Raw genomic sequence first — 72,089 nt, 5'->3', positions numbered from 1 at the left:
TCATCCGCAAACAAAACGTATTCTGGTTTCTCAGGATGTAGTGTTTGTGGAAGATTCCGTTCAGCCCTTGTTGTCATGTACTAGAGACGGTAATGTAAGCTCACAGGACATTTATGACACTTTGTTGCCTCTTTTCAGTGGTGGAAATACGAATGTAAGTTCCAATGAGGCAAATGTACAGCCTATGGGGGTTTCTGAAAATGTTTTAGATCAGCCTATTACTGATGCAGATGTACGTGATGTACTTGATCAGGAAAGGGCTAAAAATGAGCAGGCTAGAGGTATGCCAAAATGGATGGTGCACACTTTGCGTGACAGTAAATTGGATGCACCTTTGTCTAGTCGTACTCGTTCAGGCTCTCGCCATGCATCTTATGCATCAGATTCTTATGCTTTGGCTGTGTCTAGCTTACATGATGTTGAGGAGCCTCTGTCTTTTGATGAAGCACATAATTCAGAAAATTGGATGGCTGCCATGCAATCAGAATATGATGCACTTACAGAAAATAACACATGGACTTTATGTGATTTGCCTCCTGGCAAAAAGGCCATTGGTACGAAGTGGGTTTACAAGTTGAAACGCAAGCCGGATGGTGAGATTGATCGCCATAAGGCTCGACTTGTTGCAAAGGGTTATGCACAGCAAAAAGGCATAGATTATGAAGAGACTTTTGCTCCCACTTGTCGTATGACTATTGTGCATTATCTATGTGCATTGGCATCTAATTGTGGGTGGGATGTACATCAATCAGACATTGTTACTACTTTCTTGAATGGTGACATATTTGAGGAAGTTTATGTAACGCAGCCTCACGGTTTTTTCATAAAAGGAAAGAGGACAAAGTGTGCAAATGTAACAAGGCTTTGTATGGGTTGAAGCAATCTCCTCGTGCTTGGTATGAGAAAGCTGACACTCATTTGGTGAAACGAGGCTTTCGTAAAAGTCCAACAGAAAGCACATTGTATGTAAAGCGTCAGGGTGATGTACTTCTCATTGTGGTTCTTTATGTTGATGATTTGCTGATCACTGGACCAAATGAGAGACATATTGCTGAATTTAAGGCTGATTTGAATGCTACTTTCAAGATGAAAGATTTGGGGCTGTTGCATCATTACTTGGGTATACAGTTTAAGCAGTGTGATGGTGGTATTGCCTTATGTCAGAAAAGTTACATAGAGACATTGCTATGTAAATTTGGACTTGAGGATTGGAAACCTATTGCCACTCCCATGGAAACAGGTTTGAAGTTGAGTCTACATGATGCTGGCGATCCTGCTGATTTCACTCTTTACCAAACTGCTATTGGCTGCCTCATTTATGTATGCAACACGAGGCCGGATATTCAGTTTGCAGTCTCACAGGTTAGAAGATTTATGCATAGCCCAGGGTCTAAGCATTGGCAGGCTGTCAAGAGGATTTTCCGCTACCTTACTGGCATTTTACATCTTGGCTTGTTTTATCCCAAGGGGGGATCATTGCCGCCAGACTTACATGCTTTTTCGGACTCAGATTGGGCTAGTTGTTTTGACACACGAGTGTCCACAAGTGGTTTTTGTTTCATGCTTGGCAGTTCATGTATATCATGGTTAAGCAAGAAGCAACCTACTGTGGCCACTTCGAGTTGTGAGGCTGAGTACAGGGTAGTTTTCACAGCTACGGTTGAGTGTGTATGGCTCAGACGCCTTATGGCTGATTTGGGTGTTGGACAGGACACTGCCGACACTATCTACATTAACAGTCAGAGCGCATTGGCAGTTGCGAGGAACCCAATTTTTCATGCTCACACAAAGCACATTGAGGTGCATTACCACTATGTAAGGAAGAGGCTCTCAAAGCAGGAGAGATCAGCTTGGCTTATGTGCCAACACAGGACAACCTTGCAGATCTTTTCACAAAGGCATTGTCTCTTGAGAAGCTTGAAGCTTTCCGCAAAGCCTTGGGCTTACTCTCGTTTGTGGACTGATCATGTCCTCAGGGCATGGCACTTCCCTTTACTCATGTGCCATCTCTCGTTCACCGCATCACTCCAGGGGGGATTTGTTACCATATACATGTGGTAGTGATGTGTGTGAACACACTAGAATCGTCGGCGCATTTTTTCCCTCTTTAGGAGGTTTTTTCCCCCGTGCATTGTATATATGCCCGTCACTCTAGGACTATCTATCGTTCCATTGCACACTAAGTAATATACTCTCTATTGTGTGCCTTGAGCTTCCTTCGTCTTCTCCAAGCTGTGTGTGTTTCTTTGCAACCCTAATTCCAACATATATTCCAAAGACTTAACAAATATTTCTCTTAATTCCGCTATGCTCAAAGTTCATAGGCCATTTCCATTACACCATTTCATCTTCCTCATGCATAATCTTTGATTCCAGCTCTTTACGCAGCAATGCAATTTTAGCCTCATTGCGGCTTGCATAAAGACCAACATGTTTTGCAGATTTCGTTGAACGAATGTGAGGAGTAATGGTGCGCTTCACAGACAACGCAATCAACGCATGATCATGCGCATCCTTTTCATCCCAACGAGCTTGTTCTGTCGTAGGCAAAACAACTCTAACAGCAGTAATCCTTGCAGCAAGACCTACAACATCCTCAACGTTGCCTACATCTTTAGAACTAGGACGTACATTAATGCCCTGCACAATATTCCAGACACCCTTTGACACAAGAACATGTTGCATCATGTAAGCCCACATGGGGTAATTGTCCCCATCCAATCTGTACTCAGCAACAACAAACATCTTGAACACATATGTGTTGTTGTTAGCCATGGTAAATGTTGTACCTCATGTGAAAACTGCCCGAAAAGAGGATAAACAAAGCGGGAACAACATGTGCTATATATCACAAACCGTAGAAGATTGTAAGGGACCTGTTATGCAAAAAATGGCATTGATAGATATTCTGCACAAAATGACAAAATAGCTTGTGCAGTACTGCATGTATTGGAAACGGAGGCGAAAATGAGCGCGAATCATAAATTTGAGCAAATTGAGATCTACGAGCATCGTCAAATTTTTTGTCGACCTACGAACGCTCGCCAAAGCTCAGTAAAATTGAAGAAAGTGAGCAGGCGTGTGCTGGAGCTACTGGTGACTAAGCTTGGGAGGGCGCAACCTGTTCTGATACCAATTGTTGGAATTAGGGTTGCAAGGAAATACACACAGCATGGAGAAGACGAAAGGAAGCTCAAGACACACAATAGAGAGTGTATTACTTTGTGTGCAAAGGAAAGATAGATAGCCCTAGAGTGATGGGTGTATATACAATGCACGGGGGGGGGAAAACCTCCTAAAGAGGGAAAAAATGCCCCAGCGGTCCTAAGTGTGTTCACACACATCACTACCACATGTACATGGTAACAATATAGTAGGGGCATTGGTTAAGCCAAAAGCCACAACACGAAATGCAAACACTTCAAATTCTCTTATAAAAGTACAATAGAGTTCTCATCTGGTTGGCTCTAGCTCCCTTTGGGTCTGTTCTACCAAACTCCTTAATTGCTTGACTCGCTCGATCTCCTTTATAGGGTTTGGGTAAGTTTTGCTCTTCTTCCTTGGTTCCTTGGGTTTTGGCCATTGTGGCTCATAATGATCCTCGTTGTTTTTTCTTTTTGAGTGGTCGTTTCAGTCTCCATGGTCTCATGTGAATTATAATAATCTTCAATGTCGTTCATATACACGGGGTCGTCACTAGTCCCTATGTTGGTCTTTGAACAAGGGATTGACTTTGCTGCTTTTTGCGATCTCTTCCTTCGTGTTTTCTTCTTCTTCTTGGATTGGGTGATTGATGTTGCGTCTCCTTCTTCAAGAATATAATTTTTGAGCATCAATCGTGTGAGTACATTTACTGGTACCACGTGTACTTTGTAATGACGTCTCAATGATCTCAACTAAGTTCAATGGCATGATCTTTGGTGCATTTGGATTATTAGGACATTGGTCAATCAATAATCTATGCCACATCGATTAAACATGAGTGTCGGCATTGTAGATGTGCTCCCTTGATTGGTTTGCACTAGTCATTCTTTCATAGTCTAATATGACACTTAGCTACACGATGTGAACCCCCACACTCGTAGCATTGAAGAGGTGGTCTCTTGGTAGTGAGATTGATATTTTGGCCTCTTGCTGCAAGAGCAACTACTTGATAAACACGCTTGAATTGTCCTCAGTAGTCCTCCATATAGTATTGTGGAGATTCTTCAAGTGCATCGATTCCATAAGCAATATTAGGGTCTATATCATCCTCTCAATCCACACAAGCACTAGATGACTCGCAACCCACTTGGTTCACAAGAGTGACTCTCAGGTGCGAGGGTTGTGGCCCTAACACTAGAGGTGGTAATGGTGTCGTTTGAACAACATTTTGGGCCCTAGGGACCATGTGCTGTGATGATTGTTCTAGAGCTGGGGTAGGCATCAATGCAGGCACTCGAGGTGTGTCCATCCATGCCAAAGTTAGTCTATTTGCCATCACACGTTTAACACTATGCATTCCTTGGCTTGATGATCATATCTCTCACATGCATTGCAATTACCATTTAATTTTACTCTAAACGTAGGGCATTCACTGATACGATGTGGACCAAAGCAAACTGAGCACCATTGTTGCTCCTTTCTCGAATACATATGATTGTTTTGTGGAGCACGATCATCCTTAAGAGTTTCTTGAATAGCCTTGGTGAGGTCAGCCAAAGTCATCTCAGATAGCTTTTGCTCTTTGACAATGGATTTTATGGTCATTGGCTCATGCCCAATCGCTTGCGAGCTAGTAAATTTTGGCTCAATGGACACTCTTTCTCTTGCAATCATTAAATTGTCTTCCAATTGGATTGCATTGGTGGTGACTACTTCCCCAGTAGTGATACCTCTAATGACTAGGCCATTATTGATATCCTCATGTCACAGTCCCCTACTGAATCTATCAAGCAATTGATTATTGTTGAAACGCTCATTTGGATTACATCGAGAATTCAAATTCTTTAAGAGACTAATGAAGTCTCTCACCGACCCACCTTCCTCCCGTTGGGCTTTCTGGAGGCAAGAGGCTACACCCCAAAGCACTCCCTTAATATGTACTCTTTCAAGAACAATCTCCTAAGTGTGGGATAGTACGTGCGCTCTTCATTCCTTAGGGCTCTATACCAATCCCATGCCTTACCACTTAGAGTCTAGCTTAAAGCCTTGCACTTATGTACTTTATTTGGCTCTTCTAGGGAATCACATACGTGTTCAAATACCTCAATATGCTTTCTAACATATTCGTCTCCACTGAATTTTGTGTGAGCTTAGCTACTTGTACTGCTTTAATTCTAGGATCTCTATTAGGCGTGTTACGTATATTTTCAGCAATAGATCGATCGAGAGCTTAAGCAAACGTTGCCAAGTCACCCAAGTGAGCAGGTATAGTGGGCAGAGGTGCTCTTGAAATTGCATGTGGATTAGGGGTTGGCATACGGGCTGTCCTTGTGTCCCAGGCTTGGTACATCATTGTGCCATGCAGTGGCCCGATGGTTCATATGTGTGGCCCTAGGCATAATAGACGCAAGGTGTGACATGTCAATGCTAGGTGGTACGCTTGCATATGGTGGTTGTGGAGTATAAGCTGTTGAAACAATTTGGGGTGTAGGAGCTACATGAGCATGAGGGGCAACAAGTACATATAATTGATACACACTTGTAGGTAATGTTGTAGACATTGTGCTACTAGGTAGCGGTGCTTTACTAAATCAATAAGGTCCAAGGTGTATTTTTTGCCATGCTCATCACTGGGGTAGGCATGGTAGCCGTAGTGTCGTCGAGAGAAAGATGAGCTAAATTTGGAAAGGTAAAACTATCTCTTATGAGATCAGACTGTAATGAGACTCCCAATGAAACAACGTATGAATGATCCATCCGACTCACTAAGGGAGTCTCCATTTGTGATAAGGTCGGTTGTTTGGCCTTTCTCGTATCCAAGAATCTCATGAGACCCATTGAAGGCATGTTAATCCCTTTGTTCTGCCTCTCTAACTCGATAACCCTATGGATGACATCACAAACTCTCTATTGTTGCTCCTTAGCATGGGATGTGCATTTTAGAACATCTAATCAACCCACGTGGTAGGTGTGACCCGTGTATAGGTCGGTTACAGTCTCTGTTTGTAGTTCATACTCCCAATTTTCATTTAGAAATACCCCAACTAAGATTGAGGTGCTAGGTGTGTCCTTCGAAGTAGATCAATGTAGCTCCCTATGGTCTGACCCATAGTGGGTGCTAATTCGGGAGTACTCGATTGCTCGACTGGTATGATTGTTATCATATCAGAGCCTTTGCCTTTAGTTCTCTACGTTGTTCTACCTTGCATAAGCTTTCAATTTCCTTTTCCCTAGCTACAAAGATATAGTGCTCAACCTCTTGCACTTCGACAAGACTCCTACCATAAGGTAATATAACTCCAGAGGGAAATACCTTTGAAGTGTTACCATATATATGTGGTAGTGATGTGTGTGAACACACTAGGACCGCCAGGGCATTTTTTCCCTCTTTAGGAGGTTTTTTCCCCCGTGCACTGTATATACGCCCATCACTCTAGGGCTATCTATCTTTCAATTGCACACTAAGTTATACACTCTCTATTGTGTGCCTGTCTTCTCCAAGTTGTGTGCGTTTCTCTACAACCCTAATTCCAACAATTGGTATCAGAGCAGGTTGCGTCCTCCCGGGCTTAGTCGCTAGCTGCTCCAACACACGCCTGCTCACTTTCTCCGATTTCAGTGACCTTTGGCAAGCGTTCGCAGCTCGACAAACACTTTGGGGGAGCTTGTAGAGCTTGGTCTGCTCAGATTTTTGATTTGGGCTCATTTCGACCTCCATTTTCACTACAGGCAGTACTGCACAGGCTATTTCGTCATTTTGTGTATAATTTCTGTCAGTGACGTTTTCTGCATAACAGGTGTCTTATAGTCTTCTACGGTTTATGCTATATAGCGTGTTGTTACCGCTCCATCTCTCCTATTTTTGGGCAGTTTTCACATCAGGTGCAACATTTACCATGGCTGACAACAACAACACAGATGTGTTCAAGATGTTTGCTGCTGAGGACAGGTTGGATGGGGACAACTACCCTATGTGGGCTAATATGATGCAACATGTTCTTGTGTCAAAGGGCATCTGGAACATTGTGTAGGGCATTGATGTACGTCCTGATTCTGAAGATGTAGGCGATGTTGAGGATGTTGCAGGTCTTGTTGCAAGGATTGCTGCTGTTAGAGTTGTTTTGCCTACGGCAGAACAAGCTCGTTGGGATGTTAAGGATGCGCAGGCTCATGCATTAATTGCATTGTCTGTGAAGCGCACCATTGTTCCTCACATCCGTTCAGCAAAATCTGCAAAACAGGCTTGGGATATTCTAGCAGGTCTTTATGAAGGCCGCAATGAGGCTAGAATTGCTTTGCTGTGTAAAGAGCTGGAGTCGAAGATTATGCATGAGGAAGATGATATGGACACTTTCCTAGCTAGTGTCAAGGATATCAATGAGCAACTTATTTCTGCAGGTGAAGTCATTTTAGACAGTTCCCTTGTGCAGACTGTTCTTGATGCCTTACCAGATTCTTACCAGACTTTTGCTAGTACTTGGAGACTTATGACCCAAGGAAATCTAGAGGTTGTCAAGTTTGATGCATTATGCACATTGCTGTTGCAAGAGTCACTTTCCAGAAAAAACAGGACTAGAAACCGTGCAGTTCAACAGGCTTTTATTGCTTCTCAAAGAAAGGGTGGTAAAAGCAATGCAGCCACTGCTTATGGTTCTGCTGCGAGCGGCAAAAATACTGTTCCTAATGCTTCTGCTGGCATGTTGATGCAGAATGGGCTTTTAGCGTAGAGTGCACTCACAATCCTGTTGTCCATGATGCATGCTTGTCAGTTGCTGTAGATTCACATGTGTGGTATTTTGACAGTGGTGCTACAAAGCACATTACCTCACATCGTGAATTGTTTACCTCTCTCGAGTTTGTCCCTCATGGGAATTCAGTCACTTGTGCCAACAACGCCTCTTATCCAGTTCAGGGAGTTGGAAAGATTGTGCTCACTGCTGCTAATGGCAGCTCCTTCACACTTGTTGATGCACTTTATGTACCTGGGATCAAGAAGAATCTCTTGTCTATATCCGCACTTGCTAGACTTGGACTTGTAGTCAAATTTGTGGATGATAGATGTACAGTTCATGATCTTAGTTTTGGTGATGAAATTGTTGCATCTAGCCTTTTGTGCCGTGGGCTGTATAAGCTCACTTTGTATGACAAGTGTGGACAAAATTTTGCAAATGCTGTTGCAGATTCAAGGGCTATTTCAGATGCAAAACTTTGGCATGCACGTTTTGGTCATCTGAATTTTGTCAGTTTGCTGCGTTTGCAGAAATCTGATATGGTTGCTTCTTTGCCACCTCTTGAAGCACCTGTCAAACATGTTTGTGAAGGCTGTATTTTGGGTAAGATGCAGCGTTCTAAGTTTCCAAAGGATGGTTCAGTCCGGGCCACATGCAGATTGCAGCTTGTGCATAGTGATGTTTGTGGGCCCATGCAAACTCCGTCCTTGGGCAATTACCTGTACTTCGTGACTTTCATTGATGATTACTCTAGGCATGCATGGGTATTTCCGCCTTAAGCGAAGTCTAAAGTTTTTATGTGCTTCAAACAATTTCTGGCTATGGCTGAAAATGTCTCGAAATGTACTATGGGTACCCTCCGTTCCGATCGAGGGGGGGAGTATATGTCTGATGAATTTAATGCATTTTTGCCTAGTCATGGGATAAAACACCAATGTACAATGCCTTATACACCTCAGCAAAATGGTGTTGCTGAGAGGAAAAACAGGTCACTGACGGAAATGGCACGATGTATGGTCAAAAGTCAAGCTTTGCCGCATTCTTTTTGGCTTGAGGCCATCATGTGTGCCACTTATGTACTTAATAGGTGTCCTACGAAAGCTTTGCAGTCTATTACTCCATATGAAGCATGGCATGATAGAAAGCCTTCTATTGAGCACATGCGTAATTTTGGCTGTTTGGCATATGCTTTGGTGCCACAAGTGTAGCGCAGAAAATTGGATGATAAGGTTGTCAAATGTATTTTTGTTGGTTATAGTGCTGAAAGAAAAGGTTACAGGTTGTATCATCCGCAAACAAAACATATTCTGGTTTCTCGGGATGTAGTGTTTGTGGAAGATTCTGTTCAGCCCTTGCTGTCATGTACTAGAGACAATAATGTAAGCTCACATGACATTTATGACAGTTTGTTGCCTCTTTTCAGTGGTGGAAATACGAATGTAAGTTCCAATGAGGCAAATGTACAGCCTATGGGGGTTTCTAAAAATGTTGTAGATCAGCCTATTACTGATGCAGATGTACATGATGTACTTGATGAGGAAAGGGCTGAAAATGAGCACGCTAGAGGTATGCCAAAATGGCTGGTGCACACTTTGCGTGACTGTAAATTGGATGCACCTTTGTCTAGTCGTACTCGTTCAGGCTCTCGCCATGCATCTTATGCATCAGATTGTTATGCTTTGGCTGTGTCTAGCTTACATGATGTTGAGGAGCCTCTGTCTTTTGATGAAGCACATAATTCAGAAAATTGGATGGCTGCCATGCAATCAGAATATGATGCACTTATAGAAAATGACACATGGACTTTATGTGATTTGCCTCCTGGCAAAAAGGCCATTGGTACGAAGTGGGTTTACAAGTTGAAACGCAAGTCCGCCATAAGGCTCGGCTTGTTGCGAAAGGTTATGCACAGTAAAAAGGCATAGATTATGAAGAGACTTTTGCTCCCACTTGTCGTATAACTACTGTACGTTTTCTATGTGCATTGGCAGCTCATTTTGGTTGGGATGTACATCAATCAGACATTGTTACTGCTTTCTTGAATGGTGACATATTTGAGGAAGTTTATGTAACGCAGCCTCGCGGTTTTGTCATAAAAGGACAAGAGGACAAAGTGTGCAGATGTAAGAAGGCTTTGTATGTACAGTGGATAGAATATTCACATGGGCACTCTCAAGGAGCGTGGGGTCTACATTAGACATGAAAGGTGAATTCACTTCCCCACCCTGTTCATTTACTTCGCTAGCCACATGTTTGGAGCGAGTGGCTCTACTAAAGGTCTCTTTTAAGCGGCTAAACACGTTCGACCCGGACCGTGGGGCCAAGGCATGCATGTCTTGACTCGAACTCTCAAGGTTTTGTGTAGGATACCTCTCCATGATGTCGTAGTGTCGGAGACCAGTCACACTAGATGCAATATGTGGGGGGTCTTGGGACGCACTACCTTGGGTGGAGACCGAAGGTCCGGAATCTAACGTGGATGGATATCGAGTGCCTATGTAATTTGAAGCACTCTCAAGTCTTTCAGACTCTAGGACTCAACCAAAGTATAGATACATGTGATGCACGTATCCTAAGAGCATTGACAAGTACCCTAAGAGGCCTCACCACTAGCTATTTTGATTGGTTTCACTCGATTTGTTTCTTATTTTTTTAATTTTTTTGAGGTGCGTAATTTGAAATCGGACATGTGATAGCTCGAAATGAGCCCATCGTTTAGAGAAAGGTGGTATGCTTTACACCACACAATTCAGCTACTCGAAGCCCTTGTAATTCTCAAAATAATCGTTTTTTATTTGGACATGTGTGCAAAAAGGAAAATTCTAAAGGAGGCTTGTGGAGGGAAAAAGGAGGAGCCTTTATCCCACATGGTTCCTTTTGCTCTTGAGTAGGTAGGGGGTATATATATATATATATATATATAGGATGGGGCACCCTATTCCGTCTGCACACTATTCCGTCTTTTGAAAGGAAGCTATGGAGAATTCTACTACATATATATATATATATATATATATATCAAGACCGAGGCCGAGACAGAGGTCCACTTCTACCCTTTTGAGCACTCGATTTTTCATTCCTTCCTTTTGTGCACACAACTTACATGAGGATGAATTTTCTTTTTCGTTTTTTTCAAAATAGTTCAGATATTTTTTTGAATATAATTTTCTTAAATTTCAAAAAGTATAAAATTTTAAAAAATTATAAAAACTATGAAAATTAAAGAAAAATTGCAAAAAATGCACTAACAAAACAGCTTTTTCTCAGCCCAAACAACAAATTTGTACTATTGCAACAACAGATCTGCACAAAAACACCATTCAAATTTACAGATATGGCCTGCCACACACAGATCTGTGCAAAAATACAAAAAAATTGCAAAGAAATAGCAGCATGGCTGCGTCTTGAGCTTGATGCACAACGGCTCCCTGGCAACGACGCCAAAAATGTCGAATTGCGAGGGCCTTGCTATGCATTGTGTGTGAGCCACTGAGACTGCAAACGCACAACCTGTGCAAGTAAGCTCACGGACACAGACATGTGTGACACTCACCTCCATGTAGCTATCGATGTAGGAAACTCGCGTCGCCGTGAAGAGGGAGCTCATCGTCGCTGCTCAACCGCCTTGCTGCTACCTTATCGTCACTCGCTCGCGCACACACACACACACTCTCTCTCTCTCTCTCTCTCTCTCTCTCTCTCTCTCTCTCTCTCTCTCTCTCTCTCTCTCACGCTCACACACATCTACCATCGGACTCGTCTGAAGCCGGTTGTAGATGTGAATTGGAAGGTTGGACAAGCAAACCCACACGAGCGCATCGTTAGAGCAGCTACCTATCATCGCGAAGGTCGTGGGCTCGAGGCCCGAGTCGCTGACGAAAAAGTCAACGTGGATGACTTTTTGTAGGCCGTCCACTTTTCTCGAGATCCCCCTAAAGTCCTGTCTACTGTCGATCCCACCGCCTGGGGTTCACCGCCTCGGGTTCATTCAAGACCCCGCGGCACGTAGTGTCGGGTGCAGCCTGAGGGGGGGAGGGTGTTCTAAGGCTGGGTTCACACTGAGGCGGCGAAAGAAAGCTAAGGGAGCATGCTTTAGTGAAAAAGCGCCATTTGGATGACTTTGTTCACAAAAGGCGAACAAAGTGGGGAAAAAGTGGTCCATGTTAGCACATACTTTCTTCCACCCCCCCATTCCGTCTTTGGAAACCCCCCCCCCCAGGTGTGACTCCCACTCTGACAACCTCCTCGCCTCCAATTGCATGCTGCCAGGTAGTTTGTGTCGTGTGTGCTGCCTCCGCCCTTTGTGAACGCCTCCCCTGAGGAAGCTCCGTTTTCCCATAGTTCTGCCTAGAACAAGACCTCAACACTGAGTAACACCCATATTTAAGAGGGGGAGGCAATGGGATCAAAGCAGTGTTTGGGAAAAATGTGTCTCAGCTTAATATCATGCCGTTTTCAATTTAAAAAATGCCGGTTGAGGGCAAGGGGAAAGGGAGAAAATCCACTCGAAATAGAGAAAAATTGTGTAAAAGCCTAAAAAATAAACCTGATTTTCTAAAATGTCATCTTGGCAAATCCAAGGAAAGGAATTTTGTATCTTTGGAAAAATGATTTTTCCTGAACATTGGATCAAAGGCAAAGAAGCTCACGCGCGAAAGTCGAGAAGATCGCCGTCGTAAATATCACATCAAAAATTAAACTTGGACATGCACTAAACCTGGACAGCCTGGCCAATGCATGTTAATTTACATTATAATGTTATAAAACGGGTTGTGGATACGCAATGCATGCACGGGTGAGGTGGTTAACCCATGTGACTCTAAACCCGGCTCGTGACGTCACGGGTTCAAATCTCCTCGTCGCACCTCGTTTTTCTCGCTGGCCGGATTTAATGTGCCTAGCTATTTTGGCGGCACGGCTCGTTTTCCTAGCTATCCAGGTTTAGCGTGCCTCGAGATCCCGCCCCTCAAAACAGACCGTCAATCCCATTACTCCACCCCGCATTAAAGATAGGTGTTACTTAGTGCCAAAGGAGAACAAGTTCCGCTCTAAATCCGGCTCGCGACGTCACGGGTTCGCACCTCGTGTTTCCCACTGGCCGGATTTAATGTGCTTTGGCGGCGCACCTCGTTTTCCTCGCTGGCCATGTTTAGCGCGCCTCGGGATCCCGCCTCTCAACCCGGACCATCGATCCCATTACTCCACCTTGCATTAAAGATGGGTGTTACTTAGTGCAAAAAGAGAACAAGTTCCGCCGCTTGCCTAATAGGCTAAGGCTATTCGAAAGCTCAAAGGCTGATTCCGGCAAGGCGGGGTCCCTACCCTCAGCTTTGTGCACTGCGGCGCACTGCGATGTCCGATTTCGGCATCGGAATGGCTCGCAGCGCAGAAGAGCACGCGCGGATATGAGGCGTTTGTTGCATCTTTGCTCTCCTCGCAGGTCGAAGCAGCAGGAGCAGCAGTGGCCTCAACAGCCGGTGCCGCCCCATCCCACATTCCCTCCGCCTCCCATCGTGCCTCCCCCTTCGCATCATCTACCTTACCACAATGTGGATGCGCACCTTCACGCGATTGCAGGACAGGCAGAGGGATTTGGTTGCCACTCTGTTGGAGGCCTTCATGGTCAAATCTACCATGTCACTACCTTGAATGGTATACCTTCCCTCTCCGTTGAGAGAGAGAGAGAGAGAGAGAGAGAGAGAGAGAGAGAGAGAGAGAGAGAGAGAGGATCTTCAAGTTTGAAGTACAAGTATTCCATGGGAACTAAGAGAAACTAAGCGGTCAAAAACAGTCTGTCTCTAGGACATGTTTATGCTAATGTCCATGGAGTGGTTGTCTGCGTAATGACTTGGAAATTGCCAGACCACTTGTAGATCTAATCTCCTGCATGCTTACAGAGGACGGTGAAGGCAGCCTCAGATTCGCTTGCAAGTCAAACAAGCCTCTTTGGATTGTCTTTGATGTTTCTGGTATTATAAAGCTTTCATCTGCGATTAGAGTTCAGTCCTACAAAACCGTTGATGGGCGAGGGCAGAGAGTCAAGATTATGGGCAAAGGCTTTCAACTTCGCGAGTGCGAGCATGTAATCATCTGCAATCTAGAGTTTGAAGGTGGCCGTGGGGATGATGTGGATGCTATACAGTTAAAACCTAATTCGAAGCATATTTGGATTGATCGCTGCAGTTTATCAGATTATGATGATGGGCTCATTGACATAACAAGACAATGCACAGACATCACAGTGTCAAGGTGGATCTTTGTTGCCACTGCGGGGTGCTTGTTTCAAGTGTGTGTATGCACGTGTTATCTGCAATACATATGCACTGTTTGTCTGTATGTCTTTATGGAACAAAATGAGGCGTTCCTGTGGACGCATTGCATGTGTCATATGAGAACCATGTCTATTTGAGACGAGTGCATTAATCACTAGGGCTGTAATGGTGGTGTCTTCGTCATCATAATTTCCACATGTACAGAATTCCCACATTGTATTGTATTGCATTAGAGCAGCATGAACGCATATAGAAGTTTGTGTACTGCATATGAAAAACCATACTCTACTGAACAGTGAACAAGGTGGTAGCACTAGCCATGTTTCACCACGGGAAAGCTCTTCTTGGTGCTGACACAGTATGTTATGCATTCTGAATGAATTGTCGAATCACAGGAATGGGCAACTGTGTCTGCAGGCCATAGAGTAATCTGTACTGAATTTGACACTGCTGATTTTCAGGTGCCACTTTTTCAATCATAATAAGACCATGTTGATAGGTGCAGATCCTGGTCATGTGGATGATCGGTGCATTAGAGTGACAATTCACCACTGTTTTTTTGATGGCACTCGACAGCGTCATCCACGAGTACGGTTTGGGAAAGTGCATCTCTACAACAATTATACCCGAGATTGGGGTATATACGCAGTATGCGCTAGTGTGGAATCGCAGGTAAGTCAATCTTGGCTCCAAATGAAGGGCAATACTGAAGAACTGGTTATGAGCCCATAAGTAGAACAGAGCTGTCTGTATGGCAGGTCTTGTCGCAGTGCAATATTTACGAAGCAGGCAGTAAAAAGAAGGCTTTTGAATACTACTTTGAAAAGGTATGCAAGGGCTAATTAAAAGATGTTTGTTGAAAAAATTGTGCCTTAAAGTTGTGATAATCGTTTGTACTTTCTCAGGCGAGTGACAAACACATGGAAGCATCAGGCAGCATGTGCTCTGAAGGTGACATGTTCCTCAATGGTGCGGTTGGAGTCTCTAAAAACTCAGAGCTAGTATTCAGGCCAGAAGCTCTGTCGTTAAGGTGCTCCATCTCTCATTGTACACGCGATTTGGTGTCTGGGATCCGGTCATTGGCAGGCTGGCAACAAGTAATGTGCCCGCCAATTCAGAATGCCTGATTGTTGATGGCTTAAACTCTTCTTCAATGCACGCTTAAACTCTTCTTCAATGCACACTTGCATTAGGTAACAGAGTTATGCCTACTGCAGAAACATTTATTTCTACCTTGACCTACTTGTAAATGCTAATTCACCATATTAATTCACTTCGGTTCATTTGTTGTAAAATTCAAGGGCTGTTGCACAGTTCAAACTTTAGCAAGTACACCTTACTTAGACTCAACTAGAACTTCATGGTTTTTCTTTCTGCATCTCATTCCAGTTTTTGCAATGCTTGCCGTGATTTTCGGTAAGTTTAATGTTAAGATTGTATTGAGTCCATTTGCATACCCCAAAAGTTGTCTATATATGTCTGACAGCAGCCAATTCTATCACTAATGAAACTTACCTAAGTGACTCTGCTCTTTTAATCATTTTAGTCACTTAAAAAATTAGTAGTAACTTGATCTGCCCATCGATTGCAAGTAATATCCCATCTTATTGGAGTGACAGGCAGAGTGAGTGATTCTTTGAATCTATCGCATTTAATGTGAATATGACGTGCTGTGAAGTTTGTAGTGCAGTGGTTAATATGATCTAGCTGCAGAGTTCAGGCTATGAACAATATTGAGGAACGACAGAAGACTAATTCTTCGAACTCTATAGTGTTTAAATTTTGATGTAGTGTCATGGGACAATTGAGGATGACAAATGACTGATGTAGGAAGAGTGAATTGTGTGCAGGTCTGGAAATGACAACATTTTTCAGCCTGATCAAGAATCTTTAGATCCTGCTTAAAGCAAAAAAGCTAGGTTTTAAAACTTGTGGATCCATGCCGTAGACTTCACATTGTGAAGTTTTCGACCGAGTTACGACGAGTTGATATTGTGCTAATTCTTTCTATCTTTTGTGCTGCGCATGCCCTATCATCTACCTCATTTTTGTGCTAATTTTTCCAATTCAATGCTTCTTTTAGTGCTAGGCTTCATTATGGCTGAGTCTGCCCTTGATCTCGGCAGTCATGAAAGAAACTCAGCACGCTGAACTTTGTGTGCGTGTGGTGTGTGTTGTGTTGGGGAGCATATGTTAGTACCTAGTTCTACACCCACTATTGCGCACGGATGACGTTAGTGGGATGTGGTATTTAGTCAATACTAAGCATGATGGAGCTGATGGTTATATTGTCTTGTGGGTGACTACCATGGGTCTATACCTTGCACTTTCCTTCAAGGGTGAATTTGGGCTTATCCTGGATTCATCTAGGTATACTTGGGGTTCAAAGAACCAAGAAAATATGCTTCGCTAAGGTGGAGTCGGTAGGTATGATGTGATACCCAATAACACAAAGCATGCTATGAAATTTCATTCAAATGGCTACCTTGAGAACGCAGGCTCTTCAACGAATCAATTGAGCATCACATTTGAAAAGCACTCGTCTTGCAAAGATGGAGCCTACAAACAATATATATTCCCTGACTTAAGTATGTTATCCATTTACAATGGTGCACCTAAAATTGGGCTATTTACAGCAGTAGAAATGGCAGTTGAATGTCGCAAAAACACTACAAACCTGTGTGCTGTTATATACATATTTAGACTTGTACACAAAGCAACGGATGTCTCATTTCAACTCATTTCTCAAGAGGGTTTCGTAGAAGATTGGCCGTGCATGGTACCCATCAGCCACAGTTAGCACCATTACCACATCATCTGCTATATCTAACTCTCGCGACACAGCATCATACTCCCTTTGCATTGAATCTGCTGTCTGCTGGGTTTCACACCAGACATGCAATATGCATTGAGAGAAACTATGCCGCTTGGAAACACCATGCCTTGCAACAACCTATCAAAACATGAAAAGACCGTTAGATATGTCTAAAGCATGTTATTCAAATCAGTTTTTGTTTAAGTTTCTAATATTTGAAGTTTTTTTTTTAATTTTCAGAATTCAAAGGTATTTTTGGATAAAACTTTAGTATTTAATTCCTTTTACAACTATCAGAATTGAAGCTTACCAAGCCAAAGAGTTTTTTGTGTAAGAGCCGGTATGCCATTTGTGCGGAGAAGTCCTTAGGATCTGGGAAGGACATTGCCCTGGTGACCGAAATGCCAACTCGCTGTCCATATAGTGTACATATGTAGTCCACCTTTTTCCAGTTGAATGAGCAGTACTCCACTTCCATCTCAGTGACAATTTCTTTAGCTTGGAATCGCCTCACAAAATATTCGACGGACAAGCACTGAAATCACAAACACGACGATTACAAAAAATTTCGTTACAATTTTGAACTTTGCCGGTTAAGCTACCAAACACTCTCTGCAAAGACTAAAGCATATACCTCAGATATGGTGGAGGTTCCACCTGCATTGCTCTCTGTACGAACCCTTGTTGCATCATGCCCCAGCATGAAGTGCAAAAAAGAAGAAAATGCTTTGAATTGTCCCACAAGAACTTGTCTTCTTGTTCCGGTTTCGTCGAGGCATTGTGCGCGTTCATTCTCTGGTACATTTGCTGTTGATTGTCTTCCCATCAATGCAAGAGTGAGAAGCAGATTTTCCTTCAATGGGGACGTTACAATAAAATCTTTGTTCACCATGAGTAAGATTGGGGGGAAGTGCATATTCTGTGTCTTGTAAAGGCCTCCATGTGCTTTTCTCCTCTGCTGTTGCGCTATACTAGCGTTTGTTGGACTAAATGGCTGGAGCGCTCTCTTTTTGCTGGCGCCATTATAGTCATGCCCCAATTTGTTGAGCCCCTCCAGAGAGGGCCAACAGTGCTCGTCAAGTACAACCTCTTGGCTACCATGCAAGGGTACTGTGTTTGGCCTAAACTTGTCCACCACGTTCGGGTAGCTAGCAGAGAAAATCGCATTCTCACACTGAGACTCAGCACTGATGATAGGTTTTGCTGCGTAACCAAGCATATTGAACTTATCTTCCTTATTTGTTAGTGGTGGCCAGCTCTCTTCGAGATCAAGAGATGCCACCTCCTGCTTCACCACCCTCGACCAATTGGGCAACTTACCTGGATGTACTGCCGTCCGAGGCTCGTTGCAATTATATCTATCTTGTCTACAGAGATTCTCATTACCATGGTTACTATTCACATATTTACAGCTATTGTGTGCGTCGTCAGCTCCTGATGGAGCGGGCAACTGACAAAAATCCCTTAGCCTATAAGTCCTGGTTACTGTTCCGTAGTCATAATTTGTACATGGCAGGGGAGAAACTTGAGATGACTTAAACTGACCCTCAGAGTCCCTTAAGACTCTGTGTTGATCTTCCCAAAGCGTGTTTGATGCAGTCGACATGGCTGTCTGGATCCCCTTCACTGCCATCGACATCATTGTTGTCGATGGAACAAACGGAGCACAAGCTGCTGCTTCTACAGAGAAGACCGAGATGGGAACTGTCTCCTGCTCCATGAGAATTGGTCGACTCTGCTTGACGTGTGCTTCGGGCTTGATGCTGATAATACTGCTGATGGCAGGTCTGTTGGTTGGAGTACAAATCATTAAGCCTTCCTCTAAGATCTCCGGCTCTGTATCCATGAGCATTGTAGTCGATGCAGGAACTACTTTGTTTCCGCCAAACATTATAGCTGTAGGCATCTCTCCGATGCAGGCAGGAGCCCCCCTGTTGGGAGCCCCGCTGCTGCTTGGAGCTATTGTCACGATTGGGCGAAGAGTTTCGGATTGAGTTGAGGGTGCAATTGCTGCTTTTCCTCCCCATGGCTGCAGATCAAAAGTACGAGAGCGTGGGACGGACTGAGGAAGGGTTCAAGAATGCACCATGGCTCAATTCTGAGCTTCAATTTAGAGTCTGCAAAAGAAAGGGGGGTTGCACGAATTGGGAATTGCAGGGAAGGGGGAAGGCGAACTGGGCTACCTGCTTTTCTACAAGGTTACGGAGATGTCGCAATTGCGCTTCTGTCGATGCACAGCCTCTCGTGCCTTTCTCGCTTCTCCTCTTTCTCTATCTCTCTCTCACGGTTATAGCAGTTTCTGCACGCAAGAAAAGCAAACTGACACATATGAGATATTTATATGGGGCAAAAAGCAGGGAAGCAAGCAAGCTTGCCCCGCAAGACAGTGTTCCCAAAGCAAGAATAGAGCGCCCACTTCGTGGGAGAAAAAGCAAGGACACATGCAACCATCCAATGTACCTCTTCAACCGTAAAGCATATACCTTCCAAAAGGTTCTTTGGTGCTTGGTAAAGTAGATGGCTCCACTCTAGAGTTTATATCCATTACATGGAATCTCCCTGGATTCTGTTTTGGAGCACTTAATCCAAGCCAAAATAAGCGGGTGGTAGCCGAGGTCGACCTTGTGACCTTGACAACACAATTGGGTCTCTACCTTGCGCCAAGCCATCGTGAGTAGTTACTCGTTGAAGTGGTGAGCTTACAAGTTTTAAAAAGAAGCAGTTTTTGCTGCTTCCACAGGTCTGAGCCAGCCGACCTCTCGTGCTACGACGGAGTTCCATCTGATGCACGCCACCCTCTGACTACAACTCCGTGCGCTGTCCGCTTCATGCGGCATTTTTGTCCTCTTGGGGCCATGTTTTGTGCCACGTCGATTGGCTCGCTTGAATCGAAACAATTCCTACCACCTAGGTCCTTTTCCACTTTTTCTTCTAGTGAACCAAGAGCATCTCCCATAAATTCTGATTCAAAAAAAACATTTGGGCCATGTACCTGTAACCTGCACCCTATTCACACTAACAATGTCCATTGAAAGCGTGTTGACTCAAGGAGTTCATTCGCACTAACAATGTCCATCAAAAGCGTGCTGACTCCAGGCTCTTTTCATGCTCAGGTGTTTTGGGTTTGTTACGTCGTCCATGGGTAGAACACCAAACTCAACAAATGAGAGGGAGAGAGAAAAATTGACACACTGCTTTCGGAGCAAACGTAGAGTCTGGGGTAGATTAAGATGTTTCACTAACTTGTAGTTAATGAAATTGTGAAATGTATCATCATCTACTAGGATTCTCACCTTGTGACCTTGCATAGACCCATGCATTCTCAACGTTCATGTGATCTAAAAGTCGGTTGCCACACAGAGAGACTGTGATATAGTACTCATGAACCGTTTTGGTATGGGTTACTTTCACATTAGAATAGTGAGAAGAGGATTCCAAGGGAAGCAATTGCACCATGTGCACAACTTTCTCCTTATTTTGGGCAACATATTTTTCCTTGGAACAATCCTTTTAGCCATGTCCACTTCTCAAGTATTTGATAGATGCACTTGGCACCCTCCTAGCTAACCTCACCTTGTCCGAGCCTAAATTTTGATGTAATCCTTTTTCTGAAAAGCCTTGTAAAAGAGACATTATGATTTCTGAGTCGAATGTTGTATGTTTAGAGATGTATTCTTCTATCATGAGCCTAAACGCCTTGTAAGCAATTCATTGGCCATATGAAAGTTTTGAAGAGCTTTTGGACGTACAACTGTGAGCGGCTACTCAGTAGCAACTTGTAACTGATTTTTCTCTTAATCTAGTGATCAGAATTCTATTCTGAGAATTGCATTGTGTTCCTTGTCTCATGCTTTTTTATTTAAGTAATTCTCAGTTTTGCTGTGGTTTGCGACTACCTGTATGTGAGCTATATATTTCGATTTGAGTGCCAAAATAATTGATTTTTGACATTTTGACCATATGAGAGTGTTCCCAGACCTTAGGGCGACCTATCTGGATTGTTTTCTTGTAGTTTTTAGTACTTGGACCATGATGGATTGGGATTTTGGTATCTTGTTGGATGACCTTAAAACTTTGTAGATTAGTGTCTTTAGGGCTTATTATAGCTTCTCCAAAAGTTTTGTTACAATCCGAGTTCATTTGGTCGACAAAATGGCATGATGACTTAGAACAGTGAGATAGGACATATGAGGATTTCCCAGATTAGAAAGTGATAGTTTTCTTGTTGTGTTGATAACTTAGTTCACTAGGTTAACTTCTTGAGTTGACACCCTTAAAGAGTCTCCGTGTTCCATTCGAATCACTTCCCTAAGTATTGACATTATGTTAGTGCCATATATCTATGCTACATACATCCGATCACGACGACCCGCTAACATTGGCGCCATTATCGGGGATATGATCCTTAGGTGGTCAGTGACCTAGTCGTATTCAAAGTCTTCTTTTTTAGAGAGTTTGTTGTCCATTTCGCTTACACCTTAGCAGTAAAGCAGCCAAACACGTGGTTTAGTGCTTGGTAGAGGCTACAAGTCGAGGACTTGCTAGATCTACTCTTGAGAGGCAAAGAGAATTGTGAGTGAGATACAAGAAACATATCATTCTTCAATTTTCTTGATACTTTGAAAGTATTGTTCCATATTCCATTTTGCTTTCAATTTGTACTATTTTGTTTGTTTTTGTTCATAGATCCATTTCAGTACCTAGGAGTAGGGTAAGTAACAACTACCACCATCAAATTTGGGCTGCAAGGTAAGGGAAAAATATGTCAAAAACCATATTTGGGCAATAGACACCATAACTCTGAAAAATAGAAAATTTGATGAGCATAAAAGTTGATCAAAGTTGAGGAACATGAATCACAATCCATGTAGCTCTGAGGCTGTTTGAGCGGAAATTTGTACTATTTGACAAAGATTGCTTCCACGCAACAGAAACCAGAATTTGGGGTGAAATTGACATAAAAAACACACTCAAAACAAAGAATGTGAAAAAAACCTTGAAAAATTGATCAAAATTTGGGGCTTTTCAACTTTTAGTAATCCAAGCTCAAGAAAGTTTTGGGATTTAGCATCTACAGGGCATAGACAACTAGGTGGCCAAGTTTCATGTCAAAATGTTGTCAAACATGACTCGCGATCCATGTACCTTGTCATGATTTGTGGCTGAGATTTGAGCAGCAGGTAGCTGGACTATATGAAACATTTTTCCCGAAACACACATTATCAAAAAAGTTCAAAAAGTTCGCCAAAAGAGCAAAAATTAGAAACTAGTCAAAAACTGCAAAGCAAACACAAAATTTCATTTCTTATTGGCAAAAAGTGATCCAAATCCAAAAGGTTTTTGGGAGTAGGCTATTGGTAACATAAGTAACCAGCATACAAAATTTCAGGTTCACAACTAATGGAACATGGATCGCAATCCATGTACCTTTTTTGCGTCTTTGGACATAAACTGTACAAGCCTATAGCAAAGGTCAGTGTCAGCAATACCTCCCAAAGCTAGGCAACCAAAAGAGTTCAAAAAGTGGGTCAAGAGGGGTAAAAACACCTCAAAGCCAAAAACCGCTAGGACAGACCTAGGGTTTGACTTTTGACTGACTTAAACTAGTCTAAATCATGAAAAAAACATATAACTAGGATTAGGGCACCAAGGGCAAGCTGTGTGTGTCAAGTTTCATCATATTCTATCATAAAGATACAGGGATCACAATCCATGTTCCTTTGTCACAGACTGAGACCAGACTTGCACAATAGCTAGAACTAGTCATAAGAAGTCTAGAGGTTTTTTCAAAATTAAATCTAGACTTGAATTGAGGATTTCACGAGCAAAATTGAAATTTTTTCCAAAACCGCGATAGATTTTGTTGATCCTTTTTTGACATAGAGCGACTATAAACTCATAGCCACCAAGTGTTTGTCTACAGATTACAAGGGCTAGAGTGTGCGGCTTAAGGTGATTCCAATTTGAGGATTTGGAAGCAACCAAAGAGGTAACATGTCAGGGTTTTGCGATAGTTTTTTCCTTGATGTATTTGCAATCACACTATATAATAGTAGAAACCCTATTGTAGGAGATCAGGTTAGCCACATTTCCACGAAAGAGTGTGTGAATCAAGGATTGTTGCCGACCTTACAACCAATTCATGAGGGAAATCTGTCTGATACTTTGTCATAAAGATCTTATACCTACATGGTTGAGGGTTTCGAAAGCATGAGTTTCAAAGAGGGAACCAACATAGGAGCAAGACCATCCCAACCCGCACCAACTATGAAACTATTGCACTTGATATATCAATTAAAAAGTGAACAGAGTGCAAAAATTTACAAAGACGGTATGGATATCTACTGCGTAAAGTTAGATGAAAGACCTAGTGAGTTTAAGGAAATAGTGCATGTAGACTATGGTGTAGATCGATACTTTGATGACGAGGGTACAATGTATCTAGCTGTGCAAAATCCCTACATTTAGACAAGTAGGGATTGATAGGCACCAAAGACAAAGTGGATGTGGAGCTTCAAGATAAGCAACCAAAGCTGGACATTCTTAATGCGAAGCTAAGGTTAGTGAACGAAACAACTCGATTCAACACAGATAACACTCATGTAGGGTTGTCCAAGTATGACAATGGGGAGCACATGCCCTATTATAAGTGTGACGAGCCCTACATTGGAGACTTGTCAGAGCAAAAATACTTGTATATTTTCACATTCATAGAAGGCAAAGATACTCATGTGATCATACTTGACAAGTATGGGAATAAATTCCTTATTGTAGACTGTAAAGAGCTAGAGAGATATACATACTTTGGAGGACCTCTCCATCAATATTATGTCACTCCTAGCACGACTAGTCCAACTTTCTCAAAGATGAGGCCAAAAATGGGAAGAATGAGTCCTACTAAAGCTAGAGTCGAAGACCCATTCAGTGGATTGCAATTCTCAGTACCAAGACTGATGGGATCCTTGAGTTCAAGGAATCCAATGACCACACACTGGGTAGTGAATCTCTAAACACATTCCATACTACAAGGGTTCCAGATACTTGGACTGAAGTAAGGGATGTGTGACTAGATGGGGGAGTTACAGAGAGAACTCCAACTAGAGTTCCCAGTGCGGGTTATAAAGCTAGAGATGTCATTTTAGAAGAACCTAGAGTCATGAGAATGGTTTTCAAAACACAACAGATGCGATCGTCGTAAAGTGCCAAAGTGTGTTGCCAAGAACTACTGTCATAATAATCAATATCTAATTCTCCTAAATGATTTTCTCATGTTAAACTGATCATTTAATATGGGGAAGTGCCAGGGGAGAAAAAGCTAGAATATTGGTTAAGCTAGCAGACTGCCGGCCACAGTAGGGATCCAAAGGAGGAAAAATAGGGATCCAAAGGGGAGGCCATCTGCAAAAGAGCCATGTGCAACAATGGGCTAAAAAGACCCTAAGGTTCGGCCCATTAAGACTTCCAAAATGCTAAGGTTCCAAAATTCAAAGGCTGTGTCCAAAGGTCAACCATAGGGGAATTGGATGCTTTGTATGTGTCCAAAAAAGTCTTTGCACATCCCTACATAGGAGGGGGCGAGCCTAGCATGTAGGGGATGAGAGAGAAAGCCACACACACACACACACAAAAGCTCCCTTTACACAAAGGGAACGAGGGACACATGTCAGCTCCCTAGGCCAGATGCCAACAAGGTGTACCCAATTCCTATTGGATGGCCTTGGAGGTGGACCAATGAGAATTAGGCTAGAGTAAATCTAGTTTAATTAATTTAAAAACACTTAATAAAAGAACCAATGAGAATTAAGTCCTCTAGAAGACTATTGGACAGTCTCCCAAGGGGTCCAATGAGCATTCAACAGCCCAATGGCTTGCCTGATTCCTATTGGCTAGGAGGCAAAGGGGTCCAATGAGAGTTTAGTTGAATTATTAAATTACCCAAAGCTCTCACAAAAGGGGAAAGGGGGACACAAGTCAGAAGGCTATCACTTATGCTGCTTAATAGTCATTGGCTAGCCCTGGGGAGGTCCAATGGGAGGATAGCAAGAGCAATTAGCAAGAGGGCTCGCCCAAGAGAGAGAGGGGGCTGATTTTTGCAAGTCATTATCACACACACACTCTCACACAGTCTATGTGAGAAGCAAGAAAAAGACTATCTCTTCCCAAGCTTTAATGGAGAGCTCATCACCTACTCCAAGCTTGTGAGATAGAAACCTACATCGACACACTCTTGGCATGTGGATGAAAATCCAACCAAGAGCCAAGCTTCAATGCATGCTCATTTCCTCTACCATGCTAATTACTAAGCTAAGCTATGCTAATATGAGTGATTATGTAAGGAGATGTACATCTTTCTCGTAAGATACTCCTTCTTCCTCTCAATCTACTCTCATACCCTGCTAGCTCTCACCATCTTCGAAGGTGTGTGAGGTCTTGGGTCTGAGACCGGGGATAATTGATGTTGTGTTTGCTAAGTGTTTTGCTTAGTGCATGAAGGTTTCATCTTCATTGCACTAGATAGTCTTGAAGGAACACAAAGAATTGTATTGTACAATGTCTCTCCTGATGGGAGAAACCATAATACAAAGCCTTTTGGAGGGGGGACCGCCGGCTCCATGCAAATCCGGTCCTCAACTGTTGTAAATAGCTTAATTTCTCTCTCTTTTGAAAGTATTGTTCATGCTATCTAACTAGGTGTTATGCTTTTTGTTGCTCTCTCCACCCAAGCACTCTTGTAATTCTCATTAGGAATCTATTCTAATGAAATGCCCACTATGTTCATGCTAATTTCCGCTACACACAAGTTTTTAGGCCACTTAATGTTACATTGGTATCAGAGCACAAGGTTTCTCTTTTCTTTCTCAAGAAGGGAGGTCCTCACGCTAGCTATAAATGGTTGGTATTATTAATTGCCTGTGAGTAAGTAGAATAGGGATTTTTCAACCTTGCAGCGTGCCTGCCTTCGTGCAGTTAACGGGGCATCACCGTCGAGAGCTATGGTCTTAATAGTGGAGTCCTATGGGGCTTGCCTACGGCTTAAGCACTATTGAGCTATTAGAAGCTTGACAGGAGCCGATGCTGTTTTGGTGTTGAAAGACCCTCTCTTCTATTCCTTGCAATTAATGGTATTCGAGCCACGAGTACAGTAGCTTGAGTGCTTTTTCTAAAGGGGTAAAGAGGAGTAGCAACTAGGGCCTGAAGTGCCAAAGTACACCTAAAAAGTTTACACCTAAAAGTTGTTAGAATGGCTGACAATAGTAAAGAGAGTGAAATTAATGTTGATAACTTTGATTTTGCTAATGAGCAAGCTACTAATGATGCTCCGATGCTTGTTAACTATCTTGTTTCTAGGCTTCAACAAGCCATGGGCAATCCATCTCTCCAAAGTGAAGTGCAACGGCAGCTCCGTGCTCACGGGATTCTCCAAGCTCATCACCATGACGAGAGAACACCTAGGAAGCCTCCTTGTGAGACTCCCAAAAGAGGTCTCTCTCCGATTTGGGAAGAAGAAGAGAATCCATATGAAGGGCTCAAGAATTTACTTCTTGATGATGCATCTCCTTCCCAAAGGAGAACTCAAGAGCCTCTACCGAAGGAACGAGAAGGAAGTGAGTCTCCCGCCACCTCGGCGGAGATGGCTCCACGAAGACGGCGGGCTAAACGCTCTCCATCACCACCAAAGCGGAGAAGACCATTGCACCCTTCTCCACACAATAATTCAAAGAGGGATGATAAAAAGCAAGAGAAGAAAAAGGCGAGAAAGAGGAAACCCTCTTCTCCATCTTCTTCATCCTCTTCCTCTTATGAAAGTGATGGTGAAGACGACGAAGATCAAGACAAGAAAAAGGCAAGAAAGAGGTCACCCTCTTCTCCACCTTCTTCGAATTCTTCACCTTCTGAAGAAAGTGATGGTGCAACTTTTGAACCATAAAAAAGAAGAGGCCATAGGAAATCCTATGCCGCATGGAAGAGGTCGTCCGAGCTGAAGAAGTTCAAAGAGGGAGGGAAGAGCATCTCTTTCCTTACCTATGATGGCACCTTTGGTGCTACGGACAAAGTCTTGGCCTTTATCCAGAAATTTGATGCGGCGTTTGGAGATGAGGGCTTCACGGAGTCCTCTAAGCTACGCCATGTAGCTATGCACTTTCAAAAGTCTGCCAGGCAATGGTGGTCTAGCCTACGAGCCAACGGTGAAGCTCCACGAACATGGAAAGCTTTAAGAGCTTCCATTATGAAGCAGTTTTTGGCCACCGATGCCAAAGATAAAGTACTCACCGAATGGCGAAGCTTAAAGCTCTCTCCCTATGAATCCATCCACAAATATGTAGACAAATTTTGGGACTTACAACTCAAAGCCACTGTCTTCAAAAAGTTGGATTTTGGGGAGCAAAAGCAAAAATTTTGTGCGGACTTAACCGAAGAAATGGCGGAGTATGTCAACTCCCAAAGGCCACGTACCATATCGGCGGTAATACACCATACTATGGTGGCCTCTCGAATCAATTTCCAAATGGGGGCTAAAAGAAATAATAAGCCCACAGAAAACAAGGGTTCCAACGAGCCTAAGGGGAAGGACACTGTCCAAAAGTCTCCTAAGGGCAACTCCAACAGAGCTAAAGAGAAGGGAGTTTACAAAGGTAAAAACAAACTCTCTCCTGAAGAGCTTGAGCGTTATCGCAAGGATAACCGGTGTTTCAAGTGCGGCGAACAAGGGCATGCGTACCGTGCTTGTCCCCAAAAGAACAACCGCCAAGATCCTCCTAGAGCTTCCTTGGTTGAAATCCAAGAGGAGGAGACTCACCAAACTCACCACAAAGGATCTCCTCTATGCCATGCTTGGGGAAAGGTAAGAGAACATGATGCTTTTATTCTCTTTGACCCTGGTTCTACTCACAATTTTATATCTATAGAGTTGGCCACCAAGCTAGGCATACAAGCTTACGAGATGGGAGATGTCCTACCCGCAGATAGTGCCTTCAAGGGGCAAGAAGCTTCAGTCACTCCCTTAATCGGGAAATTGAGGCTTCATGTCCAAGTCTATGTGGACAAAGAGGACTTATTTATCTCTCCTCTCAAGCATGAGGATGTAATCCTAGGGGCACCATGGTTTGACCGCATGGCTGCCAATGTTAAATTTCCTGAAAGGAGAATCTCCTTTAAGTTCAGGGAAAAAGACATGTATATAGATGCTAAGGAAATGGGTAACACTATCCCCATTGTACATACACCAGCTTTCAACAAGTCAATAAAGAGCTCTATTTCCGTGTACATGATTTTTGTTAAAGATTCTCAAAATGAACCTAATGCTTTAGCAAAAGAAAATAAAAGCAACCAAAAGGAATTAGAGTTATCCAATTTTCTCAAGGGGTTTCAAGATGCTTTTATTGACGACATCCCTTGTGAGCTATTTCCTAAACGAGGTAATGATGACCATGCAATTGAACTTCTTCCAGGAAGTTCACCGCCTAACAAAACTCCTTATAGAGTTTCTCAAGCTCAACAAGAGGAGATTATGCGGCAAGTGCATGAGTTAGTTGAGAAGGGCATGGTTAGGCCTAGCTCATCTCCATTTTGCTCACCTATGCTATTAGTGCAAAAGAAAGACGGCACATATCGTATGTGTGTCGACTATAGAGCACTAAATAGGATCACTATCAAGAGTAGGTTTCCCATTCCACAGGTAGAAGACCTATTTGATAAGCTACAAGGATCGACCTACTTCAGTAGGATTGACCTAAAAAGTGGCTATCATCAAATAAGGATAGTTGATCAAGACATTGTAAAGACCGCATTTCGCACCACATTTGGTCTTTATGAATACATTGTCATGCCTTTTGGATTGACCAATGCACCAGCCACATTCAACCGCTTGATGGAGAAGCTGTTCAGGCCTCATCGAACCTTCACTGGAGTGTTCTTTGATGATATTATCATCTACTCTAATTCATTAGATGAACACAAGCAACACCTCCAGGTAATATTTCAAGTTTTGAGAGAGAATAAACTTTATGTTAATCGAAAGAAAAGTGAATTTTTCTTGCAAGAGATTCAATATTTAGGTCACATTATCTCTCAAGATGGCATCCAAATGGATCCATCAAAGTTAGAGGTAATAAAAGGATGGCCTAAACCAAGGAATCTTCATGAACTAAGAAGCTTTATAGGTATGTGTGCATACTATAGACGCTTCATAGAAAAGTTCTCACAAATTGCGGAACCATTATATGACCTAACAAAGAAAAGCGTTAGGTATACATGGTCTGCTAAGGAGAACAATGCTTTCGAAAAGCTTATCTCTCAACCTGTGCTTACACTACCGGATCTCTCAAAACCATTTGAGGTCCAATGTGATGCTTGTGATGATTGCGTTGGAGCTGTTTTGATCCAAGAAGGGCACGCCATAGGCTATGAGAGTCGAAGGCTCGACCCTGTTGAGCAAGCTCTAGGCATATATGAAAAGGAACTCCTTGCAGTTCTACATGCCTTAGACTCATGGAAGCACTATTTATTGGGGACTCCTTTCATTCTGCGAACGGATCACCAAAGTCTTAAGTACTTCATGATGCAGACCAAGCTCTCCGACAAACAAATGAGGTGGGAAAATTTCCTTTCGCAATTTCATTTTCATATTGCTCACATTGCTGGAAAGCATAATCAAGTAGCTGATGCACTCTCAAGACGGCCGAGAGTGAATGCGGTTTCCATAGAAACTCGCGATGATCTATCTTCAATGATAGATGAGTATGCTATTGATCCCGATTTCAGAGATGTGATTTCAGCCCTTGCATTAGGGAAGAAAGAAGAACCATTTACTTTACAAGATGGTTATCTTCTCTACGGCAATAGACTATGTGTTACTAACTCACTACGTGAGAAAGTAATGTATGAATCACATGCTCCACCTTATGCAGGGCATAGAGGGATTCGATCTACCTTAAAGGGAATTGAAACATTTTTCTATTGGCCTACCATGAAAGTGAACATACAAGAGTATGTTTCTAAATGTGTGGTATGCCAAAAGACAAAATTTGATAGAGGGAAGCAACTTGGATTGCTTCAACCCTTGCCAATCCCTAATTCACCATGGGAGAGCATATCCATGGATTTTATCTTTGGATTGCCTAAGTCTATCCATGGGAATACGGGAATATGGACAATAGTAGACAGTTTCAGTAAACAAGCTCACTTTATACCTGTCAAAAAGACTATCAAAGCCCATCAAATGGCAACCCTCTTCATTTCACAAATTTTCAAGTACCATGGCTTGCCAATGTCCATAGTGTCGCATAGAGATCCTAGAATGACCAGTAATTTCTGGAAGGGTCTCTTTGAGAATTTAGGGACAAGGCTAAACTTCTCTTCGGCCTATCATCCACAAACGGATGGCCAAAGTGAAATAGCTAACCTAACAATTCTCGATCTACTAAAAGCCTATGTAGCGGAAGTAGATCAAAGATCCCAATGGGAGAAGTACTTACCCTTAGTGGAGTATGCTTACAATAACACTGTACATATTTCCACGGGAAAAGCACCTTTCGAGGTAATTGAGGGAAGATCAAAAAGTCCCTTGCTACTTAAGGTACATGGGAAGATCTTCGCTGTAGATGAGTATAGCCGAGACCTAGAAGAATCTTTTCAAAAGATTAAGGATGCTATCTCTATCTCACAGCAAAGGCAAAAGGCTGCTGCTGACAAGCACAGAAGAGCCCAAGACTTTAAAGAAAATGATTGGGTCTTATTAAAGTTTCCCAAGGCTCGATTAAGGCACACGATAGGCAAGAATCCTACGGGCCACCAAAAGTACTATGCTAAACTAGCAAAAAGGTACTATGGTCCCTTCCAGATTCTTAGGCCAATCAATGAAATGGCCTATCAACTCAAGTTGCCCAATCATTGGCTCATACAAAATGCTTTCCATGTGAACCTATTAAAGCCTTACAAAGGAGAGCCACCTCAAGAACCAACTATTGAAGACCCACCGGAGATCGAGGACCAAGAGGAGGTGCTGCAGCCCGAGTCCATTCTCCGACATGAAGACAAGGTACTAAGAGGCGGTAAGACTATCCGACGATATCTTATTAAGTTTAAGAATTATCCTTTTGAAGATGCTAGATGGATGCAAGGCATACTATTAAAGGATAACCTAAACCTTGTCAATGCTTACAATGCTTCCCAAGAGTAAGCAAATGTACAAAATGTTAAAAATGAACAAAGTTTTTGTCTTATAAGACTCTGTTTTTCTTTATTGTGCACAAAAATGAAGTAGTATGCATGCTTAGATCAAGTTTGCGGAGACGACGTCTCCCAAACACCAATTAGAGCTTGTCACTCTACTATGGAAGATTGATAGGACTAATGTGCAAACATGCTTGCGGCAGCCTCAGGCTCTCAAGCGCCAAATGGAGTAGTCATCCATTGTGGAATGATGTCGTAGGGTAACATAGGGATCCTCTACCCGCTAAGAAAAGGACTCATGAATATGCTTTATCTTCTCTACACCATAGTTGAGGACGACTATGATTTCAAGAGAGAGGTAATGTCATAATAATCAATATCTAATTCTCCTAAATGATTTTCTCATGTTAAACTGATCATTTAATATGGGGAAGTGCCAGGGGAGAAAAAGCTAGAATATTGGTTAAGCTAGTAGGCCGGCCACAGTAGGGATCCAAAGGAAGGAAAATAGGGATCCAAAGGGGGGGCCATCTGCAAAAGAGCCATGTGCAACAATGGGCTAAAAAGACCCTAAGGTTCAGCCCATTAAGACTTCCAAAATGCTAAGGTTCCAAAATTCAAAGGTTGTGTCCAAAGGTCATCAACCATAGGGGAATTGGATGCTTTGTGTGTGTACAAAAAAGTCATTACAATCCCTACTTAGGAGGGGCCGAGCCTTGCATGTAGGGGATGAGAGAGAAAGCCACACACACACAAGCTCCCTTTACACAAAGGGAATGAGGGGCACATGTCAGCTCCCTAGGCCAGATGCCAACAAGGTGTACCCAATTCCTATTGGAAGGCCTTGGAGGTGGACCAATGAGAATTAGGCTAGAGTAAATCTAGTTTAATTAATTTAAAAACACTTAATAAAAGAACCAATGAGAATTAAGTCCTCTAGAAGACTATTGGACAGTCTCCCAAGGGGTCCAATGAGCATTCAACAGCCCAATGGCTTGCCTGATTCCTATTGGCCAGGAGGCAAAGGGGTCCAATGAGAGTTTAGTTGAATTATTAAATTACCCAAAGCTCTCACAAAAGGGGAAAGGGGGACACAAGTCAGAAGGCTATCACTTATGCTGCTTAATAGTCATTGGCTAGCCCTGGGGAGGTCCAATGGGAGGATAGCAAGAGCAATTAGCAAGAGGGCTCGCCCAAGAGAGAGAGGGGGCTGATTTTTGCAAGTCATTATCACACACACACTCTCACACAGTCTATGTGAGAAGCAAGAAAAAGACTATCTCTTCCCAAGCTTTAATGGAGAGCTCATCACCTACTCCAAGCTTGTGAGATAGAAGCCTACATCGACACACACTTGGCATGTGGATGCAAATCCAACCAAGAGCCAAGCTTCAATGCATGCTCATCTCCTCTACCATGCTAATTACTAAGCTAAGCTATGCTAATATGAGTGATTATGTGAAGAGATGTACATCTTTCTCGTAAGATACTCCTTCTTCCTCTCAATCTACTCTCATACCCTGCTAGCTCTCACCATCTTCGAAGGTGTGTGAGGTCTTGGGTCTGAGACCGGGGATAATTGATGTTGTGTTTGCTAAGTGTTTTGCTTAGTGCATGAAGCTTTCATCTTCATTGCACTAGCTAGTCTTGAAGGAACACAAATAATTGTATTGTACAATGTCTCTCTTGATGGGAGAAACCATAATACAAAGCCTTTTGGAGGGGGGACCGGCTCCATGCAAATCCGGTCCTCAACTGTTGTAAATAGCTTAATTTCTCTCTCTTTTGAAAGTATTGTTCATGCTATCTAACTAGGTGTTATGCTTTTTGTTGCTCTCTCCACCCAAGCACTCTTGTAATTCTCATTAGGAATCTATTCTAATGAAATGCCCACTATGTTCATGCTAATTTCCGCTACACACAAGTTTTTAGGCCATTAAATGTTACAACTACAATGGGTCAGGGGATCCATATACACATGTTTCACTCTTTAAGCAAGTCTTGAGAGCTAAACAAGTGGTGGATTTCCATACTCAGTACAAAGGATTTAGTTAACTTTAGAAGGAACATCATTGATATGGTCCAATCATTGAATATCAGAGATTTCCCAAACATAGAGCAACCCCTGTGAGAGTTTGCAGAGGAATTGTCCAAGAGGAGAATCAAGCATAACATAGTTTCCCAAATCTATGCTTTTAAGTAGAAAGAGAACAAAAAGGTGAAGGAAGTTTCGTTTCGCTTCAAACAATACATAGAAAGATGCTGTGGTAGAGATTTACTACAAGACGAGAGATTATCAATTCTCTTTGAAAAGGGCATGAGAAATAACTCTCAAAAAAGACCTACACCTCTAAAAACGTGCACCACATTTGAGCAAGTCACTGGAGAAGCATTGTATCTAATTGACAATTGCAAGGTTCACAGAGAGGTATCGGAGGATGCAGACACTATCACCAAAAATGCCTCTTCAACCACAAGCGATTCCACAACAAAGTGGAGTGTTCTCCCTTCAAATGCACCAAATGTTGATTAGATGATTGTGGAAGTGATCATGAGAATGAACTAGAGCTATTGACAAAATCCGAACCTACGACAATAACCGCCACTAGCAACAAATGTACCGCGAGCCTTGAGGTGGTGTGCGATTGAGTAGAAGTGTACCAATCATGAGGGAAAGGCCATATGGACATCCGGAGTACAACATTTTCCGCCACCACCGAGGTACCAAATAGACCTATGACTACCCATGTGTTTGAGGATTGACCGAACGTGTGTCCACCTGGACGGACACACATTTGTAGTCTATTATATTGCCGAGCTAGTGTAGTCATACTCTATGTAAATCCTGATTTTAGAGTAGCAGGTCAATTCCCTGAGTTGTAATTCTGTCATGACAATTGTAAAGGTCCATGTGAACCTGTAACATTTAATGTCCTAAAAACTTGTGTGTAGCGGAAATTAGCATGAACATAGTGGGCATTTCATTAGAATAGATTCCTAATGAGAATTACAAGAGTGCTTGGGTGGAGAGAGCAACAAAAAGCATAACACCTGGTTAGATAGCATGAACAATACTTTCAAAAGAGAGAGAAATTAAGCTATTGACAACAGTTGAGGACCGGATTCACATGGAGCCGGTCCCCCCTCCAAAAGGCTTTGTATTATGGTTTCTCCCATCAAGAGAGACATTGTACAATACAATTCTTTGTGTTCCTTCAAGACTAGCTAGTGCAATGAAGATGAAAGCTTCATTTACTAAGAAAAACACTTAGCAAACACAACATCAATTATCCCCGGTCTCAGACCCAAGACCTCACACACCTTCGAAGATGGTGAGAGCTAGCAGGGTATGAGAGTAGATTGAGAGGAAGAAGGAGTATCTTACGAGAAAGATGTACATCTCCTCACATAATCACTCATATTAGCATAGCTTAGCTTAGTAATTAGCATGGTAGAGGAGATGAGCATGCATTGGAGCTTGGCTATTGGTTGGATTTGCATCCACATGCAAAGAGTGTGACGATGTAGGCTTCTATCTCACAAGCTTGGAGTAGGTGATGAGCTCTCCATTAAAGCTTGGGAAGAGATAGTCTTTTTCTTGCTTCTCACATAGAATGTGTGAGAGTGTGTGTGTGATAATGCCTTGCAAAAATCAGCCCCCTCTCTCTCTTGGGCGAGCCCTCTTGCTATCCTCTCATTGGACCTCCCTCGGGCTAGCCAATGACAATTAAGCAGCATAAGTGATAGCCTTCTGACATGTGTCCCCCTTTCTCCTTTTATGAGAGCTTTAGGTGATTTAATAATTCAACTAAACTCTCATTGGCCATGGACCCCTTTGCCTCCTGTCCAATAGGAATCAGGCAAGCCATTGGGCTGCTGAATGCTCATTGGACCCCTTGGGAGACTGTCCAAAAGTCTTCTAGAGGACTTAATTCTCATTGGTTCTTTTATTAAGTGTTTTTAAATTAATTAAACTAGATTTACTCTAGCCTAATTCTCATTGGTCCACCTCCAAGGCCATCCAATAGGAATTGGGTACACCTTGTGGGCATCTGGCCTAGGGAGCTGACATGTGTCCCTCATTCCCTTTGTGTAAAGGGAGCTTGTGTGTGTGTGGCTTTCTCTCTCATCCCCTACATGCAAGGCTCGGCCCCTCCTAAGTAGGGATTGTAAAGACTTTTTTGTACACACACAAAGCATCCAATTCTCCTATGGTTGACCTTTGGACACAACCTTTGAATTTTGGAACCGTAGCATTTTGGAAGTCTTAATGGGCTGAACCTTAGGGTCTTTTTAGCCCATTGTTGCACATGGCTCTTTTGCAGATGGGCCCCCCTTTGGATCCCTATTTTCCCTCCTTTGGATCCCTACTATGGCCGGTCTGCTAACTTAACCAATATTCTAGATTTTTCTCCCCTGGCACTTTCCCATATTAAATGATCAGTTTAACATGAGAAAATCATTTAGGAGAATTAGATATTGATTATTATGACGCAAGCTACAACATGAACAGGGTTCAGTTCAGTCAAGTCAATCTAGAATAGGAAATGTTCTGGCACTTTTGTGAGTCTGTTCCGAGATCGTGCATGACTAGTCACTTAGATTAGATGCATATCCTCTGGTTGCACACAGCATGACCATCACATTCCAGTCAGATCCCATCAGTAGCATTTTTACAGTGCATAGACCTATTTTCCCTATTTTTTACATTTTTCACTTATCATTTTTAAGTGACTTTTGTTGGAAACTAGGTAGCGCAATTTTGCTAAGATAATATATAAGCAAACCAGAGTTCGCACTTTTTGGCAGAAGAGGTAGCAGGAGCACACTCTCAACAGACAACTTCTCAGCAGAACCCCCAAGAGGCCTAGTGTTTTTGCTCCACAGCATAAACCTAGCATTTTTGGACCAGATCAGCCAGTGTTTTTGGATCTTGCAGATTTTTGGCGATAGCAAGAAGCAGAAGCCCCAGCGTTAGCAGATTCACCGCAGAAGGATCATTTTTCAGCCTAGCATTTTTGCCTCAACCTGAAGTCATCAGTGTTTTTGCAAACCTTCGAGACAAGACCAGCAAGAAGACCAACATTTTCAATTTTCAGCAGTCAAGCACAACAGTAGAGCCCCCCGAACCTCGCAGATCTCACCTTCCGGCGGCAGATCCTCGCCGCACAGTGAGATTCATCAAGGTTTATAGTTTCAGCCCAGAAAACGCAGATTAAGGCATCTGCGTTTTTAGTGCGTTGTCGTCGCAGAAGGGCATGGTCATTGACATAGAGTCAGAATTCAGCAGATAAAGATTTGCAGATTTCAGCCCTTAGCATATTCAATTTTCAGCCACAGTCTCGTCACCGTCGGCCTCGAATTTGATGGTGGTAGTTTCTACTTATCGTACTCCTAATAAGTACTAAAATAAAACATGAAACAAAAACAAACAAAATGCTACAAAATAAAGTTGAAACAAAAAATGAAACAGCACTCAGAAAGCATAGAGAAAATCGAAGAATGAAATGCTTGTGGCTATCTCACTCACAACCCTCTTTACTTCTTAAGAATAGCTTAGCAAGTCCTCAACTTCTAAACTGATTGTATTGCTTCACTGCTAAAGTGTAAATGGAATGGAAGGGATACCTTTGAAAAAGAACGCTCTAAATACGCACACTGTCAGTCACCATCTAAGGATCATATCCAGGCAACGGCGCCAATGTTAGCGGGTTGTCGATGTTACCATATACATGTGGTAGTGATGTGTGTGAACACACTAGCACCATCGGGGCATTTTTTCCCTCTTTAGGAGGTTTTCCCCCCCTAGCATTGTATATACGCCCATCACTCTAGGGCTATCTATCTTTCCATTGCACACTAAGTAATACACTCTCTATTGTGTTCCTTGAGCTTCCTTTGTCTTCTCCAAGATATGTGTGTTTCTCTGAAACCCTAATTCCAACAATTGGTATCAGAGCAGGTTGCGTCCTCCCGGGCTCAGTCGCCAGCAGCTCCAGTACACGCCTGCTCACTTTCTCTAATTTCAGTGAGCTTTGGCGAGCGTTCGCAGGTGGACATATATTTCGGGAGCGTTCGCAGGTCAGATTTTTGAGTCAGGCTTATTTCGACCTCCGTTTCCACTACAAGCAGGTTTGCACAGGCAATTTCGTCATTTTGTGCAGAATTTTTGTCAGTGCCGTTTTTTTCATAACAGGTGCCTTATAGTCTTCTACGGTTTGTGCTATATAGCATGTGTTGTTCCCGCTCCGTTTCTCCTATTTTCGGGCAGTTTTCACATCAGCTGTAGCATTTACCATGGCTGACAACAACAACACAGTTGTGTTCAAGATGTTTGCTGCTGAGGACATGTTGGATGGGGACAATTACCCTATGTGGGCTTATATGATGCAACACGTTCTTGTATCAAAGGGCGTCTGGAATATTGTGCAGGGCATTGATGTACGTCCTGGTTCTGAAGATGTAGGCGATGTTGAGGATGTTGCAGGTCTTGCTGCAAGGATTGCTGCTATTAGAGTTGTTTTGCCTATGGCAGAACAAGCTCGTTCGGATGTAAGGGATGCGCAGACTCATGCATTAATTGCGTTGTCTGTGAAGCGCACCATTGTTCCTGACATCCGTTCAACAAATTCTGCAAAACAGGCTTGGGACATTTTGGCTGGTCTTTATGCAAGTCGCAATGAGGCTAAAATTGCCTTGCTGCGTAAAGAGTTGGAGTCGAAGATTATGCATGAGGAAGATGATATGGACACTTTCCTAGCTAGTGTCAAGGATATCAATGAGCAACTTATTTCTGCAGGTGAAGTCATTTCAGACAGTTCCCTTGTGCAGACTGTTCTTGAGGCCTTACCAGATTCTTACCAGACTTCTGCTAGTACTTGGAGACTTATGACCCAAGGAAATCTAGAGGTTGTCAAGTTTAATGCATTATGCACATTGCTGTTGCAAGAGTCACTTTTCAAAAAAAACAGGACTAAACATCGTGCAATTGAACAAGCTTTTTTTGCTTCTCAAAGAAAGGGTGGTAACAACAATGTAGCCACTTCTTATAGTTCTGTTGCGAGTGGCAAAAATACTGTTCCTAATTCTTTTGCTGGCAGCAATTTGTCTGGAAACTCTGGAGATAAGGGCAAAAAGAAGATGCCTTGCCATTATTGTAAAGAAAATGATCACTTGATCAAGCAGTGTCCTAAGTTGAAGGCCAAAGAGGCTAAGAAGAAACAGGGTGGTTCCACTGCAAATGTTGGTTCCACTACAGATGCAGCCATTGTTGAGTCTTCTGTGAAAGGATACTGTGATGCTGATGTCGATGCAGAATGGGCTTTTAGGGCAGACTGCACTTACAATCCTACTGCCCATGATGCATGCTTGTCAATTGCTGCAGATTCACATGTGTGGTATTTCGACACTAGTGCTACAAAACACATTACCTCACATCGTGAATTGTTCACCTCTCTCAAGTTTGTCCCTCATGGGAATTCAGTCACTTGTGCCAACAATGCCTCTTATCCAGTTCAGGGAGTTGGAAAGATTGTGCTTACTGCTGCAAATGGTAGTTCCTTCACACTTGTTGATGCACTTTATGTACCTGGGATCAAGAAGAATCTCTTATCTGTATCCTCACTTGCTAGACTTGGACTTGTAGTCAAATTTGTGGATGACAGATGTACAGTTCATGATCTAAGTTTTGGTGATGAAATTGTTGCATCTGGCCTTTTGTGCCGTGGATTGTATAAGCTCACTTTGTATGGAAAATGTGGACAAAATTTTGCAAATGCTGTTGCAGATTCAAGGGCTATTTCAGATACAAAACTTTGGCATGCACGTTTTGGTCATCTGAATTTTGCCAGTTTGCTGCGTTTGCAGAAATCTGATATGGTTGCTTCTTTGCCACCTCTTGAAGCACCTATCAAACATGTTTGTGAAGGCTGTATTTTGGGTAAGATGTAGCGTTCTAAGTTTCCAAAGGATGGTTCAGTTCGAGCCACATGCAGGTTGCAGCTTGTGCATAGTGATGTTTGTGGGCCCATGCAAACTCCGTCCTTGGGCAATTACCTATACTTCGTGACTTTCATTGATGATTACTCCAGGCATGCATGGGTATTTCCGCTTAAAGCGAAGTCCGAAGTTTTTATGTGCTTCAAACAATTTCTGGCTATGGCTGAAAATGTCTCGAAATGTACTATGGGCACCCTCCGTTTCGATCGATGGGGGAGTATATGTCTCTTGAATTTAATGCATTCTTGGTTAGTCGTGGCATAAAACACCAATCTACAGTGCCTTATACACCTTAGCAAAATGGTGTTGCTGAGAGGAAAAACAGGTCACTGACGGAAATGGCAGGATGTATGGTCAAAAGTCAAGCTTTGGCACATTTTTTTTGGCTTGAGGCCATCATGTGTGCCACTTATGTACTTAACAGATGTCCTACAAAAGCTTTGCAGTCTATTACTCCATATGAAGCATGGCATGATAGAAAGCCTTCTATTGAGCACATGCGTGTTTTTGGCTGTTTGGCATATGCTTTGGTGCCACAAACAGAGCGCAAAAATTGGATGATAAGGCTGTCAAATGTATTTTTGTTGGTTATAGTGCTGAAAGCAAAGGTTACAAACAAAATGTATTCTGGTTTCACTGAATGTAGTGTTGTGGAAGATTTTGTTCAACCCTTGTTGTCATGTACTAGAGACAGTAATGTAAGCTCACAGGACATTTATGACACTTTGTTGCCTCTTTTTAGTGGTGGAAATACGAATGTAATTTCCAATGAGGCAAATGTACAGCCTATAGGGGTTTTTGAAAATGTTACAGGTCAGCCTATTACTGATGTAGATGTACATGATGTACTTGATGAGGAAAGGGCTGAAAATGAGCAGACTAGAGGTATGCCAAAATGGCTGGTGCACACTTTGCATGACAGTAATTTGGATGCACCTTTGTCTAGTCGTACTCGTTCAAGCTCTCGCCATGCATCTTATGCATCAAATTGTTATGCTTTGGTTGTGTCTAGCTTACATGATGTTGAGGAGCCTCTATCTTTTGATGAAGCAGAGAATTCAGAAATTGGATGGCTGCCATGCAATTAGAATATGATGCACTTATAGAAAATGACACATGGACTTTATGTGATTTGCCTCCTGGCAAAAAGGCCATTGGTATGAAGTGGGTTTACAAGTTGAAATGCAAGCCGGATGGTGAGATTGATCACCATAAGGCTTGACTTGTTGCAAAGGGTTATGCAGAGCAAAAAGGCATTGATTATGAAGATACTTTTGCTCCCACCTATCGTATGACTACTGTGCGTTTTCTATGTGCATTGAAAACTCATTTTGGTTGGGATGTACATCAATCAGACATTGTTACTGCTTTCTTGAATGGTGACATATTTGAGGAAGTTTATGTAACGCAGCCTCGCGGTTGTCATAAAAGGACAAGAGGACAAAGTGTGCAAATGTAACAAGGCTTTGTATGGGTTGAAGCAATCTCCTCGTGCTTGGTATGAGAAAGCTGACACTCATTTGGTCAAACGAGGCTTTCATAACAGTCCAACAGAAAGCACATTGTATGTAAAGCGTGAGGGTGATGTACTTCTCATTGTGGTTCTTTATGTCAATGATTTGCTGATCACTGGACCAAATGAGAGACGTATTGCTGAATTTAAGGCTGATTTGAATGCTACTTTCAAGATGAAAGATTTGAGGCTGTTGCATCATTAATTGGGTATACAGTTTAAACACTGTGATGGTGGTATTGCCTTGTGTCAGAAAAGTTACATAGAGACATTGCTATGTAAGTTTCGACTTGAGGATTGCAAACCTATTTCCACTCCCATGGAAACAGGTTTGAAATTCAGTCTACATGATGCTGGCGATCTTGCTGATGTCACTCTTTACCAAACTGCTATTGGCTGCCTCATTTATGTATGCAACACAAGGCCGGATATTCAGTTTGCAGTGTCACAGGTGAGCAGATTTATGCATAGCCCAGGGTCTAAGCATTGGCAGGTTGTCAAGGGGATTTTTTGCTACCTTAGTGGCACTTTACATCTTGGCTTGTTTTATCCCAAGGGGGGATCATTGCCGCCAGACTTACATGCTTTTTTGGACTTAGATTGGGCTGGTTGTTTTGACACGCGAGTGTCCACAAGTGGTTTTTGTTTCATGCTTGACAGTTCATGTATATCATGGTTGAGCAAGAAGCAACCTACTGTGGCCACTTCGAGTTGTGAGGCTGAGTACAGGGCAGTCTTCACAGCTACAGTTGGGTGTGTATGGCGCAGACGCCTTATGGTTGATTTGGGTGTTGGACAAGACACTGCCAACACTATGTACATTGACAGTTAGAGCGCATTGGCAGTTGCGAGGAACCCAGTTTTTCATGCTCGCACAAAGCACATTGAGGTGCATTACCACTATGTCAGGGAGAGGCTCTTTGTAGGAGAGATCAGCTTGGCTTATGTGCCAACACAGGACAACCTTGCAGATCTTTTCACAAAGGCATTGTCTCGTGAGAAGCTTGAAGCTTTCCGTAAAGCTTTGGGCTTACTCCCCTTTGTGGACTGATCATGTGCTTAGGGCATGGAACTTCCCTTTACTCATGTGCCAGTTCTCGTTCACGGCATCACTCCAGGGGGGATTTTTTACCATATACATGTGGTAGTGATGTGTGTGAACACACTAGGACCGCCGGGGCATTTTTCCCTCTTTAGGAGGTTTTCCCCCCCCGAGCATTGTATATACGCCCATCACTCTAGGGCTATCTATCTTTCCATTGCACACTAAGTAATATACTCTCTATTGTGTGCCTTGAGCTTCCTTCGTCTTGTCCAAGCTGTGTGCGTTTCTCTGCTTCCCTAATTCCAACAGTCGCGACGGACGTCTGTAGCATAGCTATCGGGCACTAATATAATGTCAATACTCAAGGAAGTGACTCGGATGGGACACAAAGACTCTTTGAGGTTGTCAATCTCAAGAAGTGAACCTTCACAAGCTAACGCATCAACTCAACAAGCAAACCAACACTCAATGATCAAATAAATCTACCTATGTCCTTTCTCACCAGTCTAGGTCATCACGCCATTTGGGCACTCGAACGCACTCAAAATGCAATGAAACTTTAGGAGGAGGTTTAGGACACCTAGGGAGTCTATCCTACCAAGTCTGGTTGCAATCCGACAAGGTACCAAAATCATGATCCATCATGATAAAGGTCCTAAAAATTGCAACAAATCAATCTAGAAAGGTCGCCCTATGGTCTAGGAACCCTCTCCTATGGTCAAAACTCATAAAGTAGTGATTTAAGCACTCAAATTTGAAGATTAGGCTCACTAACAAGTAATCACAAACCTTAACAAAACTGACAATGCTTACACTTGAATGAAAGAGAAAAAAGAGAGGAACACAATGCAAGTTTCAAAATTGAAATCTGATTACCCATTCATTAGTTGCACGATGATTACAAGTTAGAGCAGCTTTGTGACTTGAGCGTACGTACAACAGAGCTCTTTCTTCTCTAAAGATAAGCCTTCTTTCACATTAAGGATATTGACATTTATACCTAGGGCATTCTAAATGGCCAGTGGTTGGTTCACATAGACCTTTACAATTGTCATGACAGAATTGCAACTCAGGGAATTGACTTGCTACTCTAAAATTAGGATTTACATAGAGTATCACTATACTAGCTCGACAAAATAATAAACTACAACTATGGTGTCCGGCCAGGTGGACGCCCGTTTGGTCAATCCTCAAAAACCACGGATGGTAGCATTTTTGATTAGCTTACATGCACAAGAATATCAAGAAGAACCAATAGATGACACTGAGAAAGCCCATGGTCTCACCGAGGATGACTATATTTATCTTGACAATGAGGATAGAGGCCTAGCCTTAGGAATGCTAGCCAATCTATACAATATCCTATTTCTTTGACCCAATAGGGTGGTGCAAATAGATAGGTTAGGGTTCTTTATTTTTCTTGATTCTGTTCAATAAGGGTTGGTGTCTCTTCCCACCGAAGTGCCTGTTAGAGGTATTTCCTATTGTTTTCTAGTGTGCATAGGAATGAATAGCAGTCCCTTTGCTTTCAAATATCATGCAATCTTTGTCCAGCTCACTCATCAAATTGAGTACAATTGCCAACACAATCATGTGTTTCTTGTCCATTATCATCACTTGTTGTCTTTTCTAGCATCCATGTTTGTCTACCTTGATTGTGATTGATAGCAAAGTATTTAACACATTTGCTTAGTATTAGACATTAGATTCAATATAATTTTATGTCATAGTTCCTTGTTTAGGTTATTAATCAAGAATTTTGGAGCTAATCTGACAAAGGTAGAGCGTTAGAGATCTTCTCTTAATACCGTAGGAGATGCCTTCTTAATTCTCGATGGTTACTTTAGGCTCTTATTTCATATTATGAAGCATTGTGTGCAGTATGTTAGTGCTTTCTAGTGGGCTTAATCCCTCTTGACCTTTAGTTTAAGTATTATAAAAAAAGCTTGAGGAGGGTAACCGTATCAAAATGACCCCCCCCAAGTTACACAACCAAAAATCAATGAAAGGGAACACCACTTAGAAAAGAAAAGAAAAAAAGAAAAAACAAAGAGAGCTCAACAAAACAATTAAGGCTCTATGTGGCAATAAGGTCTATAACATAAACACTTTGGGGGGTCAAATAAAGGGAACAATTCAAGTGATGATTTTTTGTGTGATTTCCTTTATCATACCTTCACTTGATGTTCTTCTAGGTATAGCTTCTAGTCAGCTCTGGGATATAAAATACTCTGCTCTCACAATACAGCTTAACTGACTATGGATAACTAAAAAGCTTGCCCATGGAATTAATAGTTGACCTTTAGTGCCTATTGCCAGTTAAATTAGCGATGCTAGATTTTTTGATTCGTTGACCTTTACAAGTGCGCATGAATTTTATTAAATTGCATTTTAATGTTTACTGCTCAACAAATTGTTTAATATTTTCTTACCAATCATTCCTTGTGCTTATTCACTATATATGATTTTTAATTATCCATGTTCTTATAAGAATGAAGTTACTGTGCTAGTTTTTGTTGATTTTGCAACATTCCAGTGAAGAGGACAAGTGGAACTTCTTTTGTGTTAAACTTCTTGATTGACGGCACGTACATGGACCACTACTCTCATCAAGATGTTGAACTACTACAAGACCCATATGAGTGAATCCAAAAGCTTTTGGTTTTGAAACATATACTCCTCAATTTTGAGGACGGAATTTACATCAGGAAGGGGGGCATGCTCACTTTAAGCGGCATTCTCATTTTTATTTATATTGAGTCATGGGCCGGGCTTGCCGATTGCACATGTTTATTCATGGGTGATCGCCGATGATAGGCGCACACCATATTAGAGAGAGAGAGAGAGAGAGAGAGAGAGAGAGAGAGAGAGAGAGAGAGAGAGAGAGAGAACATGTTGGAATGTCGGCCAAGTGTGGGCACCGCACCCATATATGGATGGGACGACTCACATAAGTGGTTTGTAACCCTAACTTTTTCTTGCTCTCAAATGTATGGTTTTGCTCTTACTCTCCTCCTCTCGTGTGCTATCTCTTATTGTGTGTGAGCATGAGAGAGAGTGTGTGTATACGAGCGAGTGGCGATACGACAACGGCGAGCTCCCTCTTCACGGTGTTGTGAGTTTCCTGCATCAACAACTACACAGAGGTGCGTGACACATCCGTATGCATCCGTGAGCTTACAAGCACACAAATTGTGTGTTTGCAGCCTCAGTGACTCACACATGATGCACACCAAGGCCCGTGCAATCTGACAATAACAGTTCTTCCTAGCTCTCCCCTTGTCTAGTTTGTTGTTGTCAAACAAATGTTGCTAACAATAGATTCCAAGTCATTATATCCAGGCAACCATTAGCATAAGTTCCAATGAAGGCATTGTGAAACATTTCATCTTGTCTTAATAACCCTTGTCCAATAGTCTTGTCATGAATTTGTTTGTCCATGCATTGCTATGTATATGCCCACTAATAATCATAATGAGTTTATTTATCCTCATGCTCTTGTATCTGTGAAGAGAGACATTTGCTTCACTATTAATAAATAATACAGGTTCTTGGGTCTGCCCTTAACAACAAAGCTAACTTTCACGTCAAACAAAGCATTCTCGAGAATGGAGTGTTTTATAATTTTTGTTGACTGTGAATTTGTCATGTTTGCTCATGCACTGCTTCCTCTATGCAATAGCCACCGATTGAGAATCTCATTATGAAGTGCTAGCCCTTGCTTTTAATCTCTTGGAAGTAACCTAGAGCCTCTTTCCTCTTATAACATTGTTGACTTGCCCTTGTCAAATATATTTATAAGTAATGTGATCAGTGTTAGAGAAAACCGGGGTCTAGTGTATTTTAACCGGCTGAAATTCTAAAATCCCGGGTAGATTTTGAGCTTGCCTTGAAGAAAACCAGGAAATTTCACAAGTTTTAGTGTAATTACCGGCAAAAGCTTCAAATTTTGACCTAAAAACCGGGAGAATTTCAAGATTGCCCTTATTTTCTTCGGTTAGGAAAAATGTATTTTTCTAGCCCTGAATGTGATACCAAGTGATCACATCCGATACAAGAAGCTTTAGCATTTGACTTTGGCAACCAGCATACAAGCTTGCAGGAATATCAACAAGAGGCACACACATACACACACACACACCCTTTATAAGTAAGAGGCATATAAATATCAACAAGAGGCAACCCCCCCCGCCCCCCCCCCCCCCCCCCCCAAGTAATGCAATTCCAAGAGATTGCATCTGACACAAGAAGCTTTGGCATTTGACTTGGGAAACCGACATCCAAGATTGCAGGAATACCAGTAAGAGGCACCTCTCTCTGGCTATTAAAATAAGTGGAGTGACCAAGGTGTTGGACAAGAAAGACTCCTTATCGAAGCATTGAGCGATAGTCTCTATCCAATAGGGAGGAAATTTATAGGGAGAGAGCTTCTAGTTCCTCTTCACTCAAGCATCTAAGAGTCTGGTATAGAGATCATGGCATTCAAGTGTTCTTCAAATACAGTAGTTGTGCCTTAAAGACCTCACAAAAACCAACAACAAGGGTTAGAGTCTTATTAAGCCTGGTGTTTTATACTCATGATTGACTTGATTATTAATTATATTGTGTTTTCCCAATTTTTATGTGTGAAAATATATATAAGAAAAACATGCAAGTTTCTTTGCATGGGGGAGTTTACACAATCATCCCCTATTTTTAAAATATGTGGTGGGAACATGCCCTTCCCACGGCATATAAAATTTCCAATGCGTTTGTTTAAATTGTGCTGTCAGTGTACCTTAAGTTTTGACATTCACTACTACATATGTGCCTACAAATGATCAGAATGAGTTTATTAGTCCTAGCTCTTGTATCCATGAAGAGATACTCCTGCTTCACTATTCTTGGGTCTAGCCTCGACAAGATGCCCATTTCAAACATATTTTGTAAACAATGCATTCCAAGACTTGTGCTTTCAAGAGTATACCAAAGCTAACATTCATGTCGAGTACGATGTGTTTTACCAATTTTTGTTGAGTGTGAATTTTCTCATGTTTGCTCATGAACTACTTCCTCCGCATAATAGCCAATGATTAAGAATCTCATCGTGAAGTGCTAGCCCTTGCTTCTCATCTCTTGGAAGAAATCGAGAGCTTCTTTCTTCTTATAACCTTGTTGACATATTATAAGTAATGTGATTCCAAGTGATCACATCCGATACAAGAAGCTTTAGCATTTGCCTTCGGAAACCCGCATGCAAGCTTGTAGGAATGTTAGCAAGAGGCATATAAATATCAGCAAGAGGCGCGCGCGCACACATTCATTATAACTAATATCTAATTCTCCTAAATGATTTTCTCATGTTAAACTGATCATTTAATATGGGGAAATACCAGCGGAGAAAAAGCTAGAATATTGGTTAGGCTGGCATATCGGTCTCAATAGGGATCCAAAGGAGGGAAACTAGGGATCCAAAGGGGGATAGTGTGCAAAAGAGCAATGTGCATGAATGGTGCTATAAAGACCCTAAGGTTCAGCCCATTAAGACTTGCAAAAGCTAAGGTTTCAAAATTTCAATTAAGAATTCCATTGGCAAATTTTGGCAAATTTGGATGCTTGTGGGAAGAGTCATTCTTCCCACATCCCTATCAAGGAGGGGGCGAGTACTAAAGGTAGGGGAAGAGAGAGAAGAAGTGAGAGAAACACATACACACTCTCCCAAGCTCCCTTTACACAAAGGGCATAGTGAACACATGTCAGGTTCCTAGCCCAATTGTCCATGGAGGTGGACTTATGAGAATTAGGCTAGAGTAAATTTAGTCTAATTAATTTAAAAACACTTGATAAAAGAACCAATGAAAATTAAGTTCCCTAGAAGACTATTGGAGGGATCCAATGAGAATTAAGCAGCCCAATGGCTTGATTAATTCCTATTGACCAGTAAAACGTCCAATGGGAATTTAAATGAATTAATTAAATTACTTAAGCTCTCACTAAAGGGGAAAGAGGGACACTTGTCACAAAGCTCTCCATTTGACCTCTTATTTCCTATTGGCTAAGCTTGGCATGAGCCAATGAGGGGCCAACAAGAGGAAATAGCAAGAGGGGTCTACCAAGAGAGAGAGGGGGCTGATTTTGCAAAGTATTATAACACACACACTTACACAAATTCATGTGTGAAGAAAAGAAGACTATCTCCTTCTCAAGCTTTAATGGAAAGCTCATCATCTACTCCAAGCTTGTGAGAAGGGAGGCCTACACCAACAACTCTTGGCTTCGTGATGCAAAACCAACCAAGAGCCAAGCTCCAATGCATGCTCATCTCCTCTACCATGCTAATTACTAAGCTATGCTAAGCTATTAAGAGTGATTATGTGAGGAGAAATACTTCTTTCTCGTAAGAATACTTCTTCTTCCTCTAGATCTATTCTCATACCCCGCTAGCTCTCACCATCTTCGAAGGTGTGTGAGGTCTTGGGTCTGAGACAGTGAGGGAATTAATGTTGTGTTTTTCAAGTGTAAGCTTGGTGCTTGAAGCTTCCATCTTATTGCACCAACAAGTTCTTGAAGGAACACAAAGTATTGTATTTTAAAATGTCTCCCTTGATGGGGGAAACCTATAATACAAAGCCTTTTGGAGGGGGGGACCAGCTCCATGTACATCCGGTCCTCAACTGTTGTCAATAGCTTAATTTCTCTCTCTTTCTGAAGTATTGTTCATGCCTAATTCTAACAAGGTGTTATTATTTTGTTGCTCTCTCTCCAACCAAGCACTCTTGCTATGCTCATTAGGAATATATTCTTAATGAAATGCTCACTATGTCTATGTTAATTTCGGCTACACATAAGTTACTACGCCATTAAATGTGACGTTGGTATGAGAGCACAAGGTTTCTCTTTTCTTGCTCAAGAAGAGAGGTCCTCAAGTTGACTATAAATGGTTGGTACTTAATCAATTGCAATTGAGTAAGTAGAATAGGGATTTTCAGCCTTGCAGCGCGCATGCTTCGTGCAGATAACGAGACATCACCGTCGAGAGCTATGGTCTTAATAGTGGAGTCCTATGGGGATTGCCTACGGCTTAACCTCTAGCTATTAGAAGCTTGATAGGAGCCAGTACTGTTTTGGTGGTGAAAGACCCTCTCTTATGTTCCTTGCAATTAATGATATTTGAGCCATGGGCACATAAGCTTGAGTGATTTTCTAAAGGGTTAAGAGGAGTAGCAGCTAGGGCTTGAAGTGCCAAAGTACACTTAAAAATTTTACACCTAAATTTTTTTAGAATGGCTGACAATGGCAAAGAGAGTGAAATTAATGTTGATAGCTTTAATTTTGCTAATGAACAGGCTACTTATGATGCCCCTATGCTTGTTAATTACCTTGTTACCAGGCTTCAACAAGCCATGGGCAATCCATCCCTCCAAGGTGAAGTGCAACGGTAGCTACGTACTCATGGGATTCTCCAAACTTCCCACCAAGAAGAGAGAGTACCTATGAAGCCTCCTTGTGAGACTTCCAAAAGAGGCCTCTCTTCGATAAGGTAAGAAGAAGAAGATCCGTAGGAAGGGCTCAAAAATCTACTACTCTTTGATGACGCATCTCCTTCCCAAAGGAGAACTCAAGTTTCAACGGTAGAGCCCCCATTGAAAGAACGAGAAAGAAGTGAGTCTCCTGTCACCTCGGCAGAGATGGCTTCACGAAGACGGCGGGCAAAACGCTCTCCAACACTCCCTAAATGGAGAAGACCATCGCACACTTCTCTACACTATAATTCAAAGAGGGACGAGAGAAAACAAGAGAAGAAAAAGGCGAGAAAGAGGTCACCCTCTTCTCCATCTTCTTCCTCTTCTGAAGAAAGTGATGGTGCAGACAAGGAGGAACAAGGGAGAAAAAAGGCAAGAAAGAGGTCACCCTCTTCTCCATCCTCCTCATACTCTTCCTCTTCTGAAGAAAGTGATGGTGCAACTCTTGAACCACCTAAAAGAAGAGACCATAGCAAATCCTATGCCGCATGGAAGAGGTCATCCAAGCTCAAAAAGTTCAAAGAGGGAGGAAAGAACATCTCTTTCCTTACCTACAATGGCACCTTTGGTGCTATAGACAAAGTCTTGGCCTTCATCCAACAATTCGATGCGGCGTTTGGAGATGAGGGCTTCATGGAGTCCTCTAAGCTACGTCATGTAGCTATGCATTTTCAAAAGTCCGCCAGGCAATGATGGTCTAGCGTATGAGAAAACAACGAAGCTCCACAATGTGGAAAGCTTTAAGAGCTTCCATCATGAAGCAGTTTTTGGCTACCGATACCGAAGACAAAGTACTCACCAAATGGCGAAGCTTGAAGCTCTCCCCCTACGAATCTGTTCACAAATATGTAGACAAGTTTTGAGATTACATCTCAAAGCCAGTGTCTTCAAAAAGATGCATTTTGGAGAGCAAAAACAACAATTTTGTGCGGGTTTAACTGAAGATAGGGAGGAGTATGTCAATTCCCAAAGGCCACACACTATATCTGTTGTCATACACCATACCATGGTGGCTTTGCGAATCAATTTCCAAGAAGGGGCTAAGAGAAATCTTAAGCCCACAGAAAACAAGGACCGTAATGAGCCTAAGGGGAAGGACAATGTCCAAAAGTCTCCCAAAGGCATTGCCAACAACAACAAAGCTAAGGAGGAGGGAGTTTATAAAGGCAAAAATCAACTCTCTCCTGAAGAGCTAGAGCGGAAAGATAACCGTTGTTTCAAGTGCGGGGAGCAAGGGCATGCCTATCGTGCTTACCCCCACAAGAATATATGTAATGAGCCTCCTAGAGCTACCTTGGTCTAAATTCAAGAAGAGGATACTCATCACAAAGGATCTCCTCTATGCCATGCTTGGGGAAAGGTAAGAGAACATGATGCTTTTATTCTCTTTGACCCTGGTTCTACTCACAATTTCATATCCACAGATGGCCACCAAGCTAGGAATCCAAGCCTATGAGATGGGAGATGTCTTACCTGCCGATGGTGCTTTCAAGGGGCAAGAAGCCTGTGCGCGTCTATCGCACGTGTCAATGGAAGGAACTTGCCGATACACAGTGTGTGACCCACAAATGGCTCCAAGCATGCAACTAGCCTAAACTAGTAAGCTCAAAGATGGCGATGGTGTATCACTCACCGCTCTACGCTTGCTGTCGTGGAGGATTCTTCACCGCGAAGAAGAAGGAGCCGTCGCTGCGCCGTGCTCAACCGCTTTGCCGCCGCCGTACCATCGTCGCAATCCTCGATCGCACACACACTCTCTCTCTCTCTCTCTCTCTCTCACTCACACACACACACACACACACACACACACACACACACACACACACACACACACACACACACACAAAGAGGTGAAGAAGAAGAAGATGGAGATGGAGCAAGAGCACTCTTCAATTGCACAAATGAAAGAATGAGTGAATTTTAGGTTTAATTGACTTTTATATGAGCTTGCCCCATTCACACTTGGGCGCCCATGCTTAGCCAACTAATCCCTTGAATGTTCCAGTTAGAGTGTGCCTCTAATCGGCGATCACTCTTACCCTTTTCCTATTGGACCGACAAGCCGGTACCTGACTCTACCAAATAAATAATACGACGTCCATTTTAGGTGATAAGAATGTACGTGAGGGTTAACATGCCCCCCTTCTTGATGTAGATTCCGTCCTCGGAAGCTATTGAGTTGAAGCTCGTTCATCGAGGTGGAAGAGCATTTGAGATGAATGTCCTTAGCCTTCTTCAGTCACTGCAAAATCAAACAACATTGGCACAGTAATTGCATTCAATTTACAATTAAAAAGCATATGCAGTTGTAGGCAGAAAATTTGATTGGTAACATAATTTTAAACCATTTGTTTGTCAGCAATAAACATTAAATTGCAATATAATCAAACGCATAAACAGTTGTAAAGATAAAAAATTAAACAAGTATGGGGTCGCTAATTTAATGATCGAAAGACACTAAAGATTGACTATTAATACCATGGGCAAGCTTCTCAATTTTCTCTGGTCAATTAAGTTTTTTAATCATGAGAGCCAAGTATTTCATGTCCGAGAGCTGACTAGAGGCTATACCTAGAAGACCTTGTAGTTAAGCTACCAAAAAAGGAATTTCCCATGATATCATCGCCTGACTGATTACCTTTTCTTTGACCCCCCAAAGTCTTTTCACAATGATTCAATTTTGATGTGTGTGCTTATTTTATATGCCTTGGGTGTTTTGCCTTTCAAGGAAAAGCGTCGACACTAGGAACCTCTAGGGCTCTAGTAATATATGCGATACATGTGAGTGGAGTACCAAATCAAGCTGAGGTTTCTCTTCAAGCTTAAGATTTTACATTGTGGCACTTTGATTTTTTGTTTGTTCATTTTCAACATTTTAATTTTGTAACTTTGAGAGGTCATATAACACTGCTACCCTCCCTTGGCTCATCACACTAGTAAACTCCCTTTATAATACTTAAGCTAAAGGTCAATAGGGACTAAGCCCACTAGAAAGCCCTAGTACATTTCACACAATGCTGCCTAAATCGGATTAAGAACCTAAGTAACCATTGATAATTAGGAAGGCATTCCCCATGGTATTAAGAGAAGATCTCTAGTGCCTAGCTTGGTCAAACTAGCTTAGCCAGACTGCTTGATTTTTAAACCTAAACTAGTGATTATGACAAAAATTTACATTGAATTTAATGTTTGATACTAAGAAAATGTGTTGAATATTATGCTACTAATCACAATTAAAGCAAACAAACATGGATGCAAAAAGATAAGGGGAAATGCTAATGGACAAGAAACACCTATTTGTGTTGATGGTCGTGCTTGATTTGAAGTGTGAAGGAGAGAAAGATTCCATGATGGTACAAATCCTAACAACAGCAACATACACACTAGGAAACACAAAGAATACCTCTAGGAGGCACATCAGTGGGAAAAGGTACCAACATTTATTGAACAATATTAAAAACATAAGGAACCCTAACCTAATTATTTGCACTCCCCCTAGAGAGTCAAGGGAATAGGATATTGTAGAGATTGGGGGGAAACCCTAAGGCTAAACCCCTATCCTCGTCATCGAGAAAAACAAAGTCATCATCCGTGAGACCATATGTGCCATCCATATAATCATGTAAATCTTCATCATCATCAGAGGCACCAATGTTTACTAAGAAGGTCACTAGACGCCTATAGTCATCTTGGTCAAAAGGATAGGCTTGTGCAATGGGAGATACACTCTCTAGTAAGTATGGATCAGTCGTGGTCAAGAGACGTATCAGCCATTCTAACTCCTCGAAATTCCTCTCACATGCTAGCGTACCTACCAAATCCCATTCACAGGCAAGCACTGGAAAGACCATGTGAAACATTTGTGAAAAGTAATGAGGGTACCTCTCACCCAAGGCAGGAGTGGATGACTCTAGCGTACTAGCCATATCTGTACACACAAATAGATGATGGTTAGAGTGCAAATATTACAAGGGTCGTATTCTTGTGCATAATGTGTTTTTATGATTTTGTGTTATGGCTCTTGCTCTTTTACTTTTTTAGCTTGTTTTTGTGAGTATAAGGCTTTATATAAACATTCCTTAAGATTGGAGATTAAGAAGTCAGGGAGGAAGGTTGAGAGGGAAGCAAGTGAATGATGGATGTCAGCAAACACTCTCCCCTTACTTGGGTAGATCATACCTTTTGGAATGATGTCGTCACCTTTTGAAACCAATTGTTCCAAGTTGTTATGGGTGAAGGCTTTAACCAATAGTTTTTGACCGCCCTATGTGTTTCATCTAGTTGCAAGGGTGGTAAGGTACTCTCCCATGATTTTATTTGCAACATTGTTGTAGGTGGTGAACTTACAACAGGAGGTGCAAACTCTTTCTTGATTGTATGGATATGTACAATGGTAGGTGGAGGTTGTGTTGAAGCTTCCATTTTCGTATAGGAACTACACAAAGAGCAAGAAGCTTCATTTGATTTCGCTGTTCCTTAGCTAGGTGGAACAAATCGTTCTTTCTTCGGTACCCAAACTAGCTATGGAGCAGGTGTGTAGCATTCCGTGATTTTTTCCTTTCCGCGATCTTCAATTTGTTTTGCAACCACATGATTGAGCTCACATGGGTCCGGTGACATTAGAAAATTTCGGAGGTCATTTGGAGGGCCTTCTAAGCAAATGTATTTTTCGCACTCTCTCTCTAGAAAATATGGCAAATAATAGAGGCGGGTTTGTCATGGTAAAAGTTCAAAAAGTGTACTTTAAGTAGATTCTTTACCCTTCTGAACATTCGTCCGTAATGATTGAGGGATAATCTTCTTTTCAATTGCATTGAATGAACCTCGTCAACATGGAGGGAATGAGGTTAACATGGAGGGACGAAGCCGCAGCCGCCTATTCACTTTTCATTAAACCTGCACCTTTGGCTAATGGCGCACTCCTCAAATGGCACAAATGTTACGCAAAAACGAGCCAAAAATCACCTTCACATTGATTTGGACAACGAGTACCAACCATTGATTAAGCGGAGTAAAGCAAACACACATATACCTCCCGCATCCATAGACACGCTCAGAGCTCAGGGAGCTAAACACATAGATATCTGGACGAGAGGCTCTCTCTATCCTAAGAATCCAATGACTAATGCGTCTCCAACATTTGTCAATCCTACAAGCTTATTGACCTTTGCTGGTGATGGAGAAAACAGCCTTCTGGGTTATTGTAAATCTCTTACAAGGCAAGCTGAAACTTATAAGGGCATTCTCCAAGCTCAACAATGTGAGATTGTTTGTCTTTCACATTTGCATTCTACAGATGAGGTTACCATTTTGCAACACAAAACAGAGGTATAGGAACTGAAAGGAAAGGTACGAAGTTGTCAAATGAAGGACACCATCTTGGGTGGTTGTATCCGAAAGAAGAAATTGTGCAATCTTAAAACATTGCAGGTTGTATCCGGAGGTCTCAAGAAAAGAATCCGATCATTAAGGTGATGCTTCTTGGTTGACTAAATAGTCTTAGTTAAGTAAATATTTTGTTTTTCTAGTTATGCATTGTTTTCATGTGCCTAAATAGTGTTAGTTAAGTAATTTTTTGTTATTTACTTATGCATTGTCTTCATGTAGAGATTCAATCTATCCTGACAAGGAAAACATTGACCCAAAGCCAATATAGGAAAGAGATTGAAGCCACTTATAAGTAGAAGTCTTGCAGCAGATATAGTACATGACAAGAAGTTTAAGGTCCTACAACGAAATGTAGTGGATCGCTTTATTTCAGAGAACTCAGTGCCTGCAAAAGAGATACAAGGCACACTTGATTCACTTGGTGTAAGCAAAAGAGGATATTCGTCTATACAGAAATCTGTCTCATCCATCTTTGTTAAGAAGGGAATAAAGTCCAAACTTTTACCATCAGCCTCAAGTGTTTGGAAAGAGAGGTTTCAGCTTAATGATGCACAAGGAGAATATCTTGGACAACCGTTTCATATTAAAGCAACTTACAGTGGCCATGGAGCAAACATGGCATATGATGAGTTCAATAATATTTTTATGGACCTGCAGATGTTGCAGAAGAGAATGGTGGAGTTTTACAACATCACATTTGAAGAGTCACGAGGGGTATATTTTGTGTTGAAACTGGATGAGTGTGAGCTTGTTAAAGACAAGAAGCTAGAGCGTGTTACTATTACTTTAATGAATAGAGCCCTCTCAAAGTGTCCCACTGATGATCCTTTGTATTTTAGTGTTCAATCAGAATCTAACATATGGTGGCTTGGTGCTTTTGAGGTAAGTGAGATTCTCAACTGAGCTCAAATATTCACATCTACTTAAGTCTCATTTATTTTGTGTTGTAGGTAAAGAAAGAAGATCAGGAGATTCTATATTGGGTGTTCCATCAAACTAATGTTCCGGAGGTGATTGATCAACAGACTAACCACGTACTACGTCTAGATGGAAGGGGAGACTTTCAAGTTCAGTGGCATCTTACAGGTGACCTCAAAACATCAAAGTGCATGTATAATTGTGGAATGGGTGCAATGGCAAAGTCGCCATGTTTGTTTTGCATGGAGCCTGCAAAGGTCATGAACCCAAAGTGGTGGAGAAAAGCTCCAACACGTCACATTGAGGATCCTGCTTTTCGACCGGTTTTGAAAATACCACTTGTGAATGTCCACATCTGTACAATGCATGCCCTTTGTAGAATTGTGGAGAAATTGGTCTACTTATATATCGGGTTTTCTGGGAAAATCATGCACTCAGCAGAGCGAAAGGTGGCCCTGCAGTGCTGAGAATTGGTACTGTTGGATATGGGGCTTCATGGTGGCAATGTGAAAATCTAGCGGGATGAAAAGAGACCAATTGCTGAGAAGGATGTCTCATGCAAACCATCCATCGGTGGGGTGAAGGCACGGAGGTTTTATCTAAACCCCAAGGAATACGAGATCCGAAGCTAACAAAACATGGAAAAATATATAACACATCTTATGTTAGCAAGGTAGAGTATCAGAGCTGGAAAAAGCTACGTATTGCAGTCAAAGATCAAGAACCAACTACTCGTAACGCGAAGGCTGAGGTTTGGCGATCGATAGACATGCTATTTTTGATGTGCGACAAAGATGACTGGTCACAAGGTGATATGAACAAGTTCAAGGAGAATCTCAACCTTCTCAAGAAATCATTCAAGATAGCATGGACAGACACCCAGATTACTCACTACATGGTATTATTGTGTATTTGATTCACTTTTATGTATAACTATGTGAGTGTAAAACATTCTAAGTAATTTGTTTTCATATCCAGTACATCATTTTCAATCATTTACCATATTGTATATAAAAGTATGGCAACCCAGCCATATGGAATACCCAAGGGATGGAAAAGTCTCATTACATGGCCAGAAATGCGTATTTCAAGCACACACGACATGGTGGCTCTCGAATCAAGGCTAATAGTTTGAGAGAACTATTTGAATGGTTCTATCGTAGAATCATTCATTGAATGCAGGCAAAAGAAGTCTTGGCCTCTTCAGCAACAACACAAGCCATCAGACATTTACAACAAAATAAAATGAAAAGATCAATGGCATACAACAACTCCGATGCTCGTGAAGGTCAACGAAGGTGGAGAGAGACAATGGTGTATGTGAACCACAAGTGGAGAAAGATACTCTGAGTGGATGACATTGTACAAAATTTCTATATTTCTGTAATACATGATCTTATACAATTGCTACTTGAAGTGTATGAAGATTTTGAAGGTTCAATTTTGTTTTTTGGCACATCACCCTTGTAACGAATCATGAGCTGTTTGCCATACTCTAAAAGTTCATCCGGGTTTTGTTTGCCAAGAGCTAGTGCCATTGCTGTGTAAGTGTAGTAATACGCTGCCCAACCACCTGTATAGCTTGGGCAATAACCAAATAATCTCTGGCAAACACTTTGTCCACAAGTATGACTTTATCTGCACTTTTGGGCAGCACGGGTCCACCCAAGAAGCGTGATAGTGTCTTTAATGTGTAAGTTGTTGTTGTACCCTCTTGTGACATTCCATTGTGAAAAACTATTATCGGCGGCGACTCGCAAAGCTTCAAAAGGTACTGTGCTAGGGCCGCATCCCTTCCATGATACTCTCGAGTCCGCCGTCGAAGGAAGTCATTCTTGTCAGCAATCCAAGACTACACATATCATGTCTGAGTAAGTGAGAGAGAGAGAGAGAGAGAGAGAGAGAGAGAGAGAGAGAGAGAGAGAGAGAGAGAGTTACCATGAAGCTCTCATCCTGCAAAAAGAGGTTATCCTGCCCCACAGGTCCACAGACGTAGTTGACTCCTGACCTAAATGGTTAAACTTAATCCTCCACTTCTTTGTGACTTGTTGATGGTCTTAGGCTTTGTCTTATTGCTTGGAAGGTGGCTTCATCCGGTAGTGTCTCCTTGTATTTTTCAGCTTTCTCAAAGCAACCTCGGAGGCATTCCATTGGATTGCTAGATGTTTCCATTGCCTCATCATCGCTACTATCCTCTGAAACAAATCCACTCCTCTTCTCTTGGATTCTGGAAATGATAGCCAAGGAGAAGTCCTCCCTTAAATAAAAGAAAGATGCTTTGCACATCATGTGAAAAGATATAGGTCCTGTCTCCAATCCTGAACTGAGGCACAACAGGCAACATCATCTGAGCATGCTTCTCAGTGAAGTTACTGACATCCAAGAGTTTGATTTCTGTTGTTTTCACAGAGAGCATCTTACTTCTTTGAACTTCAATTGCCTCAACCTCAAGGTCGATTGTATCTTCAACCTCCTCGACTTCTTGTATGTGTGTTGTCTCCTCGCATTATTTGTCCGGTGCTGCGTCTTGCTCCTCTATCACCTCATCAGGATTCTGCATGAGGAATCCAAACAGGCTGTTCAGGTAAATCATAAAGCCAAAGGATTCTTGTATAAGTTTGCACTCTTTTTGGTGCAAAGGGCAAGCTGAATGTCAGCAAGCAGGTGGTTTTTCCCTATACTTCTTAAGTCCCTGTCCTTTTCCACCGCAGTCATTTAAATGAACCATAGTCATACTGGGCAGAACAACCCTCCCTACCTGCACCATAAGCTCAAATTGATCTCTGTAGGGCTGCAAGAATTCACTGTGCTGAGCTAAAAGGTCTTCAATATCAAATTTTGGGTTAAACATAGAATGAACTAGATCATATTTGTCCCCAGCACCACACGATGCTGCAAAATCGAACAACCTCTCATCAGTTACAGTTGGCTCTTCCAGAGAAGGCACATCCTCTTTGGCTTTACCTTTACTTGCACAAGGACTACTTGCTGGGAGATGTGCATCATCTGAGAAGTCTATATTCCTCTTTCTTGTATTCTTATTAACAAGTACCGTAGAGGGTGAGGGACCCTTGTAGGGTGAGGGATACTCTTGGCCAGCTGACCTCTCTGACTCATCTTCACAAATTGACTCTTCTTGATCAAAGTCCCGACAAAAGTCAACAGTTCTTTTGGCAGAAACACTAAGAAACCGAGCCCGTAAAGGTTGGAATCCTGGCACAAGCTCTGGGCCTGGTTTTAGTCTCTTCTGCATACTGGACCTTAATCCTATTCATTAGGAAACAATGTCAAGTCTTTGTTTTTTTTCTCTCTCTCTCTCTCCAAAGCACACCAAAAAACACACAGACAGACACTCTCTCTCTCTCTCTCTCTCTCTCTCTCTCTATATATATATATATATATATATATATATATATAAAGCACACCAAAACACACACACACACACACAAACACACAAACTCTCTCTCTCTCTCTCTCTCTCTCTCTCTCTCTCTCTCTCTCTCTCTCTCTCCCTCTCTCTCTCACTCTTTCTCTCTGCCTCTCCACAGTACTAAAGGCATGCGTAAAGACTTCCAAAGAGTACTTGGTTGTCTCTGCGCGCCTTTAGTAGAGAGAGAGAGAGAGAGAGAGAGAGAGAGAGAGAGAGAGAGAGAGAGAGAGAGAGAGAGAGAGAGAGAGAGAGAGAGAGAGAGAGAGAGAGTCTATGTGCGCCCCTGTGTCTGAGTGTGTGTATCTGTGTCTGTCTATGTGTGTATGTGTGTGTGTGTGTGTTCAACAGTATAGATTTGTTTGTTTCCACACACACACACACACACCCACACACACACACACACACACACACACACACACACACACACACACACACACACACTCACTCTGCTAGCCATTGTTAGAAATAGAGAGAAAGTGAAAGAGATGACCTTTTGTTGCGGGAGTTTGCAAAAACTCCATGGGAGCCGTCTGCTCCATTGCGCTCTCTCTCTCTCTCTCTCTCTCTCTCCCTCTCTCTCTATCTTTCTCTTGCTCAATTTCTGAGTTTTTACTCTCTTTCTATGATTCTCTCTCTCTCTCTATGTCTCTCTCTCTCTCTCTCTCTCTCTCTCTCTCTCTCTCTCTCTCTCTCTCTAGACACGTATAACGGTAACACTCGGCGGCGCCCCACGTGTTGATTAAAATAGAATCTAGATGTGCATGATGCCGCACGTTCGGTCATTAAATGCGGCCGGATATGTTAGTACGTCACACCTAAAAGGTATGAGAGAGAAAGAGAGACACCGAGAGAGTCAAAGAGAGTGAGAGAAAGAGAAACCGAGCGTGCATCTACGTCTGCGTCTGCGTCTGCGTCTGCGACAGAGTGAACGTGAAAAACAGAGTACGTTTGGCGTCTCCTACCAAGGTTTGGCCTCGTCTCTCTCTCTCTCTCTCTCTCTCTTTCTAAAAGGTCTCCCTGTGCCTCTCTCTCTCTCTCTCTATCACCCTCTCTCTTTCTCAAAGGTCTCTCTCTCCTCTCTCTCTCTCTCTAAAACTATCATACCCCTATCTTACATAAAAAAATTTAGCTCTCACATGATCTAACTAAGTAAAACCAGTCAAAGAGCGTATAGCGTAGTGATTGTAAACGTACTAAGGAACCACTTCTGTTGATAACTAGATGTACCCTCAATGTTTCTTAGTTTGAATTTCAAACTATGTGCCCCTTTAGTCTAAACTCTAGCTACTTGTACAATTTTGCCCCATCTAGATTACTCAAGAAACATGGTTATAAAGTTATGTTAGGTTCTCCGTGTAAATTTGCATCTATACAAACTCTTTATAGCTTTCATCCCTCAACAAATGAACTACAATCACAAAACATGAAATTGATACAAAGCAATGTTAGTGCTTGCATGTATCTTTGTAGTTATTGACTCACAAGTTTGAGGGCAGACTCTTTTGGAAAGCCATGATTTTGAAACACAAAAACTTCCTCTCATTTTGCCATTTTCTCACTTCTTCGACAACCCTCCCCCCCCCCCCCCAAATATGATACCCCCTCCCTTATTTTTAAGTTTGGGAGATAAATCATTGGGGGCCTACCCCTAACTTATACGCTTATGTAACTTGTAAAAAAAACCCCCCTCTCCTGCACTTACGTGGTGCTGTAAGTTTTTCATGGTGAATCCCCCGGGTTTCTTTCTCTCTCTCTCTTTCTTTGTCACAAGAAATTTCATATCTCTCTCTCTTACACACACACACACACACACACACACTCACTCACACACAAAACCTCTCTCTCTCTCTCTCTCTCTCTCTCTCTCTCTCTCTCTCTCTCTCTCTCTCTCTCTCTCTCTGTACTAAAGGCGTGCGGAGACAGCCAATTACTCTTTGGATGTCTCTACGCGCGTCTTTAGTACTGTGGAGAGGCAAGGAGAATGAGTGAGAGAGAGGGAGAGTGTGTGTGTGTGTGTTTGTGTGTTTTGTCTGCTTTGGAGAGAGAGAGAGAGAGAGAGAGAGAGAGAGAGAGAGTCTGTGTGTGTGTGTGTTATAGAGAGAGGGAGAAATAGGTGGAAACAGGGGGGAAGGAGAGAGAGAGAGAGAGAGAGAGAGAGAGAGAGAGAGAGACTCTTCTATTTGTATACAGCGGAATGGCTAGAACAAAGGCCACTACAAGAAAGGCGGGCAAGGGACCAGGGTTAGTAGCTAAGGCAAGTAGCAGATTTTCAACCCCAAAGAAGAGACCTAGAAAACCAAGTAAAATTTTGAAAGGTCAGAGGATGAAGAAGTTACAGAGCTGCATGGGACTTTTCAGAGAAATCAGGAAGGCACAGAAACGTGTTGATTTGTGCATACCAAAGCTGCCCTTCCAGAGGATGGTGAGGTCCATTTGTGATGAAGCTACCTGGGGCACTAAAAGGTGGAAAGTGGTTGCACTGATGACTCTACAGGAAGCAGTAGAGGACTTCCTGCTTGAGTACTTCAGTGACATGACCATTGTAGCAACCTATGCCCACAGGGTGACTGTAATGGACGAAGACAACGAGACACTAAAAAGGGTAAGGTGGAGCTATGACAAACTTATGGTACCCAATGACTGCAGGGATAAGAAAATGAGGGAAATTTTGCTATACCCCCCTGAACTATTGCCACAAATCACAATTGTAGATGTCACACATGATGTTAATACAAGGGCAAGGGCAAAGACGGTTGCTCGCCAAACAGAAGACATAAGGGAAGTAGAACTTAAGGAGAAAACGAAAGTAGCAATGGAGTCCCAGAGGGAAAGAGAATGCAATGTGACCCGATCCATAGATGCAAGCAACAAAGATACTCTACTTTCAATGAAGGATGGTTTGCTTGCAGAGATACCATTTATAGATGGAGCTAGAAAGCTGGATCCAGATGCTCAGATATCAGATACAATTATCTACGTTTGTCTTTAGTAAGTATTAATATTTTGCTAACTTTGAAAACTCAAATGATAGGTGTACTAAATAAGGTACACTCCCTGCAGTTTGATCAAGAGTCAACTTCCACCGCACACCCACACGGAGGTGTTTCTTCTTGATCCACAAATGTCTATGATTATTAGACAGAAGAACAGTCCATCTGGCACATTTGAGAGTCGGTTTCTCCACTGTGCTATGCTGGAAGTAATGTCATCATCTTTCCTTATGAGAACAAGTCTCATATGCCTTGATGTTGAGCAGCCAGCAGTGTGGGTGTTCAATTCAATAAAAGGAACCCACCCTGAAATTAGGCTGTAAGTGTTATGTATCAGAAAGTGTTTCTTATGGATATCCATGTAAATTTGAAAGCCTCAAGCTAACATCCTGATACTCCTTTATGCAATTGTATAAAGAGATTATTGCTAGCTTATGGTAAGCTATGCGGAAGGTACGAACTATACAAGGCCCCAATCAAAGATGTGCCTGTACCAAATCAAACTGATGCAACTTCTTGCGGCTGGAGATGTCTTCTCCATGCAGAATATGTCCTGCAAAGCTACTTTGCATTAAAACCTTTCATGACTAAGGTAACCATTTGGCAATGCATTCAGTTAGTTTTGGTTTTCTTTATACAAGACTTCTCACCATGTGGTCTTTCAATTTTGCAGAGTGTTGTGCAAAACTACACATATGATTATTTGCAAAGATATCGAGCAAGTCTAATACAACACCTGCTCACTATGTCAAACCCCAGAGAAGCTGAAGATAGCTGCTTGGACGATCGCACAATTGATATGACAATACGTGACGAGCCACCACCAGAAGCCCCTGCATCAAATACAGTGGAACCACAACGGGCCGAGGGGGTCATACTTGCCAAAGATGAAAGGTCCGAGGATGCAAAAAGGCCAAACGAGGCTATGCAAGGTGCTAGTGTACAAGAAGAGGGGCTTATGGAGGAGACAATGAAAGAGGCAAGTAGGCCAGTGGAGGAGCCAAAAAAGCCCATGGAGGAAACCCTAGATGAGGCAAGGATGGAAGAGGAAAGCAGGCCTATGGATGAGGCAATCTGGCCAATGGAGGAGTCCCAAAAGGATATGGATGATGCAAGCCGGGCAACGGAGGGAGAGAAAAAGACCTTGGAGGAAACCCTGGATGAGGCAGAAAGAGCCATGGGGAAGACCCTTGATGAAGATGAGAACGATGACTACGACGATGAAGCTAAAGCAGAGGATAGCAACAACGATAACAACACTATAGAGACACAGTATGGACCCTTGCTACCTGTAGATACGGTTGTTCCGGTAATGTCTATTCAAGTATGGCAAAATATGTTCAGCTTCTAACTACTTATATGTACTTGTCAACTTTTATAGAGGTTGATTATCTTGGACATGAATGGATTGCGGCTGATGCGCGTGCCTCTGGGTATAGCAGACACCTACGAGCATTTGCAAACATTTTGGATGGGTACTTGTCGAGTTGTGGTTCGTCCAGGAACAAAAGAATTTATTCAATTTCTTCTTCCGCACTTCAGAGTTGCCGTATGGTCTTCAATGCAAAGGCAAAACTTGTCGCCACTAGTTACAATAGTTTGCGGTGTATGCGGTGCTGATACGGCAGATAATTCCTTTTTGTATGATCAGAGAAAATGCGTTACCGTCGAGGGCCACTACCACCCTAAAAAACCACACTTACCTCTTTTGTACAAACCGTTCAGCCAAATCGATGTACCCTTTGATACAAATAATACACTACTGATTGATGATACTCCTGAAAAGGGAGACCTAAATCCACCATGAACAACTATCTCACCACCCTCTTTTGAGGGGCATACCTTTGACTTTTACCTTGAAGACATTTTGATTCCATACTTACAGAAATTGTATCTCAGTCCATTGTTCACGGACGAGTTTGTACTTTCTAATGAATTAAGATGACTCTTCTATCATGTCTTTGTCTTGCCTAACATTGAGAGAGAGAGAGAGAGAGAGAGAGAGAGAGAGAGAGAGAGAGAGATATGTGGCAATGGCTAAAGAAATGTATTTCAAGAACACTTATATTCACACACCACAATTGACAAATGAGCTCAAAAAATTCATGTATTGAAAGTCATTCGTATACACTTGGGTTCACAAGAATCTCTGTTACATTGACACTATTTCAACCCGACCATCCAACTCTTTGCACAAAATATCTTTCTCCCTACGCCGCATCAACTTACGGCTAGCTAGGAAAAAGGAAAAATCTGAAAGGTCCCTATCCATTGACTCTTCAATTATGTCGTTCCGCAACTATAGAAGACCGCATAGCTCTGTTATTGTAACCACCAACATTAGGCCATGCTCTTTATCAAACACTTCCACATCCACAACAGGATTATCTTCCAAACCTGCAGAAACCTGGTCCATAGGAATGTACTTACCTCTTAGCATTTGTGATCGCCATATACCAAAAGGAGACTAATAGTGATTGGCTTGCAATCATGTACTTGACAACTAGAGCGTCAAGCAGGACCTTGCACCGTATGCCAATATCTTCCTTTATATACCATCCTCTGTCAAGACGTTTGTCATAGGTTGACTGCTAAAATGACTTGCACATGAACATAGTTTTCATAACACGTATATTGTAGTTATGAAACAACTCTATGAACAATGCAGCAGGACAAAAGTTTGCAATTCTAACCAGTTTGGTGGGAATAGAGCTACGTAGAGACCTCTATATATCCTTGTAGAGCTTACTTCGCATTGCCTCCACCATTGTTTCCTCAGGAACTGGCCAGTCCACACTGTTCCAGTCGGTTGGTAGAGGCACTTTCACCAACATGCCATTCTTATTCCCTGGGCAGAGTTGGTAGAATGGTCATAAAAAAATATTCCTTCATCAGCCAGGCTTTTGCTGGTTCTCCCTAAATACTGTAGAGAACCAATGTGGGCATGAACGACAAGGAAGAGGCCTATTATGCACTCCACATGCTCCCATTTCTCATAAGAAGAGGGATAAACATCTACAAAATATATAACAAGAGTTAAACTAAGAGTATCAATAAGTGAAAATGATAAATCTAATGTAGTTCAGATATGAAAGTTGTAAATAGTCTCTGACTTAACTAAGCCTTACAATGAACCACAATGTCCTTTTGTCCATCTCATACCTTCTTTCTTCAGGTCAAAATGTAGGAGGTGGAGATTGTACCAACCTCATCTTCTGTCGCTTTGAAGGGTAGTACCCACTTTGGTTGTTATAATACATTGTAGTTGGTACTAGTGCTTGTTTATTATGATCGGCATGTATTTCATGTCTACTGGCATTTTAGCACTTGGCAGTGGAGGTTGTTTTCCTAAGACAGGTTGTGGCCTTGAACCTCCTACTGGACTTGGTGCATTCTCTGTAACATATTTAGGTGGAGTAGGTGCTACTCGAATAGGTTGTACATACCTCTTCCTAGCATATTCCATGTTGTAGTAGCACTTCTCTCTCGTATGGTTTGTCCATTTTCTCTCAATTTTTCACCATTTAGGCTCCCTCAAATTAGGCTTTACAAGAGGAGTTAACCTCGTAACCATTTTGTCGATAAACTTTTCTTGATTGATAGGTGTTGTTGGTTTTGCAATGGACTCAGTCATCTGGAAATCATTGTGCTGAGAAGATGTGTCATCCTCTTGACTCTTACAATCCTTTACTCTATAATTCTCACAATTATCCACTAGATAAAGAGCTTCTTTGATCAATCATTTAGCATCGGGCTCCTTATCATATGCAAATCCTTCTGAAGACCCGCATGTATCATTCCCAAGATAAAGATTCGCATCAATCATGCCAGCGTACATAGTTCCACTCTCGAATAGAACTTGACATATCTCTTGATCCGTGTTGCCACTTTGCGCACTGATTCACCCTCTTTCTGATTGAATCTGTGGATTTTTGATACCGTATTGTGAGCTATGCCTTTCTATGAGAATTCTTCAATGAATTATTTAAATAGCTCGTCTAGGGTCTCAAAATCGCATCTTTCCACTGAGTCAAACCATGTAGGAGTGTCATCTTCTAGAGTCACTTTGAATCTTGCAAATTTCATTGAAAAATCTAAAACTTCCTCTGCTATTACTCTTCTGAAAGCCACTACGTGATCTCTTGGATCTTTATCTTTGGAGTATTTCCTGTTTACCTATTTTTGGACTTGGGATGGTCTAACTTGCTGATTGTCTACAAGTCTAACCATAGACTCTCACAATCCTTCTCTCGCTTCAGGCCTTCTGCTATGCCTATGTTCTTCTTTGATTACATTTTCTAGTTCATATCCTTGTGAGTGTCTCACAACAAGTGGATCTTCCCAGAACTCTCTCTCAATTCTTACTCTTTTTGCATAATAATCGGCCTAGCAGTTGGTCCTCCACCTTCGCCCAAATACAAATGTGATGGGAATAGTGGTGGTTCTTTTGGTTCAGGGATGATCGGATAACCGCCTCTATTGATAATTGGTCTTGGCATGGCATGTTGATGTAGACTTCAATGATGGTTGTATATTTGGTCCCAGGTTTCTCTTTGGTGTATAGATCGGCATTTCCACTCTCCTTGTCTGGTCTAGATAACCGATTGTATATTGGTCTTGTTCAAAGGTATTGGTTGTTCTATTAGAGATTGGTCCATTAGGGAGATTCACTTGAGGAGGCATGTCTGCCATCTCTCTGATCATTTCATCTCTCGTTATTGCTCTAGGAGGGAATCCATGTGGCTCTATTTTTGGAATTCTCGTAGAAATTCTCGTGATGTTGGTGGTATATGCGGTCCTTCATTGACCAAATATCCACCTATTTCTAATGCATATGTGGATTTGTGCTTTCTAAAGCTTTGTATTCTTGTCCATACTTGTCAACAACTATAGATTTCCATTGACAGTCGACTCCATATGTATAAACATCTAAGAGCTTGTAATTTGTTAGCTCTTCTGGGTATGGCTCTAAGCACCTATAAAAGTCATTAGGAAGAGGATGGGGTCTAGAAGGGCCTCTTTATTTGCCATGAGATTATGAAGTTGATTAACATTTTGACGAATAGATGTATACCATGTGTGCAAGAATGGTGGGTGTGTCAGAGAGGTGTAAGGATGCACTTTTCCCCCCCCAAAAGGGGGTGAATAACTTTAAGATTTTTTTGGCCTTCCATAAGTCTTGCATATGATCTCCGATTTGAGCGGAGATTACAGATCTAGAATCTACACGCCGAGCTCTTTCCATAGGTATGCTACATGATATACTTTTGCCCGCTAGATTTTAAATTTCATTTTGGGGGGAAAATTTGAATTCAAATAAACTAGCCATTTTGCCTATTTGAATTCAAAAGTCATCCTTTGATTGCTTTCTTAATACTAAAGGTTTGACTCCCTTAAACTGCCAAATAAAGAGGTCCTCTTAGACTCCATTCTCTTCCTAATGTGACCTCACTACCGTCAATGTATCTCTGCAATCCTTCACTCTCATGATCTATCATTCAAAATCTCTCAACAAAATTGGTCTTTACCAAATGCAAGTTTGGAAGATCCATTATGGGCGGATACTCCCCTATGGATGGGATCCCGTAGCTTGTATAAGCTGAGTTTGAATCTAAAGTAGACATGATTTTTGGGTTCAACAACTCTAGCTTGATGTAAGAAGATTTATTCTAGTGTGTTCAATTGATTTGGTTAGGAAAAAATCAAAAGTATGTCCAAAACCGTCACCGTTTTCTCACAATTCTCTTTTAGACACCCCTAACTTTCAGATGCGTTTTGAGGCCTTAAATGATGTTTTTTGGAACATTGACCAACAATGAATGACCCAAAGGCTCTTTGATTGTTTTTCAGGGGGCTACACTGAATCTTATAGAGCTACTCTGGAGCTTCATTTTGATAAAAAAAGTTTCCGAATCCGACATCGAGAGCTCAAGTTATGGCCAAAACAATTTTCTATCGCCTTCAACCTTCATGTAGGACAATTTTGGCAATTTCAAAGTGTCAATACTAGATGCATGCTTTGGTCCACTTACATGTATCCACATTTTATTTTGGAATGACATTTGGGATTATAGGGTCAAAAGGAAGGTCTTTGACTAGTCAAAGTTCCTGTCTTGCCTCAAGGTGTGCCTGGAGTCTTCATACATGTATAATGTCTCGTGACTCAGAATTGCTCTAAACTTTAACTGTAGACTCTCCTTGATGTACTCTATCCACTTCAAGTCTCAATTTGTGATTCTGACACTTTTAGTCAGGTTTATCACTCCTTTTTTTGCTTGGTTGCTTGCAGCTTCATTGGGAGGTTCGCGTTCAAAAGTGATCCAAATTGAATGAAATTTGGTCTCTAGGCCTATTTTGTGATGTAAGTTTTGGCTTCAAATTTGGCCCTTGAGACGTCATATGCATATGATGTCTTCTGTGATGAAGTGAGTTTTATCCCAAAGACTCTTTATCACTCAAGCAACTCTCAACAACTTTCAAAATTCCGTTTCAACACTTTTTGTGCAAGTTATGGACAATACAAGCATGAACCTTGTCCAATTTCCATGTTTTGGCAGTTCTAGCCCAAATGTGCTCCAAATGCAATGAAACTTTGGCTAGGGAATTTCTTAATGCTCTAGGACACTAGGGTACACTCGGTTGTTTGATTTAACCTAGATTTGGTCTCTAAGTCTTCATACACATATGATGTCTTTTGGCTCAGATTTCACTTATGTTTCTACCCAAGGTGCACGTATGATGTCTAGCTGGTCAAATTGAAGTGAAACTTGCTTGTGAGGTCTCCCACCTTAGAAGCAACTCACAACAACTTTTAGAATTTAATCCCAACACTTTTTGTGTTAGATATAAACAATTCAAGCATTCACTTTGCCTAGATACGCCTTGTGGCCTTTACAAGCCCAAAAATACTTCAAATTCAATGGAATTTTCCCTATTTGCTTCCTAAATGCTCTAGACCACAAGGGTGCACTCAGATGTATCTTTTGACCTCAAATATGGCCTCTAGGACATCATACACGTATGATGTTTAGGTGGTTAGAATGAAGTTTTGTTTCTCCCCAAGTGCTCTTTGGTATGTACAACATGCACATGTACTCACAAAAATTTTTGGAAATCAAAATTGCACAAATTCACCACTTTTTGACAAGGAAATCCCCTGAAAGAGTAAAATCCCCTCAGTTCTCAATCTATATGCCCGAATGAAATGAAATTCGGTGTATGTGCTCCTCACAACATGTAAAATAGGGGTGTAAAGTCAAAAAGTCATTCTGGATGCCAGATTCATCCTTCAAACATCATATGCGTTTGATGTTTGGTGATGAATTTTTGGCCAAAATTTAACCACAAGAATCCCCAAGTTTCCATCACTGGTTTTCAAGCACTTTGAACAATTTTCATGCAAAAATTCAAAATCACAAGTTTCTCTTTTTTCCGTTTTTGACACTCCGTCTTTTTTTCGTTTGGGTACCATGAGTTGGTCAAAACTCTACTCTCAAGGTGCACTTGAATAAAACACCCCTTTTGAACACTCTAGTGCAATCAGATTTGTCAAATTTTTGGTCTCCAGATACCTCTTGAGACATCATACGTGTATGATGTCCAAGTTTGCAAAATTTTAGTTTTTCTACACAGAACTCTTACAAATGTCCTCTTATATGCACAACATCAATCAGTCATGAAAAAATATCAGCAAAAACCTGTTTATTGCATTTTTACCCTCAAAATCAAACTTTTCTGTGATTTTAAATGCAAACAATCACTTCAACAAATAAATCAGTGAGGAATAGCTCTAAATCAGAATCAAATCACTTACCTAAATCTACTCCTACACATCATATGGGGTTTTGCATTTATGAGTAGGAAAACGCTTCACTGCCATACACGAACTAGCAAACACTTTTACCACCAACAGCTACTCTAATCTACAACTAATACTACCAATCTTAACTACATCTATCTAGTTGTAGACCCTCGGCAAGACACACGCTTCCTGGCTGTCCACTTGATCTCGAAATATCCTCTTCCGGATCCACTTAAGAAAATTGCTCTTTTAGCCAAAACTAAAGCAAGCAACCATCATAGAGTGTTAGTAATATTACCTACTCAAGTCCTTGGGTCCCCGACAACTACGTGTTGGGGCTGATGGGGTGTGTGTGTGTGTGTGTGTGTGTGTGCATGTGTGTACGCACTCAAGGAGGTTTGTGTGTGGTGTGCAGACCTAGCTTACACAATTAGAGAGAGAGAGAGAGAGAGAGAGAGAGAGAGAGAGAGAGAGAGAGAGAACTCTTGATTTTGACTCAAAAGGTGTTACATTAAAGTACACACCATAGCATTAAAAATATGTGCATAGAGTGTTTTATTTATAAGCATGGAGTAGATATCCGGCTGGAGCTTCTCCCTTTCTACTTAGCTTACACATAGCCTTACAGCACATAGGCCAAATGTCAATAGCAATTAGTATGCACATCTAGAGGTGTCTCCCATAGTCTCGCTGAAGAAGGACATGCCTATCTCAACAATCCTCCCCTTAGGCATGGACTATATTGAATGAAGCTGGATCAAGACCTGAAGCCACATAGGCTAATAGTCACACAGACCGAGGTAGTCACACAGAATAAGTGGTCTCATCATATGGTGTCACATAGACTAAGAAATCCTCCCCTTAAACAAAAAAGGTGGAAGACCATTTATAGTACATCAGTATACTCGTAAAAGTAGTTGGGGCCGGTACACACATGGAGACAATTCTCAGGCTGTTGAGCTGCATCTCCATCCTCTTTTTCCTACAGGATTGACTCTACTTTTGTCTTTGTTGTTGCTTCCTTGACATTTTGATGGTGGATGACCTTTGATGCCGTAATTGCTACAATACTTGTTCTTGTAACAGTATAAGTTTTTTCATAAGAAAAACTTTGTTGGATGCACTTTTTCTCTCCCATCTGAACATAAGCTATCCCAAAGTTCCTTGGTTGTTTTCTTCCCTATGATAGTGAAGAACACTGACTCGACTAGATGTAAATGTATCGTAGCCATGGCTTTTGCATCTAAAAGCTCCCATTGAGCTTGTGTATAATCATCATCCTCTGTGCACTCTTTCAACGGTTCTAAGAGGCCTTTGTTTATCAAAACATTTTTCATGTGCTCTTTCCACATGGTGAAGTTGCTGCCATCGAACTTCCAAATGAAATAGTCCTCCTTTTCTGAAGAAGAAGCCATCACTGACAAGAGGGTTTGAGAGGTGCCAAACTATGGCGAGAAGCTGTAGAAATTTGGGCAGAGCAACCTTTGTATCGGGAGTAAAATCTCAACCGAAATGGACTCAAAAGTACCAACAATGAAAGTCATGACTCGCGGGAAGTAAATCCGGCAGAGTCTCCTTTGTATGAGTCAAAACTCAACTCAAAATACACACAAATGTGCCAACTGCACTAACGGGGCATCTGCTGCACAAAACCACTGTTGTGTGACTGCCAACTCGGCATCAAAATCATAAAAAACCATCCATATACATATCCTATGGCGAGGGTACCGTAAAGGGGAACTCCAGCTACTTGTATCACCGAAAGTGTCTCAACATTCAAGCACACCCCAGCTCAAAGAAAACCTCACGCTATCGACCCTCCAAAGGCTAATGCAGACACAAATGGACTAGCCACAGTCTAAGAAAGGGCTCTTCCGGTCCGAGTCTCAGAAATGGCCCGGAAAAACTACCAAAATAGCCAAATATGGCTCCACACGTAGTACAGTGGGCAATGTTCACAACTCAACATACATGAGTAAAACCGCGCTCAAACAGGCACCAAGAACTACTGCATGCAGTGAAAGTGATCCCTGCCGGGATATCTGCTCTCAAAAGAGCTCAGTAGCACTAGGTGTGCTCACAACAAAATGCATCTGTCAACGCATGTGTCCGTAGAGAATCTGCTGTTGAAATGACTGCCGAATCGCCTGTGAAAGCACTGTGTCTGGTAACCTGGAGAATCTATGAATGAATGGGCTGAAAAACCCCATGTAGCCTGTAACTTGCATGCCGGTGTCGCTATGTGCCGATTTTTGCCACCAGGCAGAAATATGCTAGTCGAATAGCCGCCAAAGGTATCGTAAACATAAACTGTGTTGTACATTGCGATCGGTGCGCTCAGTGCCGATACCGGGTGTCACTCCTCTATGAG

At 42.0% G+C, this 72,089-nt stretch overlaps 2 protein-coding genes across 2 annotated transcripts; one reads left to right on the top strand and one right to left on the bottom strand.

Annotated features, from left to right (window-relative positions):
• The first annotated feature begins 13,150 nt into the window (after window positions 1-13,150).
• On the top strand, window positions 13,151-15,441 carry LOC147436975 (putative pectate lyase 21). Its single transcript, XM_086486371.1, has 5 exons — window positions 13,151-13,526; window positions 13,772-14,123; window positions 14,608-14,818; window positions 14,905-14,973; window positions 15,052-15,441. Exons 1-5 carry the CDS (start codon window positions 13,280-13,282, stop codon window positions 15,271-15,273), a joined length of 1,101 nt encoding a protein of 366 aa, XP_086342497.1. The 5' UTR covers window positions 13,151-13,279; the 3' UTR covers window positions 15,274-15,441.
• Window positions 15,442-16,701: 1,260 nt separating this feature from the next.
• On the bottom strand, window positions 16,702-19,365 carry LOC147436974 (uncharacterized). The gene is made up of 3 exons (XM_086486369.1): window positions 17,596-19,365; window positions 17,272-17,496; window positions 16,702-17,099 (listed from the first exon to the last, which is right to left on the bottom strand). The coding sequence occupies exons 1-3, from the start codon at window positions 18,865-18,867 to the stop codon at window positions 16,875-16,877; spliced, it is 1,722 nt and encodes a 573-aa protein (XP_086342495.1). The 5' UTR covers window positions 18,868-19,365; the 3' UTR covers window positions 16,702-16,874.
• Between the last annotated feature and the right edge of the window lie 52,724 nt (window positions 19,366-72,089).

The sequence above is a fragment of the Adiantum capillus-veneris genome, chromosome 17 (genome assembly GCF_014529385.1).
Source record: "Adiantum capillus-veneris isolate H3 chromosome 17, ASM1452938v2, whole genome shotgun sequence".
In the NCBI taxonomy this organism is placed as follows: domain Eukaryota; kingdom Viridiplantae; phylum Streptophyta; class Polypodiopsida; order Polypodiales; family Pteridaceae; genus Adiantum; species Adiantum capillus-veneris.
The sequence above is the reverse complement of the archived record's forward strand: the minus strand, read 5'-3'. Positions and strand labels throughout refer to the sequence as shown.

Bases quoted from the DNA above. Each gene is read 5' to 3' on its own strand.
- LOC147436974 (XM_086486369.1), bottom strand. From the start codon at position 18,867: ATGCCTACAGCTATAATGTTTGGCGGAAACAAAGTAGTTCCTGCATCG. The intron at 17,497-17,595 runs GTATATGCTTTA...TTGTGATTTCAG, and splicing joins GAACCTCCACCATATCTGAG to TGCTTGTCCGTCGAATATTT. The intron at 17,100-17,271 runs GTAAGCTTCAAT...ATGTTTTGATAG, and splicing joins ACAAAAAACTCTTTGGCTTG to GTTGTTGCAAGGCATGGTGT.
- LOC147436975 (XM_086486371.1), top strand. From the start codon at position 13,280: ATGAGGCGTTTGTTGCATCTTTGCTCTCCTCGCAGGTCGAAGCAGCAG. The intron at 13,527-13,771 runs GTATACCTTCCC...GCATGCTTACAG, and splicing joins CCATGTCACTACCTTGAATG to AGGACGGTGAAGGCAGCCTC. The intron at 14,974-15,051 runs GTATGCAAGGGC...GTACTTTCTCAG, and splicing joins TTGAATACTACTTTGAAAAG to GCGAGTGACAAACACATGGA.